Source organism: Dama dama, chromosome 26 (assembly GCF_033118175.1).
Source record: "Dama dama isolate Ldn47 chromosome 26, ASM3311817v1, whole genome shotgun sequence".
NCBI classification, from domain to species: Eukaryota; Metazoa; Chordata; class Mammalia; order Artiodactyla; family Cervidae; genus Dama; species Dama dama.
In genome coordinates, this window is record NC_083706.1 from 26,686,827 (window position 1) to 26,758,915 (window position 72,089).

The 72,089-nt window shown below is 40.4% G+C and overlaps 2 pseudogenes; both read right to left on the reverse strand.

Moving 5' to 3' along the window:
• Positions 1-18,554: 18,554 nt before the first annotated feature.
• On the reverse strand, positions 18,555-19,977 carry LOC133047064 (endogenous retrovirus group PABLB member 1 Env polyprotein-like; annotated as a pseudogene).
• A 14,809-nt stretch (positions 19,978-34,786) lies between these two features.
• Positions 34,787-36,179, reverse strand: LOC133047065 (endogenous retrovirus group PABLB member 1 Env polyprotein-like; annotated as a pseudogene).
• Positions 36,180-72,089: the final 35,910 nt, after the last annotated feature.

Below are 72,089 nucleotides of genomic sequence, written 5' to 3' on the forward strand. Positions count from 1 at the left end.
ATATATCACAGGAAGTAACTAGTAGGATCTCCTTCAAAAATTTTCCACAGATTGTTAGTTTCAACTCTTAATTTTAAAACAACCTAGTAAAACCAACTGGCAAATGGAACATAAGAGAGAAAGGCTTGCTATATAGCATTCGGTTCTAATTCTCTGTTAGCTGTGAGACATTGCTAGGTTTTTAACCTGTTTGAGCCTTAGCGTTCTCATTTTTAATAGGAGAATTTCAGGCATCATGCTTGTCTGCATAGATTAAATGGCACATGCAGGTTTGATTCCTAAGTTGGAAAGACCCCTGGGGAAGGAAATGGCAACTCCCTCCAGTATTCTTGCCTGGGAAATCCCATGAGTAGACTAAACAACAGGAACAATAGTCCAATACCAGCTGAAAGAATACTTGCTTGATAGATGGCAGCAATTATCATTAGTATGGTATAATACAAGTTGAACTTTTAATATCAAACTGTTCTGATCTTCATTTTAAACAATATAGTTTATGTGTTTATGAATTTTAGGTTTTTAACCTTTACTGGTTAAAAGGCCCTCAGATCTGGATTTGAAATTTACTATATAACTTGCTTGCCTGTTAATCTTTTCTATTTCTCAGTATTATCATCTGTGACTTGGGGTAAAAATTAGTAACTACCTAAGCATTGTCTAGCATATAATAAACACTCAAATATTTCAGCTGTGGTTCATTCATTCAAAAATTTCAGCGTTTGATATTTGTACCTTCATTACATACTAATAGTTATATCCTTGAAATAGTTAAACTTTTAAGTATTTTTCATCTTACTTTGATTTTTGCATGTACTTTTGTAACATTAAGTAGGGTTAAAATTCACATTTTTGCCATCAATTAGGTGCATTTAACATTATTTGTCTTTTTTCTCTTGGCGTATTCTTTTGTTCACTTCCTACTGTGTCTTATAAAATCTGAGATTTGGATTTAAATTATGGGCATGAAATTCTGTCTCGTTTCTTGGCCTGCTTGTTTTCAACTTTATTCAAAATAAATTTGAAACTAAATTAGTGGTCATTAAAGACAAAATTCTATGTATTTTGTAAGAGTATTCTTTCTTTAATAGTGTGTATATCTCAGCAGTCACCATTTAATGAAGTATTGATCTCTCAAATTGGACAGTGTGTTTAAATTTAGGTAAAACTGTCTGTTTGGCTTCTAATTCTGTGATGAAGATACTGAGATAAGTTTTTTAAATTTTATTTTTATTATTTTTTATTGTAGTTTGATACAGTGTGTTGTGTCCATCTCTGCTGTACAGTAGAGTGACTCAGTTATACACATATATATGTTCCTTTTTTGTATTCTTTTCCATTATGGTTTATCACAGGATATTGAATATAGTTCCCTGTGCTATACAGGAAGACCTTGTTGTTTATCCATTCTAAATGTAATAGTTTGCATCTGCCAGCCCCAAACTCCCAGTCCATCCTGCTCCCTATCCACCCCCACCCTTGCCAACAAGTCTGTTCTCCATGTGTATGAATTTGTTTTTCTTTGTAGATAGGTTCATTTGGTCCATATTTTAGTTCCACATATAAGTAACATCATATGGTATTGTCTTTCTCTTTTTTTGTACCCTAGGTGGGACACTTGCCTTTCTCTTTCTGACTTGACTTCACTTAGTATGATAATCTCTAGTTATATCCATGTTGCTACAAATGGCGTTTTTGTTGTGGTTTAGTCACTAAGTCACATCTGACTCTTTGCAACCTCATGGACTGCAGCACGCTAGGCTGCTGTCCCCTCTACAATCTCCCAGAGTTTGCTCAAACAACTGTTTCCCAGACTTTGCTATGACCGTCCATGTTGAGTGGCCCTAATTGGCATGGCTCATAGCTTCATTGAGTTATGCAAGCCCCTTCACTATGACAAGACTGTGATCCAAGAAAGGGCAAATGGCATTATTTCACTCTTTTTTTATGGCTGAGTAGTATTCTCTTGTATATATGTACATGTCTTCCTTATCCATTCATCTGTTGATGGACATTTAGGTTGTTTTCATGTTTTGGCTATGGTGAACAGTGCTGCTGTGAACATAAAGGTGCATGCATCTTTCGAATTAAATTTTTTTTCTGCGTATATTTCTCAGAGTGGGATTGCAGGACCACATGGTAGTTCTGTTTTTAATTTTCTTCATGATTGGAGCTCTTAGGGTCATGATTAATGGCTCTGCATAATCAGGATTTGCAAAATAAGTTTCTTAATAATTTATCTAACTTTTGTTGATCAACTCAAAACGAAGATAGAGTTTTGAAGTATTTTAATGAAGTCATAAGTTAACATTTTTGATCTTTGTTATTACCAAAGTTTTTTCAAGGACAGATTAAAAAATCACATCGTGTTGTTGTTCAGTCGCTGAGTTGTGTTTGACTCTTTTTGACTCCATAGACTGCAGCATGTCAGGATTCCCTGTCCTTTACTATCTCCCAGAGTTTGCTCAGATTCATGTCCATTGAGTCAGCAATGGTGTTTATTCAGATCATATTCTCTTTTATACTTTGTTTTAGTCAGTAACAATATGCTGCCATTTTTGTCTTTGAAATGTCTATCAAAAACATTTTCTCAACTCTCCTCATAGCTCCTGTCTTAATTTAGGTCTTCATCATCTCTCATTGATAGACTGAATGATTCACTTACTGAACTAGTATTTGGGGACTGTCTTAATCCATTTGGGCTGCTATAATGAGATACTTCATGTAGTTTATAAACAACAGATATTTGTTCCTCTTAGTTCTGGAGGCTGGAAAGTCCAAGATGGTGGCTCCAGCATGGTTTTATGTGATGACAGCCCACCTCCTGATTCAAAGCCAGTGACTCCTCGTTGTTTCTTCACATGGTAGAAGGGATAGGAAGCTCTGTGGAGTCTCTTTCTTAAGAGCGTTAATAGCATTTGGAAAGCCTTCATTTTAAGTATCTAAGCACCTCTCAAACAGCTCACTTCCTAATTTGGAAGGTTAGGGTTAGGATTTTGCAAATGAATTCTGAAGGAGCACAAGCATTCAGACCAAAGCAAGGAGCATCTGTTCAGAGCTAGGGATTAGTGACATACACCATCAATACAGTGTCTGCTTTTGTGGAATGTGTACTTTTTCTCTTGTTACATTAAATTCTTATCTGTCTTTCAGTCCTCAGCCTGGCCCCTTCTACACTGTCTTATGTACCATCTCTGTTTTTTTAAAATCCTTCAATGGTCTTCATTGTCCAAATATTAAATTCCAAATTCTTCATCATTTATAAGGCCTTAATAATATGATTTCTCTGACAAATCCCATGATGTTGAAGTACCTATGTTTTTCCAGATTTAGTCTTTGAAACCTATGTCCTTTAACACATTATTGACTGGAGACACATGGGCTTCCCTTGTGGCTCAACTGGTAAAGAATCCGCCTGCAATGCGAGAGACCTGGGTTCTATCCCTGGGTTGGGAAGATCCCCTGGAGAAGGGAAAGGCTACCCATTCCAGTATTCTGGCCTGGAGAATTCCATGGACTGTATAGTCCATGGGGTCGCAAAGAGTTGGACATGACTAAGCAACTTTCACGTTTACTTTTTTTCATATTATGGCCATAGGCATTAGTTTCTGCAAAATGGTCAATAACATGTTAAAACTTAGCTCAGAAATCATATCCTTTGTTGCCATCCTTATCTTCCTTTAGCTGGGGTAGATTGTCCTCTGAATGTGGATAACACTGTATAGACCCTCCTGTAGTAGTCATGGTATCCTAAATATTATTCTTCCCTCATTTGACCATGAACAAATTAATAAAGCCTATAAAAAGAATTACTTTGAAGAGTGCAAAACTCTAAAAATATCTAAAAGAATATATCTACTTCAGTCTTTCATCACATACTTATTAATCATTGAGTTTCCTTGGTGGCTCAGTGGTAAAGAAGCCACTTGTAGTATAGGAGATGAGAGATGGGACTGTGACCCCTGGGTCAGGAAGACCCCCTGAAGAAGGGCATGGCTACCCACTTTAGTATTCTTGCCTCTAAAAGAGGAGCCTGTAGGGTTGCAGTCCATAGGGTCACAAAACAGTCAGACATGACTTAATGACTAAAGAACAACCATAACAACTAGGACTGTGCATACTAGATAGTAAGTAATCAGTAGATGTGTTTTCTGGTATTACAATTAATACATTGAGAATAAATTAAAGTAATACTAACTTTCTGGTTAGTTATTTAAATAAAGATGTTTTGTAAAGCCATTGGTATTAAATATTTCTTTAAAAACTTTGTGTTTTTATGTATGGTGTTAGAAAGTGTTCTAGTTTCGTTCTTTTACAAGTGGTTGACCAGTTTTCCCAGCGCCACTTGTTAAAGAGGTTGTCTTTTTTCCATTGTATAGTCTTGCCTCCTTTGTTGAAGATAAGGTGTCCATAGGTACGTGGATTTATCTCTGGGCTTTCTATTTTGTTCCATTGATCTATATTTCTGTCTTTGTGCCAGTACCTTACTGTCTTGATGACTGTGGCTTTGTAGTAGAGCCTGAAGTCAGGCAGGTTGATTCCTCCAGTTCCATTCTTCTTTCTCAAGATTGCTTTGGCTATTCAAGGTTTTTTGTATTTCCATACAAATTGTGAAATTATTTGTTCTAGTTCTGTGAAGAATACCGTTGGTAGCTTGATGGGGATTACATTGAATCTATAGATTGCTTTGGCTAGTATACTCATTTTCACAATATTGATTCTTCCAATCCATGAACACGGTATATTTCTCCATCTATTTGTGTCCTCTTTGATTTCTTTCATCAGTGTTTTATAGTAACCACAGGAAGGTTATCTCATCTAACTCTTGCTTGAGAATGTCTTTCTAGTTTGCTTGTGTGATCTGGAGCTTCTTTAGTTAGTCCCAAAGTCAAGTTATCATTGTCTTTCAGAAACTAACATTCACTTCAGTGTGATTTCTACATATTCATTGGGCAGTTAATATAATTTCTGGTGATGAATCATAGGGAAGAACCAGTGGGAAAGAGGGTTTTAATAGCATATCCTTCCCTTTTAGTTCTTGTTTTTCTTGGAATTGTTCATGGACATAAGACTTTCATGGGTTTCATAGTGGATTTTACAGTTACCTTTTTTTTTTTTTAAGAAAGGTGTTCCTTTTTCTTTCTTTGTTTTTTTTTTAAACTAATTACTCAAAAATATTTCTTCACCGTTCCATCTCATGGTGTTGAGCTCTGTACTGAGAGCATAGAAGATGTTACATAATAGGGTAAGGATGATAATCTCTTTGCTGATCAGTTTTATTTTCATACTGTGTGGATGTATACTCCAGATGCAGAAGAGAGTACTTAATCAAGTTAACCAAGCAAATAATTGATTTCCCTGATTATAAAATATCTAGACCTAGAATTGAAAGCAGAGACACCAATATTTGAAAGTGTAGGCTTTTTTTTTTTTTTTTTAACACATTCTCTGAGAAGAGGAAGGAAATAAGACTTCATTTCACTGAGTCAAGACTTCACTAAGAAAAAAATTGCAACTTTGGAGAACTAATAAGATGTTATACTCCAGATACAACTGTGATGTAAAACGTGGAGTTCAAGAACTTATCTGTATAGAAATCATACGTTAGACTGGCTGGGATGTCATTATTCATAATATTTAACAAAAGGACACTGATGGAAGTTAGCTTTAGAGAACAATAGTGGAAACATCTTTAGGAATACTTAAAAGTATTTGTGAGCTAGAAAGAAAATGCTGTATCTTTAAAATTCAAAACTTACTCTTAAGAAATACCACTTGTATCACAACTCACACTCATGTTGTATGTTCACGGTATATATTCAGTAGACTTTTTTTCACTTCCAAGCTGCATATTACAAGTTAAAGTGCCTTGGATTCTATAGGCTGCATAAATAGATCATGGGAATGTAAACACCCAGACTATATGACTATATACTTGGTAATTAATGTATCTTGTTTACATTCCATATTAACTAAGAAATTTTTGAAATGGCCTTTACTTTGCATATAATGTACCCATTAAAACCATGATAGTCAAACATTGTATCTGTGCTTGAAGTTAAATTGTGAAAGGCAATGGATGTGTGCTTTATCTTATTTTAGAGGATATACCACAGACTTTTGACCAGAGTTGGATAGCATATCCTAAAAGTAAAAGTTTTTTTTTTTTTCTCATTCTTTACCTTGTGTGGGTTAAAAGCCACAAAGTTGAAATATAGCCTGCAAAGTATACTTCAAGTATATATGAGAAGTCTGTGAGCAATGCCGAAGCTTAATTGATATGCTGAGAAATATATAAAACATACAGCCACTGGATTGAGAAAATGAAAATTAATATATGAATGGTTTAGCTAACACTTATGCTTTGCCCCCAGAACCTGGTGTTTATTATTGTGCACTTTAGTAGGAGACAGAAGCAGTATCAATTGGAAAAACATTTCCTAGTGAATTGAGAGCAATATGGCTTTCCAATTCCTAAGTGGGAAACCTGGTTCTTTGGTTTCTTTGTTCCTGCTTAAGCAAGTCCCAAGCTATTTTAACTGAACATTTTACATACTAATGGAGTCTAGGGAAGTGCCTTTGGCAGCTGTTCATGGGATAATAATGAAATACACTATTTAATACTGCATGCTGCTGCTGTAAAATGTGGGGAGTATTTTATAGAGATCCTGGTGAGTAGAGCTGTATCCACTTTAAGTTTAGCAAGTGTGTGAAACTGAATGAGGAAGTTCTTTTTTCATATGAGACTAACTAGTAATCTTTTCTTACAGGTAAAGAAAACGTGCACAGAATCAGATGTTCCCGAACCCCAGAATTCCAGGTACAGTAAAACAGAGGCCAAGACTTCACTAAGAAAAATTGCAGCTTTGGAGAACTCATAAGATGTTATACTCCAGATACAACTGTGATGTAAAACATGGAGTTCAGGAACCTATCTATATGGAAATCATATATTAGACCGGCAGGGATTTCATTATTCATGATATTTAATAAAAGGGCACTGATGAAAATTAGCTTTAAAGAACAATAGTGGAAACATCTCTAGGAATACTTGAAAATATATTCCCATAATATTCATTAAGTTCGTCCTCATTTTTCTATTCTCTTTTTATTATGTATTCACATCTGAAATTTTGCCAGAAATGGGATACCTTTTAAATCTGTGTTTACTGAAAATCTACCTTTTTTTTTTTCAATCAAATGTTGCTAGATTTTGAGAATGTCATCAAATTGGAACAACCAAAATTAACTTGGCATTTTCTCTGTGCTTAGTCAGTTTATCCGTGTCCGACTCCTTGCGACCCTGTGGACTGTAGCCCACCAGGCTCCTTTGTCCATGGGATTCTCCAAGCAAGAATACTGGAGTGGGTTGCCATACCCTCCTCCAGGGGATCTTCCCAACCCAGGGATCGAACCCAGGTCTCCCACATTGCAGGCGAACTCTTTACCACCTGAGCCACCAGGGAAGCCCAAGAATATTGAAGTGGATAGTCTGTCCCTTCTCTAGGGGATCTTCCTGACCCAGGAATTGAACTGGGGTCTCCTGCATTGGAGGCAGATTCTTTACCAGCTGAGCTATCAGGGAAGCCCTGATATTCTTTTTATGCTTTATAAAGCCTGAAGAAATGATGAATTAAAGTGTCAGACCACTACCTACATGGCTTTGGCACCATTTAGTTGTTTGTGCCTGGACCACCTGCACAACAGACATTTTTAGGCCTATACATTTTCACTGTTTTTATTTAAAAATCCAGGCCTCAATTTTAAACGGTCAGTAAAAGTATTTTAAATACTATTGCAATAGTAATCAGGTGGCGCTAGTGGTAAAGAATTCACCTGCCGGTGTCGGAGACACAAGAGATTCAGGTTTGATCCCTGGGTCAGGAAGATCCCCTGAAAGAGGGCATGGCAACCCACTCCAGTATTCTTGCTTGGAAAATTCCATGGACAGAGGAGCCTGGCAGGCTATAGTCCATGGGGTCACAAATAGTTGAACATGACTGAACACGCACACACACACACCCTTCATATAGTAATATTGGGTTGGCCAAAAAGTCTGTTCAGGTCTTTCATACTATCACAGAAAAACCTGAGCGAAATTTTTGGCCAACCTAATATTAATGGTATAACTCAACTTATTGCATTAACAAATTTGTGTTTAATGATGAGGTGGGTCTAGTTTATTTTGTCCTACTCACTCCAGCCTATGATGTATATAGTGATTTTCTTGGTACAGTAAAACAATACAGATCTAGGTAAAATGTTAATGACCACCGTATTTTCCTTTTAGAAAGCAAGTATATATTATATACAGTCCATTTACAGTTTGAGTAAATCTTTGTTCTTATATAATATGATATTCCTGTAATTAATTCCTATATATATTAGGGATAGATAGTGAAATGATTGTATGTGTTTTTTCATTTAGAATCATCAAAAGTATTAATATATGATATGATATAGGATTTTTAACATTTGATCTTTGTCTTTTGTGATTAGGTATCAATATAAAACCAAATAGTTTTAGTTTGTTGGAACATTCGGAAATGGGTGAACTGTTAAATTTTTTCTGACACAGTAGAGTAATTCCAGGACGTATGGAGAGAGGAAACTCAAGCCCTATTGCTTCTGGATATTTCCTTCCTGACCGTTTTGCTGACGTCTATGAGAAACCCACGTATGACTTGTTATTTAGCGAATTAGATAGTCTTTTCAAGCTGCTGGTCTTGATGGGTAGTAGGGAAAACAGAACAACATAATTATTATTTTTATTAATACTGTATATCAATTTTTTTTTATTTTTGAGGCCACTCAAGAGTTTTGAACAAATAGTGCTATACTTTAATAGATTTTAAACAAGCAGAAAGTCACTAAGCTGATTCAGTGTTTACACTTTCTATCAATAAGTTCAAGAAGTGAGAGTTCAGATCTCAATGTATTTAAACCTGAAACTAGATCATTCTTTTATCTAGGAAATCCCAGCCCATATAGCCTTAAAAATGCAATTTTACATTTACAGTAAATATGTTTAATAGATTATTTTAAATGCATTTTATTATATATTATTATATAATATATATTAATTGAAAAATATCTTGACTTCTTATAAACTACTATTTAGTTGCCATGGATTAGCTGCTTATAAAAGTTTTCTAGTCTGCAATATATGGATCCTTCCCATGTATGCATGTTCAGTTGTGCCTGACTCTTTGTGACCCGCATGGGCTGTAGCCCACCAGACTCCTCTGTCCATAGGGTTTTTCCAGGCAAGATATTGGAGTGGGTTGCCATTTCCTCCTCTGGGGGGGTCTTCCTGACCCAGGGATCAAACCTGTGTCTCCTGCATTGGCACCTGGATTCTTCACCACTGCACCACCTAAGGCAAATCAATTTCTAAGGACACTAAAGCTTAGTGACATAAAAAATAAACAAATAAATCTTATTTATAAAAACCCAAGATGGAAAGGCCTTCAAGAAAACCTGGAATTGTTTATTGGTTCAGCGTTGCCCAAACATTCTAATAACGTCTGGTCCTTTCTCCTAACTTCTGGTGCAAAAGACAACCTCCACACCTTCACAATGTCAAGGAAGAAAAAGAGATGGCTATTCTTGGATTCTCTGTTTACTCACAGATGTTAGATCTGGGAGTGCCATAATGGCATTATTTAGTGCAGTGATGGAACACCAGATAGAGAATAAAGAAGAGCTAAAGAACATCGTGCACAGAAAGGATACAATAACTTCCAAACAAGTCAACAAGTCAACGGAGGCCAAAAATAGTATTCAGTATATGCATGTACTGAGATTCAGTTTTTATGAACAACCAAAAAAAAAACTATATGAAAATGCTTTTATTATAGACACTGGAGAGCATTACTTTAGCGTATACATGTACGGGTACATTCTTTTTGCTTATTAAGAACCACAGACATTCATATTTTCTCTCCCCCCAACTCCTTCTCTTCCCTGTCTGTGTGAGAGAGAGAAAGAGGGAGAGAGAGATTTAAGGCCTGGGGCTAAGTAATTCTATTCTAAACATAAAGGACTGAGCTCAAAATGAAATACTGTATCAGCACAAAATGCATGGGGGCTGGAGCCCCACGGCCTTATAAAATGCTCCCTGTCTTGGAACCTAAAGCTAATATCATTCATTTATTTAGCTAGCTTTATAGTGTGTTGGTTTTGGATTTGAAAAGATTAGAATACATGCAGATGGAAAGTGTTTTTACAGTAGGGAAGTAATTAAATTGGGCGTGGAGACTTTGTCAGGGAAATTCTTGGAGTGACATATGTGTATCAGCAAATTCTTTGTCTTGCTTGGCCTTAATTCCTTTTTTGGAAAGAGACTCTTGAGCTGCAGATGTGACTAGTAGATTAGTAAAAAGAGAGTTTACAAACCCATGCAGTATCAGGAAGGTAAAAATGTCCTCTTAGAAATAACATTATGTATATATACTGGAAGCCAGATGTCCATATTTGTTCAGTTTTATAATACTGTATTGAACCTGATGGTACATGGAAAGTGATAGAATGTGCTTCATAGAAAAACTGACATTCCTTAAATATACTTTTTTTTTTCACTTTCCTCTGTGTCATAACAATGTTGAGAATGTAGTGTTGTTGGCCTTTGTTCCTAAAACTCATGTTAACCTTAAAATGGGTACATGAGAAAACTAAAAGTTTTATTTCTCATGCTTTATCTTACCCTAAAATTAAGTCTTATTAGACAGACCATCTTAAAACAAAATCTGATTTGTCATTTTTATGTTGATTTTTTTTTTCTATGTTCATGGTGACTTTTTGCAGATTTGTGTCTTACATGAGCCATCCCTAAAAATACATGGTTTTGTTTAATTTTAATGTAATAGGTATCACCTAGATGAATGAAGTTAGACGGTTCTATGAGCTTTACCTGTTTTTTAACTCTTCTACCTTTCATTTGTCATATGAGGTGAAGTAATTTATTTCATTCTTGGCAAATATCTGAGAGTGCCTCTATGTTAAAATAGTTTCCATAATACCCAAATGATATGTCTGTTGAACTTCTGTTTCTCTTCACTGTTTCCTTTTTGGGTTCTAAGTAGTAGAGCATTTTCACCAAGAAGAGATCAAGAACTTAGAAAGGAAATAAAACAAATCAGGCAGTTTTGTTACATACTTGTTTTGTTAATTAAGGAATACATGGAAATAAAAATTTTGGTGAAATTGAGCTCTGAAGTGACTTCTAGGAATTATACCAATTCTTGCCCTATTTTTGCTCTCAATGTGGCTACAGTATTGCCAGTAGATTATAGTAAAGAGATCTAAAGGAGAATATTAAAGTATATACATAGGGAGTACGTATGGTATGGATAGCTAAGATGATAGTTTTTGTACATGGTGAATGACAGAGGACTCTGTGTATAATGGGGAGGGTTTCCTAGTCAATACTAACTACAATTATTAAAAGAAAGGCAGAACAACTCTCCAGCTTTCAACAAAGCTTTGGAATTAGTCTCAGTTTAATATCATAATATTTAAGTGAACCTCAGGAAGTTTAGCTATTCGATGTCTATGTTTTAATAGCTTAAAAATTGCAACTAATTCATCTTATGTAAATAGTTATGATTTGACAATGTTATGTTTAAGGTATTAAGTTATACATGATTATTTTCTAGTAAAATAATTATTGCACTAATTCCAGAAGTCTGAAATGTTTATCTGTATATAATTGCCTGTCAAAAAAATTAAATGCTATATTGTTTTCATAGCAGTGAAAGCTGAGGGCTCCTTGCTGAAATCTCACATTGTATTTCACTGTGTCAAATCAGAGGGGCATCTAGCCTAATATCCTGTCTCCAAGAAGCATCAAAAATTATTAATACCAGGTTGCATTTCCTCAAATTTTCATAATGTAGTTCCAGTAAACTTAGATTCTTGCAGTAACACAACTGGCTGTATAGTTCATGGAATTATTTAACCATTTCTTGGATTTAGTGACGTTACTGACTATCTTCAGATCTTGAGGTTCTATTCTTGATCATTTTTTGCTTTCCTTCCATTTCATTTTTTTTTTTTCACATACAGTCTCTGTTGAGAACTCCTGATGTAGCCCAGTGTCTGGAGTGCTCCGGCCACTTCTTGTTACTCTGATCTCAGTGTCAATCAGGCTGCCTCTGTCAGAAGACCCACATTTACAGACGCCAAGCTTCTCCTTCCAGAGGCTGGGTCACTTCTCCCCTTCTTTTGCTAGAACCCCCCTCCCCAAGCCTTGCTCACCTACTGAATCTCAACTCATCCTTCTGGTGTTCCCCTCTGCACTGCTGCTTTCTTAGGGAGGCCTTTGCTGGCCAGCCGGCTACCTCTGGTCCTGCTGTCATAGGGCCTCATGGCTGCATCTGCTTCTCCTTTGGGGTAGCCTCATTTGATTAATGCCTGCTTCATGCACTACACGATAAGCTCCACAGAGTGAGGCATCATCTCTGCTTTCTTTTGCTCCGCACTGTAAATTAGGGTACAGTGCAGGGCCTGACGTGTAGCAGATCTTCAGTACATACCTGTTAAGTGAATGTGCTCAGTGCTTAGTCGTGTCTGACTCTGCAGCCTCATGGACTGTAACCCACCAGGCTCCTCTGTCCATGGGATTTCCCGGGCAAGAATACTGGAGGGGGTTGCTATTTCCTACTCCGGGGGATCTTCCCGACCCAGGGATTGAATCCTCGTCTCTTGTGTCTCCTGTATTGGCAGGCGAATTTCTTTACCACTAGCACCCCCTGGATAACTTCCAAATATGCACAGTCAGCATGCAGTCTCTCCTGGGAGAGATACAAACTCCTGATGTGATTTTATTAGGGATTTCTCTCAGCTGTCTCAGACTCTCTTTGAAGAGTCGTAGTGTTTACTTTTCCTCCCCCAGCATCTTTTCTGTCCAGTGATGATGCTCTCAGTTTCCTGCCTCAGAACTTCAGAGTAAGCCTTCTTTCTTTCTTCCCTTTCCCAAATCCTGTTGGTCATCAAACTGTGTATAATTTTCCTCTGTTGTGTTTTGAATCACTTTTCCCCACCCCTGCCCCTGACCACTGCCACTATGAAAGTTCAAGCTTCTATCACCTCGCCTCTAAGCTAACACAACAAATCCTCTGTGGCTTCACTGGATATCAACCTTGCCTTTCTAGTCTGTGGGATTTTTGGACAAGCCTTTATTAAATAATGCACTTTCCATATGGCATTAGTCATTAATCTGACAGTATTTAGTAGATATTCAGAGTATACATAGAAGCATGAACAAATAACCTTCAAAGTGAATTTGTGGGCAAGATGTTAAAAATAAGGACATATACTATTCATGCCTATTTGCTGTCCATAAGATGTCAAGGATTACCTGGGCTACCTGTTACTCACTTTCCTGGTGCCCTTATTCTGGTGTGTTAGATATTCATTGATTCCACTTAATTTTCATCCTTTAGGTCCAGATTGACAGACGAGTACATGAAATTCCAGAAAAAAAAAATACATGCCGGTTGCTTAGGTACCTTTATTTTTTTGCTTAGGTACCTTGATTTTCAGTCCTTCTGTCACCGTTTCCTGCATGGACATTAGACTGAAGGTGCTCTTTGTGTGCTGGGCAGTTACCCGCCAGCATCTGTGTAGGACAGGACTTCGTGCTCATCCTACAGATGAGCTCATTTCACTGAGCAATGGTTGAGAATGGGGCACCAGAGTATAGCCTGAGTGCTGGACACTGTGGGCTAACGTGGTTAGGGAGAGTCGAATGGAAGATTTAGGGCAACAGCTGGGTATCAGAGGAAAGATTAGATTTGAAGAAATGGGGGAAAGAGAAACCACAGTAAGGTTAAGAGGGAGGGAAAGAACTAGAAACTGAAATGAAAGGGATCTTTTATGGACAGTGGGTGACTAGTCTTAATTTGATTTGTGTGGAGAAATAGTTGATGAGATTGGAAAATAGGTAAATTTGCACAGAGTGTGGTTGGCTTGGATTCCTAGTTATTTTAGTTAGGACCTTTATTAGTTGCAGCTATTAGTGTGAACCAGTTTAAGTAGACAAGGGGAGGTTTTTGTTTTTTTGCTCTGATTTTAAACAGGAGTATAGTATCTTAGATAAACTGAGAAGATAGGCTCACTGGACCTCATAAGGTCTGGGAACCAGGGACTGACTTTCTGTGTATCTCTTATCCACTGTGTCCTCACTGCTTGGCAGCTTCACTGTCTTTCTCTCTGTTTATGCCCATTGGCTGCTCAGTCTTATTTTTGCTCCTGGACTTATAGGAAGAAAATATTCATGTGACACTGCTTCTTTCTGATTTTTAAATTTTTACCTCTTTAGGTACCCATATAATAAAATCTCTCCTTTTCTTTATTTCTCTTCCGAATTTCTAGGAAAGAGAGTGATACCTGAGTGGCTTTCCAGAGCCACCTCTGGGAGCATATGACTCCGTGGTGAGAACAACTTCCAAGGAAAGGATGCTGAGCAGATAACTGATCAAGTGCCCTCAGCTTTCTACCTCTTCCTTGCCCACCTACTTTATCCAACACCCTTGCCCCAAGTCCTTCATTTTAATCCAGCATGTATCATTTCTCTGATTACATATAACTCACTGGTTATCTATTTCACTAGTATGGAGATTTGGAGCACGATTTTTTATCAGACATCTACAAACTATGATCTGCAAAGTAGAGATGTCTTAAGAGAGCATTAAGTGGAATGGCAACCAGACTTCAAAGTAAGACAAGTTCCATTCACCTCTTTTTATAAACCCTGCTACCCATTTTTAACCTTCTTGCCCCCATCCTCAAGTTGACCAGTTAAATGCAATCTCCTTTTCTGCTCTCAAATACCAATCCAAATATAAATCACTTTTTCCATTTCCTGTGGTTAATCTGTTGTTAGATAATAGATGAATGCACGTCATCCTGCAAGTTAAATTATTTATTTTTCAGAAGGCAGTTTTGCCAAAATGACAGTCTAGGTTTGGACTTCCTTTCTTTTGAAGCCAACTCTCAAGCATACCTAAAGAAATACAGTCAGCCATTAATCAGTTGGAGTCCAAACTTGAAATTTTGGCCACCTGCTTTTCAGGCATTAGGAGGTCACCAGTGGATTTCTGATCAGGTAATAATGTTATTAAAATTGTACTTGCGATGACAGATCAGTCATGGCACAGGTGCGTGGAGGCAAGGAAACCAACAGTGAAACTTACTTAAAAGACCTGAGAGACACTTAGCAAATTGTGGTTATTTTGGAGAAGACATTATACACAATTTTTTTCATGGTTTAAACACATTTTCTAAACTTTCTATATCATGTATTTTTGTGTGTGTTAAGAATATAAAATAATAGAATAGAAATAGACATGGTGGCAGTGGAAGGAATCTGGCTTCTTCTTTCTGACAAACTGCATTATTCTCCCAAATGAGAAAATGCGTGACTTTCCTGCATGTATTAGTGATGACTTCCAGAGAATGGCTATATTCCTGGCCAGTCACTTCTACAGTAAACTGAGTTCCTCTGAAGTCTTTATGGTTAATAATCTAAAGCAGTCTTTCTGGAGACTTTGAGCTGCTTTGAATTAATTTGGTCAGAGTAACACATCACACAAAGTAGCATTTGTTTAGTGACTTTTATCCAGAAGATCAGAGGAGCTAAGATAAGACATTGCTTTGTATCACAGTAATAATTAAAATTGTTATTCAATGTGAGTAGAAACATTGAGGGTCCCGTTTTATATTGGGTCAGCCTAAAATGAGAACAAACTAGAGGACCTTAATTTTCTTTTCAGCAGTTCAATTACAGGAACATTTATTCTTGCCCTTCAAGTTATCATTTATTGGGTACCAGCTGTGTGTCAGGCACTGGTTTGAGAGTTTGAGATACTTCAGTGACAAAATAGAAGCGTATGTAACAGTGGAGTATCTTAGAAAGTGATTAGTTCTAGTGATAAAAGGGGAGATGAGGAGTATCGGGGGAGTAGATTGTGATTTTCAATCGGCTGTTACGTAAGTAAAGATTTGAAGTTAAGTCAAGAAGAAAGCTGGGGAAAGTACACTCCCTTAGGGTTGAGCAATGCACAGGCCCTTCCATGCCCGCCTGGCACATTCAAGCAACAACTAGGAGAACAGTGTAGCCGAAACAGAGAGCCCAGGGTTTCAAATTTGAAATAGCAACATTCTAAAAAAAGCAACTATTTCTAGCCTTTCCCGTATTTTGAAAATATTTACCTGGAATTTAAATAAATCAGTTGCAAATATTTTTTCTTGACTCATCGGTAATAGTCTCTGGCAAGCACCTCATCCATCATTGCTACAAGGTGGGGCTGAGCCCCAGCCAGCAACGCCTCTCTTTGCCACACCACACACATTCTCTAAGATCAGGGCTCTCTTGGGATCAGAAGACTTTAAGCATCTTCAAAAGCCTGAAGCCTGTTTGGTTTCTCTTTCTTTCTTCTTCTTTTTTTTTTTTGTTTAAGAAATGTTCTTAAAGTTGCAGCCATAAATATAGATTAGAGCTTAGTAAAGATTCTAAAAATTTGAGTCGTAAAGGTACAGAGATACTTCTCATCATCTCACATTTAATCATCACATCTCAGTTGTCTTAGCAACCTACACAGTGTTCTCATTTGCTTTTCAGTAAGCCAAGGATGAATGGGTTCTTTGTTCACGTGTTTATGAGTTTCTATCACCTGATACTTGTCTTTCTGGCATGCTTACTGTGCCAAATAACTGTCTTTATATTCTTAATGTTCATGTAACCAAACTTAAACTCTGCTTTTCCTAAAAAAGTAAATTTCTAATGGAAAAATATCCAACCTCAGATAAACATAAATAAGCTTATATTATAAAATGTTTTCATTGTAATTATAATTAATTTCCAAAGCTCAGCAAACTTGCCACACTCAGTTATCAAACAGGTTTGACCTACACAGGCATACTTGTGAACTACAGAGAAAGAAAAAAGCCTGATGATAGAGCTAGATGTCCAAGAGTCGATTCCCTCAAACTCACATGCTTGCTTCTCTCTGATGCTGTCTTGGAGTGTATGTTCTCTTATACTACATTTATCTCTAGTTTTCAAGTGTGTGCTCTGCTCAGTCGTGTCTGACGCTTTGCAGCCCTGTGGACTGGAGCCCACCAGGCTCCTCTGTCCATGGGATTTTCCAGGCAAGAGTACCAGAATGGGTTGCCATTTCCTACTCCAGGGAATCTTCCTGATTTAGGGATCGAACCCACGTCTCTTGTGTCTCCTGCGTTGAAGGGGGATTTTATACCACTGTGCCACTTGGGAAGCCCAGGTTTTTTCAGACTCACACCATAGTAAGGTGGATGTGGCCCTGCTCACTTGACATACTAAGCAAATGGGGTAGACTGTCTGAGTTCAGATTCCAGCCGTTTGGCCTTGTTGCAAACTACTTTACTTCTCTGTGCCTCAAATATCCTTATCTGTAAAATGGGAATAATACCATTCTCCCATGGGGTTCTTTTAAGGACTAAATGAAGCAATGTAGGGAAGACACTTAAGTACCTGCTACATATTAGGTGAATTTAAACAACTGGTCCTATTACAAATAGTCATAGCGATAGTATCTGGAAGTGACAGCATGACATAAAAAGAATGGAAAAATAATGAAGCATAAATGTAAGAATGCAAAATGCTTAATCCTGTGGGATGTTGTGGCATGGTGCTAGAAGCCCTGTCTGCATTAGTAACGTCTGAGGGAAACCCTTAGTACAGTGTAATGACTCTCTTTAGTCGCTCACCTTGATTCTTTAGGTAAAAGTTAAATTGTGTTTATCATCATAACACATTTTAGAATTACTTCTATAAAAGTGACTTCCTTTTAAATGTGCTGTTGATTGAAATATTCTGTTCTATAGGCTTGACTTAAATAAGAGCTTGTCTGTTGCATTCTGTCATGTGATTAGTTTGTAGAAATTCCATACTTCTCAAAAATAATACCATCTTTTCAAGAACACAAGCAACCTTGTTACATGAAGTGATTTTGTTGTAGCCACGCGTTCCGGTAAACAAACTCACTCAGAAGGACAATGCAGATAGTGGAGTGCGGTTCATCACATCGGCGGGCCAAGGCAGAGTCTCCTCTTGGCCAAGGCCCCCGACTAGTTTTTGGGAAAACCTTATATACCCTAAGTGTACGTGCTCAAATCCACCTTCCCAAATTCTCTGAAACTAGTCTGAACAAAGGAAAAGAAAGATACAATCTAAGATAACCCATGATAAACCTGTGATTCGTATGCCTTAAGCCTAGGTAGTTAACAGTGGACAATTATCAATAGGCCTGTAGTCAAACCCCAATAAGCATAATAGAATTTATGATTCTATTCGGTTACACAGATATTTAGGGTATTCTTTTAGGCGACAGAGACTCTTGGTACGAGCCCTGGGGCTCTTTCATTCAGGGGGTCTGGTATTCCAGTTGGTATGTCGTTTCCATAGATCCAGGGCATAGAGCTCAAAGTCCACAGTCCAGCCCAAGATGGAGTTCTGTTTCAAGATGGAGCCTGTTTTGTCTCTTTTCCTCTTTCAGTACCCCCTCTTGATGCTCTTAACTTAGACTATGAGCATCACTCCTACATTGCACCCTGGCTCTCTGACCACCAGTTTGGGAGAATGACACCAGCCTTTGGGTTACAAAGTTCATACTACATTGTCAAATGCAGGGTCCACAAAGCAGAACTATGAGGCAACTGGTAACATGGTGCATACAGTTTTCTTCCAATCACCCTTCACCCAGGATAGGACCGAAGTCCAGAAAGGAATGTTTTCATTTGACATTGCTTTTACCTGGGTTTTCATGTCCTCTAAAGTGACTGATACATTGACGGATCAGTCAGGAATATATACACAGCATTCAACCTTAATTATAGCACAGGTCCCTCCTTGAGCAGCTGTGAGCATGTCCAAAGCCATTCTATTTTGAGTTACTGCTTTTCTCATTTGGATTTATTATTCATTTAAGGCTTGCATGGCTTTAGTACCATCTAGGAGGGCCTGTTTTGTGAAATTAGTCAAGGCCTCTACTTTAATCATAATATCTGTTGTCCCTATAGAAAGTATGAATAAGGCAGCAATATACTCATACCATTGAAATACAGACCTTGTCCAACTAGAATGTACATAAGGTAGATTTACCAGGGCTTGTTGTAGGTTAGGCTTTATGCTGGCATGGGAAAAAGTGAATCTGAGTGTGCAGCGGCCTGCCCAGCCAATTGGTAACCAAGGTCAAAGGTTAGGCCCACAAAGCCATTGGGTTCCGTTGGGCACCACGCAGCGGATTCCAGGTTTATAGTTCCAATCAGAGCCTGGCCAATAGATGGACTGCTTGGCGTGGTATGTGACCTCGAATGTTTGTTTATATTTTGGGGGGATAGGTACATCATATATTTTAGTTCTTTTGGGTCTAATGGAGGTCACCAAACCCTACCCTTTGTTCCCAGCATACAGTGGCGGGTGTAATTAATTGACCCTTTTCTGGGGTCATCGAGAAATATTCATCCCAGACTTCGTAGAGTTGTTCAGCATACTTAGAGGCCTGTTCTCCCTTGCTGGTCAGGGAACTTTTTTCCTTTTGTTCTTTAAATATGAGGTATAGCCTTTTGTTACTTCTATGACACTGGTGTTTACATCAACTGTAACCCCATGACCCGAGTCTATTGACTGTAAGTCTGGCTTATACCAAGAGAGCAAGGAGAGATTATGATCGACAAGAGAAAGGAAACTTTTTTTTATCATGCCAGAAAAGAACACAGTGGTTTAAAATCTCCTTGTTGGAGCGGTGACATCCACCAGGGAAGTCCACCCATCACAGACAGAGGCATAGCCCGACACGCCCAGCAGTTGGAGGTGTTGTGGAAGTCTGCATAGGTATGTGCCCATGAGATGAAAACAATATCTTGAGTTGAAACGGAAGTTAAATTCAAAATCACATTGATGAGGCCAAGCAGCAGGAGTTGAATGTACAGCTCCATCATGAAGGGGCTTGTCCGGGATCTTCTTCTTAAAGTGACCTTAGTCTCTCCAGGGTCAGTGCGGTCCCTTTGCGAAGCCCATTCAGCGTTTTCTGGGTCTGCGTGGTATGTCTCTTCATCCTCATGTGGTGGATCCAGGGAGTGACACCTTCAGCTTTAACTGCTCTAGGGGTGGTTAGACAACAGTATATGGACCCTTCCACTGTGGGGCCAAGGAGTCGTGTTTCCAGTCCTTGACCCACACCTGACCCCTGGGCACAAATTCGTGAATCTTTTCCCCAAGGGGGAACGGCACCCTTTCTTATACAAACTTAGTTCCCTGATTTATTACCTGACCCAGCTGTTCCATCTGCTGTGAAATCTCATCTCCCCTTACCTGAGGCAAAGTTGTTGACACCTGTTTTATTATGGGAGGGGGACCTCCCACACACAATTAAAGGAGAAGAGAGTCCTGTGTATATGTAGTGTGGCGAAAGCATACCTGGAGTCTGTGTAAGTGTTTGTCTTCTTACCTCTTGACAGCTGGAGGGCCTGGATTAGAGCATATAGTTCTGCCCACTGAGTGAACAGTGTGATGGCAGAGAGCTATCCCCAGCGCTGGTTTCTTCCACGACTCTGCACATACCGACAGTTGCCCTGTTTCACCAGGCTGGTGCCATTGATGCACACGACCAAATCTGGGTCCGGGGCTGGCTGGTCTCAAGTCAGGTCTGCTGGCACATTTCCTTGCAATCATGTGAGGGCCCACCTTCTCCCACAGGAAGGAGAGTGGCCGGATTCAGGGCCTGACAAGGCTCAGTAGTAACACGTGGGTTCTCACAAAACAGTCCCTGGTACTGAGTAATCCGGGATGTTGACAGCCATTTATGGGGGTCCCCTTGCAGGGGAGTGTTGTCCTCATGTGGGACTTTTACAATCAAATCTTGGCGCAAAGTCAGCTTGGTTGCCTCCTGGACCAGTAAGGCAACTGCAGCAACTGCCCTTAAGCATCCCAGCCACCCAGGGGCAACATTGTCCAGTGGTTTCACGAGTCTGTCCCATGTCCTCATAGTCTGGGACAAGACTCCCATAGCTACCTTGTCCTTTTCAGTCACGTAAAGAGTAAATGGCTTAGCAAGGTCTGGCAGGCCCAAGGCGGGTGCTGACATAATTGTACTGGGTTTGAGTTCTGTTACCAGTGGGGCTTGTTTTGCCAGCCTGGGGGGCCGGTTGTCTTCCGCCCAGACCTCAGGGAATTGTTGAGTGAACTCTCTCTCTGGATTGTTTAGCCCATCCGGTTTCCCTTCCGGGAGATTGTGCAACCTCCATTCATCTTGAAGGGTTACAGCGAGGAAGAGTAAATAGGTGGTTGAGCCCACTCAAAGAGTGGGTCTTTCATGGGTGGGACAGGTCACTTGTGCCCCCAATTTAGACAGCAAGTTTCTTCCCAACGAAGGTACTGGGCATTCAAGAATGTATAAAAATTCACGAGTCACTCAGTGTCCCCTCATCTGACATTTTCAGGGTAGGCTTGAGACACAAAGGCTGCATTTATCACCATCTGAGACCCAGCAGCCTCTGGATTTATTGGCGTATAAAGGCTACAGGCCTTCACAGTCTTTTGTAGAACTCAGAGGGTGATTCGCTTTCCCTCTGAATCACTTCGGAGGGTTTTGCCATATCATAGGTTTTTGGGCCCGCCTTGAGGCCTTGTAAAAAGGCCACCCGATATCTCTCCAGGGGTCCCTCCCTTCCCCTGGGTCACAGTCCCAATCGGGCCTCTCGTTGGTGGCGGCTGTTTCTCCCACCGCTGCGGGTTTGCAGTGCCCCAGGTGCCATTTCTCTGAACCATTTTCTGGCCTCAGTGAGGATCCTGTGTCTCCTCAGGGCTGAAAAGGGAGACTATAGTTGGAATATGTCACCCCATGTAGGCGGTGGTTTCGACAAATACTCTCCATTGGCCTAGTCATGGCTGTGGCTCCCCGAGTACCGTGGAGCATGTCTCTGCCAGTTTAATGCATCCGCAGAGGGAAATGACTGGAATAACAGGCCGCGGGGGGCCAATGGTTAGTGCCCACATGCATCCTGACCCGGAGGCTGCTGCAGCTCTCTGAGGGGCATCTGGAGTGGGGTTCTTTCCCCTGTTCCTTGGCAGAGCGCAGCCTCTAATTCCTGTCTTTTCTTCCCCCATCCCATCCATACTCACCGGGAGAGGTGATATAATCAGTGAGGTGGAATTCTGGGGGTGTTGACCAGAGGTCTCCATTGCTGGGATCAGAGCCTGCCGAGACGGCGGCTCTACGATCTCCAGGAGAGCTGGCGGAAGAGCAGCGGGACTTCACCTGCTGCAGTGCTGCACCTGGCCCTGGATCGGGCATTAAGGCGGCCTCCGGTTCTGGTGGAGCACGGGGAGGCGGGCGCGTCATTATATAGTATGGGGGAGGGGTCAGGTCATCGTCGTCCAAATCCTGTAGAATTTCCTTTTTTATCACCAGTCAATTTTTGTGCCATTAATATTTTTCCCTTTCCCTTCTGGATACAGAACCTTGTCCAAGTAGGAGGGTCCTGAACTAACCCTAGCCATGAGTCAATATATGGATATTGATCCCAGTGTCCTGGCTCTCCTGTGACCACTGTATTGACTGCTTCCACTATATTTAAGTTCATGGTGTCTTCTGGTGGCCATCCTACTCGCAAAGGGGGCCATTGGACCTCACAGAGTACGTGGAGGCGGTTAGGTGTCATCCTAACCCCATAGTCTCCTCCGAATCCCTTCTTTAAAGTTTTAATTATGGACTCCAATAAAGTTGCCTTAGATTCACTTCCCTCCATCTTGCTTACCTTCTCGGACCTTCTTCTACTTTTCCTTTTCGTTCTGTCTACGAAGTTCTTGGTATCCTATGTACTTCTGATATTTCCACTCAATGAAACACTTAAATTGTCATTCCGAATCCTTCCTAGCTGGGGTGAGAAGAGCCTTACCTGCCAGATCCCAGAGGGAGAAGGGGGATCAGCATGTCTTCACCTGCCGGTCAGCACAGCCGAACCAGAACACCACGTGGTCCAAGAATGTTTCTCCCTTAAATTTTAAAGTCTGGTCTGCCTTGGTGTGCTTGATCAGGTGCAGATGAAAACACAGATGGGTTAAATATAGCACACTCCAGGCTTTCTCTGGAAAAGCCAATCTTACTCATGTATCCCCCTCCTTGTAGCCTGACAATTCCGAGGGGGTCAGTAATTTCACAGCAGATGGGACACCTCCTTGGGGAGGGTGGAATACAAGCACTCAAAGACCACCTTTCTTCTCCTAACAATCTCCTGGAGATCGCTTGGTAATAATCTTCCCCAAGACGGCCTGGACACCACCTCCTAAATGACCTTCACAAATTTCCTGCCTCGGTCCTAACATGCTCGTCCACCTGTGTACCAGGCAATCGCCACCACCTGCCTGTTCCAGGCTCCTGTGGGTCCGTGCCCCTTCTAGTCCCACCCAGGGGGGTGATCAGGCCCCCTCTTCCACCCTGCCGGGTGGGTTCCTCCTCACCTGAGCGCTCAGTTCCCCTGCTGCTGTCTACTACCTGCTAACGTGAAAGGTCCGGGCATTGAGAAGCAGAATCCTTCCAGAAGGGCGAGGTGCCTTCCCCCCTCTAGAGGATACTAGCCGCAAGGCCTCAGAGTAGTCCCAGATGGGAGTTGTCTCCTCATAGTGAGGGTTTTCCCGTCCAATGCGCCAAAGTTGTAGCCACACGTTCTGGGAAACAAACTCACTCAGAAGGACAGTGCAGATAGTGGAGTGCAGTTCATTACACCGGCAGGCCCAAGGCAGAGTCCCCTCTTAGCCAAGGCCCCCAAACAATTTTTTTAATAACGTTATATACTCCAGTGTCCTTGCCTGGAAAATCTCATGGACAGAGGAGCCTGGTGGGCTGCAGTCCATGGGGTCGCAAAGAGTCGGGCACGACTGAGTGACTAACTTATATACCCTAAGTGTACGTGCTTAAACCCAGCTCCCCAAATTCTCTGAAACGAGTCTGAACAAAGGAAAAGAAAGATACAATCAACTTTATCCCGTGATTCATATGCCTTAAACCCATGATTTGTATGCCTTAAGCTAGGTAGTTAACAGTGGACAGTTACCAATAGGCCTTTGGTTAGACCCCAATAAGCATAATAGAATTTATGATTTTATTCGGTTACACAGATAATTAGGGTATTCTTTTAGGCGACTGAGAGTCTAGGTATGAGCCCTGGGGCTGTTCCTTGGTGGGGGCAGGGGGGCGGGGGTCTAGTTTTCCAGTTGGTATGTCATTTCCATAGATCCTGGGCTTATAGCTCAACATCCACAGTCCAGCCTACGATGGAGTCCTGCTTTCAAGTGAAGCCTGTTCTGTTACCTCTTTCAATATAATCCTGTATTATTTATCTCCTACAGGTTACCCATTTTTTCATTTTCTAGTATTCTTCTGATGGAAGATCCAGAGTCCCAACTAATGGGGATGTTAGCTATCAAGCTTGGGAAAAAGATGATTAATGTGGTTTGGCAGAGGGCCCGGGGAGCAGCCAAGCCTTCACGCAGCAGCTGCTGCGGGAGCATCAAGCCTGGCATCCAGTGGGAGACAGAACCAGCTGCTGGAGCTCAGACGCTGACTTTTGCTCTCTTTTAATCATAATGTCGCAAAGGTGCTCTTGGTGTGGTTATTATTCTCTGTTTCTCATTATGTATTGTTTACTAAAAAAAGAAAAGCAACGCTGGTTACAGCAATGTAGAGGAAAAATGAGGTGTGTGTACATGACTAGACCCATTGTGTGGATGACCCACCAGTGTTTCTCCAAGGGGAGATTTTAAGAGTCAACTCTTTGTTAGCAAGACTGCCCAGAATATTGCTGGACTGTCAGGACTGCCTTCTTCCAGGTCTCAGTAGTGATCCTGTCACTATGAGAAGAACCCCAAATTCCCTCGTGTGTTTTCCCAATAGGTGCCTCCTTGGGTACCCAATGGCTTGTAATCAGAGGCGGCTACTGTGTATCTTAAAGAATGCATATGTTGTCTCATGGATGTTTTTAAGAACATGAGAAGTACAAAGCTTAGAAAATGATGCTAATGAAGCCAGCCTTCCAGAATCCCAGAAGGAGTCACTCAGCTTTGCTGGGGAAAAGCGCTCTCTTCTATAGCCTCTGATAGTTAACCTCAGCTGGGACTCTCAGGGACACTTGACATTGGGACAAGGGCATCCATGTGAGAGTATAGACAGCAAAGCTCAAACTATCAATAACTTAGCGAAACAAAGCAAGGTTGGTATCCCAATAACATCATTTGACTGTAGGTGCTACTTAGACAGTCAATAAGCTTCAAAGTCAGAACTCAAGGCCTTTTCCTGACAATGGGAAAGAACAATGTAAGGTTTCACAGTTATTTTCAAAGTTTCTATGTGGCCAATGCTTCTTTTACTCTTTCCATTCCATTTCCAATCTATTCAATTTCATCTAACAGGTTCTTGATATTAATTGAATTTTACTTTGTGGAAATTTTTTTCTTCATGCAGGGGGAAGTAGTGATCTTTGAGGAATATTAGGAATAGTTGGCTTTGGTCAAATCTCTCTTTGATTTCTCATTTAGGAGTGCTCTAAACAAGGGCTGAAAAGTTTTGGAATTGATTTATTTTACTTGCATGGATGATATACTCCTAAATTCCTTACGTTATATCTTTTCGTGCATCCTTTCTCCCATGGTCATGCATTGAGGGTCCTTTTAATTAAAGTGGAGGGGCTGCTAAATCCAATTGGAAGAAGATAAGACATGCAAAATGTAGGTTTGTGTTCAAGTCAAGAATCAGATGATTAGCAAAGGAATGCTTGCTTGTTTTCTACCATGGGACTCCAGAGAGTAACCAAACTGGTTTTACAAACCATATGAATTGATTCTGTGTGTCTTGGGAAGGGTGAGAGGTTGTTTAAACTAGTTTATCTGAAAGACTTAGAGTTTTTTTTTTTTTTGTTTTTTGTTTTTAACTTTTTAAATAATCTCTCTTTTTCTCACAAGAAAAAATTTTATGCAATAGACTTTCATTAAGTTGAATTTTTATCTCTGAAGCGAAGTTGCATCAGTTGGTTGAACTCTCACTAACTGAACGACTGTCAGGACAGGTTTCCATTTCTTCTTATTTAGGGAGTCAGATTCATCCAGCTGCTATTTTTTTTTAAATCATAATTTTCATGTTACTTTTATCCAGTGGGCTTTTCTGTCGATATTGTCAGTAGTAAGAGTTAAATGTCTTAAGTCTGACATGTGTTTCTTATTTCAAAGTTCTCTCCTAGAATTGTTCCTCTTGCATGCATGTTATAGATTTGTTTGAAAACTTTGAAAACTTTGGTTTAAGATAGCAGAGTCCAAAATTTTGATGAAACTGTGGACTTTTTTTTTTTTTTGGCAAATTGTCCATACGGTAGACGGGGGATAAGCAGTTTCCTAAAGAAAGTCCGGGAATGACTTCTTTAAATAGAGGCCAATTTGCAAATTAAAATTGTATTTAGTAAAATCCTGCCCCTAACTGTTAACTAGTGAAATGTGTATATAAACAAGAGACCTGCACAGGGTTGCTAGAGCTGATGCCATCTCTGCTTCATGATGTGGAAGGGTTGGAATTGTTTAAAGATTAATCATAAAGCACGTGGATGAAAGTTAATTAAATAAGTATAAGGTACAGCATCACTACATGGCTATTCATCTTCTGGCTAGTGTGTGCCTTCCAAGGTCTGCAGTCTTTCACTCCGCTGTTCAGAGCAGTGCCAGCTCAGGTCATGCCAAATCCAGGTCAGTATCTGAAGGGAATCAGCTTGCTTTGCTCGTGGATTTTCTGGGCATAATTTATACATGCTCATTTTTTTTTTTTTTTTTAGTGTCAGACCAAGTGTATTTATGTCATAGTTTATTTTTTATGATTGTAAACCACTTAATTTGGAGCAAATATAAAATTATTGCTAATGAAGCATTAAGGAGAAAAGGAAACTACTTTTGTTAAACAAGTACTTTGATATATTTTCTCCCTCTTTCAACTAGAGGATTTCTATGTGAAACTGGTATTCAGTATTACTCATTATCTGGCTAGTTCACTAGATCAAGATTCCCGTGTGTGGTATGGAAAAGTGGGAAAAATTAAGGAGTTAAAAACAGGTTAATATAGGCTGTTGAGGACAAAAATCAAATGAGAGTACTTATGTTTTAAATCAAGACTATGTTTTCAGTGAAAATATTTTCTAATGATTCACAGAAAAATGTTGTCAACTTTGACAACATCTGCTGAAAATAAAAATATAGCTAGTTATATAGCACTGGATTCTAGCAGGAATTTATACTGTGACATGAAACAAAGTTCTCATTAAATGACAATATTTTTTATTTTTCTGACCTTAAAAGTAGTCTCCTGACTTTTGAAAATGTTCACAGCCTTTTTTGTTCCTCCAAACAGATGGATAAATTGACAACAAGCCCATTTTATTCCAGAGTAGATTTCTTAAATCTACTCTGGGAAGATAATTGTTTAATGACAGTGTATAAAATTTTGTCACAGTAAAAACAAAATTGGATAAGAGAAAATACAGAGAGTTTTGTATAATTACTGTAAAAACATAGATGGAAGGACCAGTTAAACAGTTAGATCTAAAAAAATGGCAACTCAGGTTTCCAAATTTCATAATATTCATAAAGATTTCCTGCATCCTCTGACATTACTTGATTTTTTATATTTCTGGATTTACACATAAGAATAGCAGTGTGTTTATCTACTTATCTCTAGGTTATTTGCATTTATTTATTCTCTAGTTAAAAGTTTCATATAAAAATGAAACATATGTGCAAAACAACATCATTACCAAAATTGATCCAGATAAAAGTGAGAAAATTACATGCAAGCCCCCTTGTATAAACAATCTGCACCAATATAAGGACTTTATTTAGCAAAATTTATGAAAATTGACTTTGAATTTGTGCCCTTGGACATCATGTTCAAAGCTTCCACACTTAAGTCAAGGATAGTAATATAGTATACAAAGTATTATTGGTTACATTCTCTTTTAACAGTGTTATTTTTCAAAATACCTTTAAGGTGTTCTAAATTATGATCTGGTTTCCAACTAACTTCAGTTAGTTAGCATCTGCTCCTTTTATGTTAAATTGTACACTTTTTCTTACTCACTTGGCATGCATTCTAATCAATTCTAACCTCTCTGTAAGAATGGAGAAAAAGAGTTTGAAATGACTCATATGGTCAGTTTTGCTTTTGGAATTAGAAACAGCTCAAGTTTTTTTTTTTTACTTTGTTCTATCATTCTCTTCTTAAAAAATATCAAATATTACTCAGCCTCAAAAGGGAACAAAATTGGGTCATTTGTAGAGATGTGGATGGACCCAGAGTCTGTCATGCACACTGAAGTGAGTCAGAAAGAGAAAAACAAATACCACATATCCATGCGTGCATGTGGAATCTAGAAAAGTGGTACAGATGAACCCAGCTCCAGGGCAGCAGTAGTGATGCAGATGTAGAGAACAGATGTGTGGACCCAGGGGGTGGGGGGAGGGTGGTATGAATTGGGAGATTGGGTTTGACATAAATACATTCCCATGTGTAAACTAGATAGCCCATGGGAACCTGCAGTATAACGCAGCGAGCTCAGCTCGGCGCTCTATGATGACGCGGTGGGTGGGACGGGGCGGGGACGGTGAGAGGGAGGATCTCCGAGGGAGGGGATACATGTATACATGTAACTGATTCACTTCATTATACAGCAGAAGCTTAAGCTTGTAAAGCAGTTATACTTCAATTAAAAAATAATGCCAAATAAGCATAGACTTAAAGACAAAAATATCTGAGCTCAAATATAATTGTTCTATTTACTAACGTTGAAATTTCCTTTCCTCTTTTACCCTAGAAATCTGGTACCTTCCTCTTGTTTTCATGAAGGCTAAATTAGATGATGTTATGTTTAATGTCTGACACGTAGTAAACACTCAATGAAAGGTAGTTATTATCTTCCCGAGGGTACACAGCTGAGCCTGGAACTTACCACTCGACCTGTTTCAAATGTGGTGGAATCCAGGGCTCAGCTTTCCTGGAAATAAGGAGCCTTGGATTGAAGGTCTTTTTCTACATAGTTCTCTCTAATACCAGAATCACAGTATTTTAGCAGACCCAGCGAAAAGATGACCAACAGTAGCAGTGTCACAGGAGATTATACGCTTTTTCTGTCCTTTGAGTAGTGACCGCAGTGAGCTAAGGGGGAAAAGGACAGAGAGCTGGGGAGTTGCCCACCACCTTATTGCGATCAGCTATCTTCACTGCCTCTGGGAGGACTTTCCTTGATCTTTCTGCTCAAGTATTGTCTAGATAATTTCAAGCAAAGCATATTTTTTTTCCCCAAATGTATTTATATGATTCTTGGGAGGAGGGATTTACATATGTATATGGAAACACACACAGATATATCTTGTTTATGTAATTGTAGTTTTGTGAACCCAGAAGGCACACCTACCACAGATGGCCTAATGACACAGAAGTATGTCTAGTGATAACTCTTAAAACTTCTTATTAGGGCGAAGTACCTTGGTGCATCTGTTCGGTTGTAGAGTGACAGGCTCTTAGGTTATCTTTATAATTAATTGTTATTGTTGTTGTTTAGTCGCTCAGTCATGTCCAACTCTTTTGCAACACCATGGACTGTAGCCTGCCAGGCCCTTCTGGCCTTGAGATTCCCCAGGCAAGAATACTGGAGTGGGTTGCCATTCCCTTCTCCAGGGGATCTTCCTGACCCAGAGATCGAACCCAGGTCTCCTGCATTGCAGGCAGATTCTTTACTACTGAGCTATCCAGGAAGCAATAGTTTAATTAGTTGCTCATTATTTAGTAAACAGAAAACAACAACACCCATCATTTTTAATTCCCTGTCAGATTTCTGAAAAAAAATCACATTCATAGGGTAAAACATAATATAAAAAAGCATTCCAAAGTGAGAATCTAGTTAAGTGTCTGGAAGCTTAAATTCAGACTATTTAGTTAGTAACACAGATGTTGAAATGTGAACTAGAACAGTTTGGTCGGATTTTCCCTGAGCAAATTCATTTTGATGAAGCACTGCGAGAATCTAAGACTGTAGTTGAGAACGGTACGCTTGGCCTCTTTGTTTAGCCTGGTGATTCAAAGAGCACTGCAGTATGAAGATGCTGTTGAGGCTTTGCTTGTAGTCGCTGTTGCTTCCTATTAACCCCTTGTGTAAAAATCCTGAGCCATCACTAAGTATGGCTTTTATGTATTAGCCTATTCAGTAATAATTAGGATTATGTTAGATACATATTAAGCCAGAAAGATTAGACTTTAAACCCTAAAGAATAACAGAGTGAATCCATTTGAAAACATCATAAAATCTCATGTTTGTAGAGAAATAAGAGAGAGGATAATAAGGAACAAGGATCAGTAAGAATGAGGGGGGAGCTTTAATGCCTCCTTTAATTGTGAAGACAATCATACTAATAAATAGGTTTTATGGAGTATTTGAGAAATTGTGTTGTGTAATAGTGAAGGGCATAAGCCCTGGAGACGGTCTAGGTGGAGCCCAGCACCTTGGCATTTGCAAGCCCACCTGGGGAGCCCTTCTCCTAACCTCTGTGCCTTTTAGTCATCACTTTTTATCATGGGAATAAGAACAACGTCTTCCTTCCTGAGGTCCTGTGAGGATGAAGTTAGGTAATGAATTTAGCACTTAGAACAGCATCAGGTGGCTTTTTTAAATTTTATTATTTCTGTTACAACCATTGTGTGCACAAGTCTATGTGAAAGGAAGCATTAGCATTGTGCAGGCCAGAGAGGGGGTGGGCGGAGGGCAGGAGTGTTTTGCCAAGTTAGAATTCATGTGGTTTTAGTATACCTGGAGGGAGGTGAGATTCTGGGATTCTAAAAGCAGAAAAGTTTAAAAAAAAAAAAAAAGTCCTTTCAGACCATCTTAATTTGTTTATACAGAAAAACAGAAATTGGTATGATAGAGAATGAAAACCAGGAAACAGCTAACTGCCTTGCTTTATTGATATTTTCATAGCCTGTAAGTCCTAAAGACCTAGCCTAAATGAATAGTGTTTCATAGAGCACATAGTCATATAAAATAAATAATCTTTTTTGATTTCCCCCAAAATGCCTTTTTTAGCTGAAGCGAAAAAATACTACTTTGTTCTGGTATGTTTAAGTCAAAAGTGGTATAGTGTATAATGTTAGTTCCATATTAAAATGACAGTTTGATGAAGGTATTTATTAAGATTATATTTAGCTTCAATGATTTTCCTTTATATCAAGAACTATTTATTTTTTATAATTGAGCTCATCTCCTTTAAACAGTCTGTTCAAATCTGAGTGATAATAACCTTGTATTTGCATGTTCATAATTTACACTGTCTTAGAAAAGAAGCTGTTCTACAACCAGTATTTCAGAACCGGGAGATATCTTTCCCCTTCATATATTAATAATAAAAATATCTTGGGAATTTAAAAGCTTGATTTCTTTGGGCTGCTTCCTTTGTTTGCTTTTTAAAATCCCAAATGTTGCCAAAAAGAGATAGATTAGATTTAAAAAAAAAAAAAAGCACGTGGCCTATTTTCTAATTTTGTTGTTATTTAATAATGACGGCAGAGCAGATAAGATTCCTAGTTACTGAAGCAGTGAATAACTATTCCATTAACTTATTCATATCCATTTAGCCAGTATTTATTGAGGACCTGTGTTCATCCCTGGGTTTCCCTAGTAGCTCAGCTGGTAAAGAATCTGCCTGCAATGCAGGAGATCCTAGTTCGATTCCTGGGTTGGGAAGGTCCCCTGGAGAAGGAATAAGCTACCCACTCTAGTATTCTTGGTGGTTCAGATGGTAAGGAAACTGCCTTCAGTGTGGGAGACCTGGGTTTGATCCCTGGGTTGGGAAAATCCCCTGGAGAAGGGAATGGCAACCCACTCCAGTATTCTTGCCTGGAGAATTCCGTGGACAGAGGAATCTGGTGGGCTAGAGTCCATGAAGCCATAAGGAGTCGGACATGACTGAGCGACTTTCACTTATGTGCATCCCAGTCACTGTGCTCTTTCTGAAAAGACAGTATAGACTCTTAATAGGTTTGGTAAGTAGTGGTTCCTAGCTCAATATTTTTCCTAAAACACTTAGAGCTGATTTTTTTTTTCATACTACAAATATTAATAGATTATAGATCCTTTAGATAGGAAATGCATTCAGTCATATTTAAATAAAAATGAGAATGAAAATCATCTATATTTCTAGCTCTCACAGTCTTCCAGTGATAAGAAAAGTTCCACTTGTTGATTTGACTATTAAAGGTTTTTTCCTAATATAAAATACTTGAGACTAATAATTTTCTATGTATTTGATTATCAGCTAAGATAAATCTATGAATAGTATTAGGTGCTCAGTAGAGTACAACTCTTTGTGACCCCAGGAAATATATGAAACTTATTTATTATTTTACTTCTCTTAAAATTTTCTGAGTAAATTAGGAAGAAATACAGCAAAACTTAAATTAAACTTACTTATAGAGTAAAGCTCACAAGAGAAACATCATATCTAGAACACTGGTTTTTCTAGGAGTTGGAATATAAGGTAACAAAATCACTTATTTATCTTCACTTATCGGACTTTTAATTTTTGTATGTATTATCTGTGTTCTCTTTGGTAGATTTTACATGTAAGAATTGGTGTAAAATCTCAAAACAATACATGATACGCTATGTCTTTGAATTTAGAAAGAAATCAAAAACTATCACTTTTTTATTAGGGAAAGTATTAATTAAAACTTTGTAATTAAACTCTTTAAGTTAATTGTTTAATTGCTTGTTCAGTTTGATCAATCATTATATCTTGTGGTTTTATCAAGTTACATCATTAAATGACCTAGTTCAGGCATTTTTTTTAATTGAAAGGTATTCATCATAAGAGGTTTATTTAGATCATTCCATTTCATCTTGTTGGGAATTTGTTAGTATTTCTTAAGTTGGAAGACGATTGTACAGCGGTTAAAGGAGAGTGATGAGGATGAAAGGAGACAGACCCACAGTACCAAATTCTCCCAGGTCACCAGAACTTTTGTTCTTGCTCACTCCTTTCTTTGCTCTAGAAGATTGCTTTCTCCCCTTGTCCCCCAGTGCTGTCACATTAAAGCCAGCTTAACAGAGGCAGTTCGTAGAGTGCTAGTTCCCCTGACTCTTGAATAATCCAAAAACCCCGTGTCCCACAGATAAATACAGTAATAAGTCTTGTCAGCTCCAGTGATTTTAGTCGCCTCAATTTGATCAAGTTGAGCCATGTAGGAATTTGTTCAAATAGCGAACTCTCTGTAGATTCAGATCCAACTTAGGTCTCCTATGCTTGCTACTGATTTTCTTCTTCAGGAAAAAAAGAAAAAAAGCACTGCTGCTGTTTTCTGTTTTTCAGCTTCCTTGTAAATGTATTTCATATTGAAACTAAATTCATGGTTGTTAAATTCCTAGACCACTATCTATCATGCAATTCAAGGCTATTTTCCAAATGGTAGAAAATCAAAAGCTGTTTGGTTGGTTGCCTGATTTTCTCTAGCATTCTTTGAAGGATTTAAAGCAAGGGGTAAAAAAAAAGCAAAAGAAAAGAAAAAACTGACCTATATTAAGAGCTAAACATGGAAAGGGGTTTAGGATGAGTTTTAACTTATTTAATGATGCAAACATTCCTAGAATTATAATGCATACCTTTTACTGGGGGTGCTACATTTGGTTTTTGCTAAAGAGCATTCAACTTATTGTCCAACTTTATGCTACCCCAAGGACTGTAGCCCGCCAGGCTCCTCTGTCCATGGGATCTCCCAGGCAAGTATACTGGAGTGGGTTGCCATTTCCTACTCCAGGGGAATCTTCCCAACTGAGGGATCGAACCCACATTTCCTGCACTGGCAGATGGGTGTTTTACCACTGTGCCACCTGGGAAGCCCGAAAGAACAGTTAATGGTAAGGATTTAACGGTTTTTACTGGTGCAGTGGTAAAGCACCCGCCTGCCAGTGGAGGAGATGTGGCTTCGATCCCTCGGTCTGTTGTAGCCACATGTTCTGGGAAACAAACTCACTCAGAAGGACAGTGCAGATAATGGAGTGCAGTTTATTACGCCAGTGGGCTCAAGGCAGTCTCCTCTAAGCCAAGGCCCCCGACCAGTTTTTGTGAAAACCTTATATATTGGAGAAGGAAATGGCAACCCTCTACAGTACTCTTGCCTGGAAAATTCCATGGACTGAGAAGCCTGGTAGGCTCCAGTCCATGGGGTCGCAAAGAGTCGGACACGACTGAATTACTTCACTTCACTTATTTACCCTAAGTGTACATGCTCAAACCCACCTCCCCAAATTCTCTGAAACTAGTCTGAACAAAGGAAAAGAAAGATACAGTCAAAGTTAACCCGTGATTCGTATGCCTTAAACCCATGATTCGTATGCCTTAAGCCTAGGTAATTAACAGTGGACAATTGTCAATAGGCCTATGGCCATAACCAATAAGCATAATACAATTTATGATTCTATTCAGCTACACAGATAATTAGGATATTCTTTTAGGCACTGGAGAGTCTATATATGAGCCCTGGGGCTCTTCCATGGAGGGGGTAGGTGGTGTCTGGTATTCCAGTTGGTATGTCGTTTCCATAGATCCTGGGCTTATAGCTCAAAGTCCACAGTCTGGCCCAAGATGGAGTCCTGCTTTCAAGATGGAGCCTGTTCTGACTGTCTCTTCCTTCAATACCCCCTGTTGATGCTTTAACTCATAGTATGAGCATCACTAAGGGATATATTGCACCCTGGCTCTCTGACCACCAATTTGGGAGAATGACACCAACCTTTGGGTTACAGAGTTCATAATACATTGGAAAATGCAGGGTACACAAAGCAGAACTATCAAGGCAACTGGTAACAATGGTAAATATAGTTTTCCGCCAATCACCCTTCACCCAGGATAGGACCGAAGTCCAGAAAGGAATGTTTTCATTTGACATTGCTTTTACCTGGTTTTTCATGTCACCTAAAGCAGCTGATACATTGCCAGATAAATCAGGAACATATACACAACATTCAACCTTAATTATAGCACTGCTCCTTGAGCAGCTGTGAGCATGTCCAAAGCCATTCTATTTTGAATTACCGCTTTTCTCATTTGGATTTGTTCTTCATTTAAGGCTTGCATGGCTTTAGCACCATCTAGGAGGGCCTGTTTTGTGAAATTAGTCAAGGTCTCTACTTTAATCATAATATCTGTTGTCCCTACAGAAGGTAGGAATAAGGCAGCAATATACTCATACCATTGAAACACAGACCTTGTCCACCTAGCATGTAAATAAGGTAGATTTATCAGGGCTTTGCTGTAGGTTAGGCTTAATGTTGGCATGGGCAAAAGTAAATCCGAGTGTGCACGGCCTACCCAGACGATTGGTAACCAAGGCCAAAGTTTAGGCCTACAAAGCCATTGAGTTCCATTGGGTGCCACCCAGCGGATTCCAGGGTTATAGTTTCAATCAGAGCCTGGCCAGTGGATGGACTGGTTGGGGTGGTATGTGACCTCAAATGTTCATTTATTGTTCAAGGGATAGATTACACATATATTTTAGTTCTTTGGGGTCTAATGGATGGTTACCAAATGCTACCTTTTTGTTCCCAGCATATAGAGGCAGGAGTAATTAATTGACCCTTTTCTAGGGTCATGGAGAAATATTCATTCCAGACTTGGTAGAGTTGTTCAACATACCTAGAGGCCTGTTCTCCCTTGCAGGTCAGGGAACTTTTTTCTTTTAAATATGAGGTACAGCTTTTTGTTACTCCTATGAAACTGGTGTTTACATCAACTGTAACCCCATGACCGGAGTCTATTGACTGTAAGTCTGGCTTATACCAAGAGAGCAGGGAGAAATTATGATTGACAAGAGAAAGGAAAGTCTTTTTTTTTCATCCCAGAAAAGAACACAGTGGTTTAAAATCTCCTTGGTGGAGTGGTGACATCCACCAGGGAAGTCCACCCATCACAGACAGAGGCATAGCCCTACATGCCTAGCAGTTGTAGGTGTTGTGAAAGTCAGTGTAGGAATGTGCCCATGGGATGAAAACTCCTGAGTTGAAACGTAAGTAAAATCGAAAATCACGTTGATGACGTCAAGCAGCAGGAGTTGATTGTGCGGCTTCATCCTGAAGGGGCTCGTCCGGGACCTTCTTTTCTTTCTTCTTAAGGATGACCTTAGTCTCTCCAGGGTCAGTGCGGTCCCTCTGTGCAGCCCACTCAGCATTTTCTGGGTCTGCGTGGTATGTCTCTTCATCCTCATGTGGCAGATCCAGGGAGTGACACTTTCAGGTTTAACTGCTCTAGGGGTGGTTAGAGAATAGTATATGGACCCTTCCACTGTGGGGCCAAGGAGTCGTGTTTCCAGTCCTTGACCCACACCTGATCCCTGGGCACAAATTCGTGAATCTGTTCCCCAAGGGGGAATGGAACCCTTTCTTATACAAACTTAGTTCCCTGATTTATTACCTGACCCAGCTGTTCCATCTGCTGTGAAATCTCATCTCCCCTTACCTGAGGCAAAGTTGTTGACACCTGTTTCATTATGGGAAGGGGCCTCCCACACACAATTTCGAGAGGAGAAGAGCCATGGGACCATGGGGTCGTCCTGAGTCTGAGCAGAGCCATCGGGATCAAATCCACCCAGGAGCAGTCAGTCTCTGTGATCCGCCTGGAGAGTCTCTTTAAGTGTCCGGTTGGTTCCTCCACAATCCCAGAACTCTGGGGCCTATATGCTGTCTGTAATTTCCACTTGATGTTTAACATTTTGCTTACATGTTATACTAAATCATCTACAAAAGCTGGGCCATTGTCTGATCCAGTGCTCGTAGGAAACCCAGATCTGGGAACTATCTCCCTAAGCAGGCACCAGGCTACTTCTGATGCTCTTTCAGTCCAGGTAGGAAAAGCTTCTACCCATCCCTAGAATGTACATATCATGACCAGCAGGTAACGATAGTCGGTGAGGTTTTATTTCAGTGAGGTCCACTTCCAGGTTTTCAGAGGGCAGCGTGCCTTTTAGCTGAATCCCTGGAGGTTTCTGTCTGTGCCGAGAGGCAGCATTGACCTGTGAGCAGGCAGTGTGGTTCTGAGATTCTGTCCTGCATAGGGAAGAGAGGCGGGGAACCAAGAAATACTTTCGAATTAGCTCTTCGAGTTTATCATGGCCTAGATGGGTCGCTTGATGTGTTTGGCTTACCAGAGTGGTTGCCAGTTCCTCCGGTACCAATAATTTGCCACCTGGTAATTCCCACCATCTCTTGTCAGTCTTGATGGCCCCTTCCGCTTTAGCTAGTTGGTTTTGGGCTTCAGTGTATTTTGTAGAGTCCAGCGTTAGCTCAGGCAGCTCTGCCAACACAAGAGCTTTAATAGGGGCTTCACTTGTTCCCCCAAGCCCTCGGCTGCTTGTTTAGTGGTCTTATCTGCCAGTCTAATTCCCTGGGCCCGGGGTTTATACTCTTTTTGATGTCCTCAGCAGTGTATGATTGCAACCTTTTCTGGTTCCCAGGCAGCATCTAATAAGGTCTTAATTTCTTTCTTATTTTTAGTATCTTTTTCACTAGCTGTCAAAAGGCCTCTCTCCTATACAGAGTCCTGTGTATATGTAGTGTGGCGAAAGCATACCTGGAGTCTGTGTAAGTGTTTGTCTTCTTACCTCTTGACAGCTGGAGGGCCTGGATTAGAGCATATAGTTCTGCCCACTGAGCGAACAGTGTGATGGCAGAGAGCTATCCCCAGCGCTGGTTTCTTCCATGACTCTGCACATCCCGACAGTCGCCCTGTTTCACCAGGCTGGTGCCATTGATGCACACGACCAAATCTGGGTCCGGGGCTGGCTGGTCTCAAGTCAGGTCTGCTGGCACATTTCCTTGCAATCATGTGAGGGCCCACCTTCTCCCACAGGAAGGAGAGTGGCCGGATTCAGGGCCTGACAAGGCTCAGTAGTAACACGTGGGTTCTCACATAACAGTCCCTGGTACTGAGTAATCCGGGATGTTGACAGCCATTTGTGGGGGGTCCCCTTGCAGGGGAGTGTTGACCTCATGCGGGACTTTTACGATCAAATCTTGGCCCAAAGTCAGCTTGGTTGCCTCCTGGACCAGCAAGGCAACTGCCCTTAAGCATCCCAGCCACCCAGGGGCAACATTGTCCAGTGGTTTCACGAGTCTGTCCCATGTCCTCATAGTCTGGGACAAGACTCCCATAGCCAGCTTGTCCTATTCAGTCACATAAAGAGTAAACGACTTAGCAAAGTCAGGCAGGCCCAAGGCGGGTGCTGACGTAATTGTACTGGGTTTGAGTTCTGTTACCAGTGGGGCTTGTTTTGCCAGCCTGGGGGGCCGGTTGTCTTCCACCGAGACCTCAGGGAATTGTTGAGTGAACTCTCTCTCTGGATTGTTTAGCCCATCCGGTTTCCCCTCCCGGAGACGTGCAACCTCCATTCATCTTGAGGGGTTACCGAGACGGAGAGTAAATAGGTGGTTGAGCCCACTCGATGAGTGGATCTTTCGTCAGGGGGACAGGTCACTTGTGCCCCCAATTTAGACAGCAAGTCTCTTCCCAACAAAGGTACTGGACATTCAAGGATGTATAAAATTTCATGAGTCACTTGGTGTCCCCCCATCTGACATTTTCGGGGTAGGCTTGAGACACAAAGGCTGCATTTATCACCACCTGAGACCCAGCAGCCTCTGGATCTACTGGCGTATAAAGTCTACAGGGCTCGTGCAGTCTTTGGTAGAACTCAGAGGGTGATTCGCTTTCCCTCTGAATCACTTCGGAGGGTTTTGCCATACTCATAGGTTTTTGGGCCCGCCTTGAGACCTTGTAAAATATCCGTCTAATATCTCTCCAGGGGTCCCTCCCTTCCCCTGGGTCACAGTCCCAATCGGGCCTCTCGTCGGGGGCGGCTGATTCTCCCACCGCTGTGGGTTTGCAGTGCCCCAGGTGCCATTTCTCTGAACCATTTTCTGGCCTCAGTGAGGATCCTGTGTCTCCTCAGGGCTGAAAAGGGAGACTATAGTTGGAATATGTCACCCCATGTAGGCGGTGGTTTCGACAAATAGTCTCCATTGGCCTAGTCATGGCTGTGGCTCCCCGAGTACCGTGGAGCGTGTCTCTGCCAGTTTAATGCATCCGCAGAGGGAAACGGCTGGAATAACAGGCCGCGGGGGGCCGATGGTAGTGCCCACATGTGTCCTGACCCAGAGGCTGCTGCAGCTCTCTGAGGGGCATCTGGAGTGGGGTTCTTTCCCCTCTTCCTTGGCGGAGTGCAGCCTCTAATTCCTGTGTTTTCTTCCCCCATCCCATCCATACTCACCGGGAGAGGTGATACAATCTAGGAGGTTCGGTGAGGTGGAATTCTGGGGGTGTTGACCAGAGGTCTCCATTGCTGGGATCAGAGCCTGCCAAGACGGCGGCTCTAGGATCTCCAGGAGAGCTGGCGGAAGAGCAGCGGGACTTCACCTGCTGCAGTGCTGCACCTGGCCCTGGATCGGGCATTAAGGCGGCCTCTGGTCCTGGTGGAGCACTAGGAGGCGGGCGTGTCATTATCCACTATGGGGGAGGGGTCAGGTCATCATTGTCCAAATCCTGTAGAATTTCCTTTTATAATCATCAGTCAATTTTTGTGCCATTAATATTTTCCCCTTTCCCTTCTGGATACAGAACCTTGTCCAAGTAGGAGGGTCCTGAACTAACCCTAGCCATGAGTCAATATATGGATATTGATCCCAGTGTCCCGGTTATGGATATGACCACTGTATTGACTGCTTCCACTATTTAAGTTCATGGTGTCTTCTGGTGGCCATCTTACTTGCAAAGGGGGCCATGGACCTCACAGAGTATGTGGAGGCGGTGTGGCGTCATTCTCATACCACAGTCTCCTCTAAATCCCTTCTTTAAAATTTTAATCATGCACTCCAATACAGTTGCCTTAAATTCACTTCCTTCCATCTTGCTTACCTTCTCGGACCTTCTATTTTCCTTTTCGTTCTACGAAGTTCTCAGTAACCTATGTAGTTCTGATATTTCCACTCAATGAAACACTTAAATTGCCATTTTTCCTCCTTCCTATTTGGGGTGAAAATTACCTGCCTTACCTGCCAGATCCCAGAGGGAGAGTCTAGGTACGAGCCCTGGGGCTCTTCCATCCGGGGGGATCTGGTTTTCCTGTTGATATGTTGTTTCCTTAGATCCTGGGCTGGAGAAGGCAATGGCATCCCACTTCAGTGTTCTTGCCTGGAGAATCCCAGGGACAGGGGAGCCTAGTGGGCTGCCATCTATGGGGTCGCACAAAGTCAGACGGGACTGAAGCGACGTAGCAGCAGCAGCAGTAGATCCTGGGCATATAGCTCAAAGTCCACAGTCTGGCCCACAGTGGAGTCCTGCTTTCAAGATGGAGCCTGTTCTGTCTTGTTTCCTCCTTCAGGTCAGGAATATCCCCTGCAGTAGGAAGTGGCAACCCACTACAGTATCGTTTCCTGAGAAATCCCATGGACATAGAAACCTGGTGGGCTACTGTCCATGGGGTCTCTGAAAGTTAGACACGACCGAGCGCGCACATGTGCATACACACAGACACACACAATGGTTCTTACTAAAGACATGATTCATTTTACATTTGGATCCTTCAAATGATTAAAAGATCATCCCTCCCTCCTTCATCTCTTCATGGTGACTGCCCAGCTAATGTTCTAGGTGATGATCTTTGGAGAGAGAACCATCTTCTGAGGGTAGCATCTGGCTCCTTGGCAGAGCCCGACATGCACTTTAGTTAATGGGCTCAACTTTGCCTGGAAATCTTTCATGTGGTTACCTTGCAGATGGACTGTCTGCATCATCTTGTCCTCCCAATTGATTTGTGTGGAAGTTTTATAAAAAAACAGTCTTTGATTTCTAGAATCTACACATGAGATTATATATATCTCAGCAGGAAAAAAAATTAAAAATTGTTCTTACAATAATCTAGTAAATTGGTAGAAAATATAGATTCTGGAGATCGACTTGATTTGAAACCTGGATTTACCACTTCTTAGCTGTTAGGCCTTGGGTAAGTTCCTTATCTGCCTCAGTTTCCCCATCCAAACATGAGGGATTGTACCAATGCCCACCTCAAATGTTTCTGTGAAGGGTAAACCAGATTACCCCTCAAAGCTTTTAGGACAGTGCCTGATATATTCTGAATACTCCGTGAATATTGGTAGTGATCTGAGGTCTGTCTATGGTATTCATCAGACTAGAGCATGTTCTAGTTTTATGTGATTTAGGATTAAATTTGGCTTTAACTGTGAAGTGGTTTCAGACTTTTTTTTTTTTTGATGGGACTCATGGCAATGTTTGGTCATATTTAAAGGAGAGCAACTTCAGTTCTTTTTTAAGTAGTGAAAAAAGAGTTCACCTTCCACTAACTAGACTTTGATCTTACAAAACCCCTGTTCCAATCTGGATTTTATTATAAGTGAACATGTAGTTGGTGAGTCAGTGGTTCTAAGGTCTTGGGTTTTTAGTTGCCATTTTACATGGAAAAGGCTTGGGTTCTGACTCTCAAAGATGACATTTGAGGCTGGATTGGCAAGATAATTTGGAAGTATCTACTCTCTCAACCAAAATTAAAGCTTTAAAATTTATATTCACTTTTTTCAGAGTCATTTGAATGGACTTTAAGACTAATAAAGGGCTGTTAAGCTTTTGAAACAATTCAAATACAACTGCAACCAAAGCCTGTCTGTTAAAAGTTTACATTTCAAATTTATTAATAGTTGCAAAGCCAAGTCATAACCTTGGTATCCTATGTGCTAACAACATCTGTTGATTAAATCTTTTTCATTGATTTAATGAGATGTGTTGGTTCAGCGGTGTATATTGACTCCAACTTGCCTAAATAAATGGAAAACTTAGCTTCGTAGAAAGCTTCTTATGGAAATGTGACATGAGTAAAATGTTCATGTGAATATATATTTCAAAAATAGGAGTGTTATTAGTGTTTCTTAAATATAAATCACATGCTGCTTTTCCTCCAAATTTGATCTAAACTTTAAGACTGAACAGCTGTGTCTGAAAACTTATAAGAAAGAGAAAACACATTTTGAAAAAGTATTAAGTTGGTGTGAATCCAGCTTAATTAACTGGGCAATTAGTATTCAGGACATAAATTTTCAAAAGTTATCATCTAATATAAAAATGAGCAACTTCTTCCAAAAGTAAAGATTACAACTTGACTATGAAGGAGGTCCTTCGAGAATAATATTCTCCATATTTTTTTTTCTTGCTGACCAAAGATCTTAATTTCTTCTATCAATCATGAATCTTCCCTTTCTCCTTGAAGGCTCCCTACTCTGCTGTTGACCGGGCTTTCTCCCCTCCATAGGCTCCCTGCAGTCCACTTCAAACAAGTCTCTGGTTCCCCATTGGGCCGGTTAAATGATTACCCCCAGGTGTTAATTCACCCTTGGCATTGCTTCCGGCCACCAGTCCTGGGGAAAGGGGAGGGGATTTAGAAGATCAAAGTCCTGGTGCTCTAATGGGTGCATTTGAGGTGGTGTTGAGCGCTCAGTCCTGGGTTCTGCTCCTCTGTACCTGACCCACACCACCTCTGGACTTTCTGTCTTCCTGAGCCTAATCAGAAAACAGAGTGGGGCGTGTGGCTAAACCATGAATCTGGAAGTTGGAAGTGTTTTATTTTTACTTTGAATGTAGGCAGCAAAGGTTTAATGCTGTATGATGATTATATAATTGTAGAGTATAACTATATAAATAGAAGGTAGCAGATGCAATCTTAATATATGTTTGAGTCAGGTTTTTTTGATCATATAAAATGTTTTCCAAAGTACTATGGAGGAAGCTTCCCTTGTGGCTCATCTGGTAAAGAATCTGCCTGCAATGTGGGAGACGTGGGTTCAATTCCTGGGTTGGGAAATCTCCTGGAGAAGGGAAAGGCTACCCACTCCACTATTCTTGCCTGAGAATTCCATGGATTGCATAGTCCATGGGGTCACAGAGAGTCAGACACGACTGAACAACTTTCAGTTTCATTTTCATGAAGGAAACTTAAGATGAATAAAATATATCCTGCCTTCAGGCAGCTCAGAGTTAAATAGATAATACAGTTATTCTGGAACAGAATCCATTTGTTTCTTGTGTTGTTTTAAAAATGTGAAACTCCATGGGAAAAACAAATAAAAAATGCAGTATCAACATGATTATTTTTAAATCTGTCATCTACAAAATATTGTAAATTTTTCTTAGAATATCTAGGAAATAAAAAATTTATAAAAAGAAAATAAAAATCACTCTACCCAGACATGACAGCACTTTGGTATATATTTTTATGTGTATTTGGAATTGTAATATTGTATATTCACTTTTTTCTATCTTGCATTTTTAAACTCTGCATTATGATCATTTCACCATGTAATTGAAAATTATTTACATAATTATCACATCACAGGATATAAAAGTTTATATAATCATTTTCCCATTTGAGGACATTTGTATTCCTTTCAAAGTTTCCCCTCTTATAAATAATTCATTGAATATATTTATGTGTAAGTCTCCTCATATTTCTAATTTTCTTAAAATGAACTTCTAGAAATGGAATTCTAGGTCAAGGGCCATGCATATTTTAAAGTTCTTGAAACATTTTGCCAGATAGCTTTCCACAAACTTGTGCCATTTGAAAGTCAAACCAGCAGGGCATAGTTTTTGTCTCATGCCTGCCAGCCATGAGAATTACTGTATTTTTTAACTATAACTTTTGCTATTTTGATAAACTTAAAAGGCATGTAATTTTTTCAGTTTGGTAGCTTTAAAATGTAGTTTTGACATATAATATACATACAGAAATGCACACATATATTAAATGTGCAATTTTGTGAATTTTTGTAGAACCGACACATCAGTGTATTTATTCAGCACCAGAAAAGACAAGGAGTTTGACCAGCTCCCTAAAGCCTCCTTCATCTCCCTTTTCAGCCATAATCCTCTCTTCTTACCTTTCACATTATAGTTTGATGCTGTTTTTTGCTTTGTATCAGTGGAATGATATATGTACTATTTACACTTTCTTGTGTCTGGCTTCTTTGCTTAACTTCGTACTTTTAAAAATTCATCCATGTTGCTGTGTATGGTTCTATATTTGCTTTAGTCTTCATTGATTTCTATTATGTGACCCTAATATGTGAGACCTCACTAAGACACCCAGTCTCTTGACTCAGTCTGTCACCTCTGAATGAGACAGCTGCTGAGATCTTGTGGTTCACCTTTTCAACCACTTATCTGCATGGACTCGTAGTTTTCTCTCCCTTTTTCTTTTTATCATGCCCTTTAGCAAAATCAAAACTGTCTGCCCTCTCTGCTCATATACTCACGGCTTTTGAGTGTTTGAAGACTTACCTTATATCATATTTAGACTAACAGAGAAATCTAGGAGCACCCACAATTAAAGAAGATGGCTGTTTCTTCTCACATAACAGTCCAAAGGTTGGTAGATGATCAAGAGCTAGAGGTTGGTTTCCTCTTCACTTGATTTTCCTTGGTGGATCCAAAGTGGTGGTTGTAGTTATTACCAATTTCACAGCAGCTGAAAAGAATAAGAAGAGGGAGGGCCAGCCCAAATGGAAATGTCACTTGATCCAATTAGTTAGAATGCAACTAAGTGTGCAAGCCCATATGTAAGAGAGGTTGTAACATGCAAAAGCCTGATTGGGTGAACATGAGCACAACTAAAATCATATGTATTACAAAAAAAGAAAGTAATCACAAGATATTGAGGAAAAACTATGAGTATGCCAAAAATCTCTACCAGTTCATCCTTCATTCTCCAACTGGGACTTCAGTCCTGCCTGACAGTTATTCTGTTTCACATCAACTCCCTTTCTCATTTATGGTAGTATTTATTCAAAACTTTCTCTACTCTCCTTAGCCTTATTCCATTTTATCTTCCCATTCCCATGTTTGAATGTATTGTTTCCTATTTCCCAGATAAACCAAAAACTGCAAGCCAGGAATTTCTTTTGCTTTCTTTGTTTGTCTCTTACGCTGTCAAAGGCCAAATATCCCATATATGTTCTGGGTCCCCTATAAATCCCAGAGGTTACTAATAACTTCTGGTATTAATCCAATGAATATTTTTAACTGTCCTGAGACCATTCCCTCCTGTCGTTCCTTCCATTTCTTCATTCTTTGTTTTTTTCTGATGTCTGTTTTGTGTTCCTCTGTTGTGACACATCCCTTAAGCAATGGTGCTTCCCAGGATACTACCAATGTTACCTTCTAATTTACCACTGTTTCATTGGGTCATTTTTTCCCTTAAGCCGAGCTGAGGAATATTTAGGCTGATGAATCTCAAATCTGTTTCCAGCACAGATCTCTCCTCCAAGTTTCCTGTTGACTGCTGAATGTCTCTACTTGCACCGCCCTTGGGCACTTTCATCTCAACATGTCCAAGATTGAACTCAAATGTCTTCAAAATTTCTCCTGTTTCTTTGCTTCCTATCTCAATGACTCATGCCTTCTCTGTCACAGACATCTGAAAATCCTTACTTGATTCTTTTCTCATGCTCTCTTCTCATAGTTGATCAGTAATTCTGTCTCCTTAGAATTTCTAGAATCTATTTACTTTGACTGATCTCTACTATTACTGCTTTAGTTCATACCCATAATCCATCACCTAAATAGCAGTCTCCTAATAATTTCCCTGCATCTAGTTTTCTCTTGCAGTCTACTTTACACATTAAGCAGAATGATTAATACAAAGCATGTATTTAATTTCTCTTCTTAAACCATAGATTCTCTCCAATGCCTTCAGTATGTATTAATTCACTTTTCTTAGCCAGACATGGAAGGCTCTTTATGATCTAGTGCCTACTGATCTTTCCAGTATTTTCTCTTTCTTCACCCCTTGTAATTTCCTTGCCTCAATGCTCTTTCCATGTCTGAGCTTTTAAGTAGATTCCCCACTCTGCCTCTATTGCCCTACCTTCCCTTAGCTCAGCTCCTGTTTGGGTTTTAGAACATAGCATTTGATTTCCTCTGCTAGGAACCTTTCCCTGATATGCCCCCTCCAAGGACTGTTGAAGAATGCCTCTTGCTGCTGCTGCTGCTGCTAAGTCACTTCAGTCGTGTCCGACTCTGTGTGACCCCATAGACAGCAGCCCACCAGGCTCCCCCGTCCCTGGGATTCTCCAGGCAAGAACACTGGAGTGGGTTGCCATTTCCTTCTCCAATGCATGAAAGTGAAAAGTGAAAGTGAAGTGGCTCAGTTGTGTCCAACTCCTAGTGACCCCATGGACTGCAGCCTACCAGGCCCCTCTGTCCATGGGATTTTCCTGGCAAGAGTACTGGAGTGGGGTGCCATGAATGCCTCTTATATATTCCCAAATGAGTGTGTTTTCCCCTGTTGTATGTGTCTGCTTCCCCACTAGCCTTTGAGCTTCTTTTTTTCTAGCCCCTTTGTTTTTAAAAAAAATTTATTAAAATATAGTTGATTTACAATGTGTTAGTTTCAGGTGTACAACCAAGTGATTCAGTTATATATATATATATACACATATATATATATATGTGTTCTTTTTTACATATGCTGTGTGCTTAGTCGCTCAGTCATGTCCGACTCTTTGCGACCCCATGGACTGTATAGCCCACCAGTCTTCTCTGTCCGTGGGGATTCTCCAGGCAAGAATATTGGAGTGAGTTGCATGCCCTCCTCCAGGGGATCTTCTAATCCAAGGGATTGAACCCTGGTCTTCCACATTGCAGGTGGATTATTTACCATCTGAGCCACAAGGAAGCCCAAGAATACTGGAGTGGGTAGCCTATCCCTTCTCCAGGGGATCTTCCCTACCCAGGAATTGAACCAGGGTCTCCTGCATTGCAGGCAGATTCTTTACCAGCTGAAAGTCCACTTTTTACATACATATTTTTTTTTTACGTTCTTTTTCATTATAGGTTATTACAAGATATTGAGTATAGTTCCCTATGCTATATAATAGGTCCTTGTTGGTTATCTGCTTTATATGTAGTAGTGTATATATTTAAATCCCAAACCAATAATTTATCCCTCCTCTTTCCTTTCCTCTTTGGTAACCATAAATTGTGTTCCAAGTCCCTCTACTTAAAGACCAGGGCTCACACATGAACGGCAGAGTCGGACGAAGCACCACCTCTCTCACAGCATCCAACCTAGTTTCGCAAAGATGAGTAGAGATGGTGGGGCCAGCTGACTATGGTTACAGCATTGTGGGTCCCAGGGTGGTTGTGGGACTATGTTACCTGCTGCCTATGCTTGTTACATCCACCCTCCAACCCCCTTTTCCTCCGGTAAACACCAATCTGGTCTCTCTGAGTCTGGCTGTGTTTTGTTTGCTTCTTTATTTGTTTTGCTTTTTAGACCCCACATCAAAGTGAAATCTTATAGCATTTTTTTGTTTGATTTATTTAACTTAGATTAATACCCTCAAGGGCCATTCATGTAACCGCAAATGGCAAGATTTCATTCTTTTTCTTGACTGAGTAGTATTCCACTTGTGTGTGTGTCTGTATGTCTGTGTCTCTGTGTGTGTGCGTGTCTGTGTGTGTGTCTCTGTGTGTGTGTCTTTGTGTCTGTGTGTGTGTGTCTGTGTGTGTTTGTCTTTGTGTATGTGTGTGTCTGTGTGTCTCTCTGTGTGTGTGTCTGTGTGTGTGTGTGTGTCTGTGTGTCTTTGTGTGTGTGTGTGTGTCTCTGTGTGTGTTTGTGTGTGTGTGTGTGTCTGTGTGTCTGTGTGTGTGTGTGTGTCTGTGTGTCTCTGTGTGTCTGTGTGTCTCTGTGTGTGTGTCTCTGTGTGTGTGTGTGTGTGTGTGTCTCTGTGTGTGTGTGTGTCTGTGTGTGTGTCGCTGTGTGTGTGTGTCTCTGTGTGTGTGTGTCTGTGTGTGTCTGTGTGTCTGTGTGTCTGTGTCTGTGTGTCTCTGTGTGTGTGTGCCTGTGTGTGTGTGTGTCTCTGTGTGTGTCTGTGTCTGTGTGTGTGTGTGCCTGTGTGTGTGTGTGTCTGTGTCTGTGTGTGTCTGTGTCTGTGTGTTTGTGTGTGTATACCACATATTCTTTATCCATTCATTCCTTAGTAGATACTTAGGTTGCTTCCGTATCTTGGCTATTGTATATGATGCTGCAGTGAGCATATATCTTTTCAAATTAGTGTTTTCATTTTCTTTGGATAAATACCCAGCAGTGAAGTTGCAAAGTCGTATGGCAGTTCTGTTTTTTAATTTTTTGAGGACCCTCCATACTGTCTCCCATAATGGCTATACCAGTTAACATTTCTGCCAACAGTGCAGGAGAGTTAGTTCCCTTTTCTCCACATCCTCGCCAGTACTTATTTTTTGTCTTTATTACTAGCCATTCTGACAGGTGTACAATGAGACAGTTGTCTTGACTATAGGTTTTTACAATGAGGCTTTTGATGTGTCACTTGGCTGTTAAAGTTAGGATAACTAGTCTAATAGTCTGTAGCATAGTCTAATATTCATTGGGGTTGGAAGGGACTCAGAAAATCAGTTAACTCAAACTTAGTCAGTTTATAGAGGGGTAAACTGAAGGTCAGAGAGGTCAAGTTATTTGCTCAGTATTTGGGAGGAAGAACCACGACTAGACATTAGCCTTCAGTTCTCTTCCCACTTCACTCTGTAAGCTGTGTGGCGCCTAAACAGAAGAAGGAATGCCATCTTTTAGGAAGGTGGATCTTTTGATTGGTCAGTAATTGTGGTTGAAGCAGTAAGGTCTGGACAGTATTGTGATGCACACGTGAACCAGAAAGGGTCCGGATTAGGGTGAGGTAAATAGGAACAAGAAATAAGAGGCACATGTGGGCCTCTTTTCAAGCTCATAGGACTTGTACTGAGTTTGTTAATGCACAGTTATTTGCACATGGTATTCAGAATATATATGTTGTGCAGTGTTGAGTGAATAAGAATTTATGTGTGTATGCATGTGTGCTTACATATCACAAATACACTCTAAAATGTATATTAATTCATACTGCTGCTGCTGCTGCTAAGTCGCTTAAGTCATGTCTGACTGTGCGACCCCATAGATGGCAGCCCACCAGGCTCCTCTGTCCACGGGATTCTCTAGGCAAGAATACTGGAGTGGGTTGCCATTTCCTTCTCCATATTATTTCATACTAGTAAAAAGAAAACAACCACCAAAAAATAATTTGCTCCTTTAATCTTTTCAATAATACTAATAGATATTGTTCCCACTATATAGATAGAAGTAAGGCTGCAAGATGCTTGGTGGCATCCCTCGTGACTCAGGTGGTAAAGAATCTGCCTGAAATGCTGGAGACATGGGTTCAATCCCTGGGTTGGGAAGATCCCCTGGGGATGGGAATGACAACTCACTCCAGTATTCTTGCCTGAGAATTTCACGGACAGAGGAGCCCGGTGGGCTACAGTTCATGCGGTCGCAAAGAGTTGGACACAGCTAAGCGACCAACACTTTTACTTTGACTTCAAGGCTCTGAGAGGTTAAATGTTTGCCCCAAATCACAAAGTACTGTGAAGAGCTGAGTTGAGACTTCATGACATATTTCTTGAATTAGAATCTGGATCTTTCTACGGGAACCTTTTTAATTGCCCAAAATATATAGGCAGTATTCTGTTATTATTTTATTTTTTCTGCCGTGGCTGGTCTTTAAACCAAATATGTCATTTTGCTCTTTTGTTATATGTACTGCATAGTATTCCTGCTTGAATGTATACTCTGCGTCCTCTTTTCTGATGTTCTATATTTGTTTGGCCTTTCCTGCTTTTTCCTGTGTTTGACGGCTCACCTGATGTGCTGCACCGTGGCATTAGTTTTGCTTGTGATCATCAGTTTTCCCACTTTAGGTTTTCATCCGTCAGCAGTTGGGGGGAAAAAAATACATATTGTGAACCTATGTGCTACCTAGTAACAAGTGTAGAGTCAGTGTCCTGGTTGACTGTAGGCAAGTAGTGTTCACAAAAGCCTGCCTCTCTGGGCGGTGGCTAACAGCTCACATTTTTCACAGAGGGGTTGTAACAGCTGTGGCTGGGCTTTGGGCTTTATTATGCATATGCTAGACTGTGAGACGTCTTGTAAATCTCTTCTTCCCACACATCCCAGCATAGCACCTTGCATACAATAATTGCTCAAGAATCTTTGTTCAATGCATAATTAATTAAAGTTATTGCTGTCATTATACTGTGGACTTTTTTCTAGACTGTGTCATTTAACATTGAAATGTATACTGATATACATATACACACATGCATTATACATACATACATATATATATATATTTACACATGCACATAAATATATACAATCCATGTTTATTCTCAAACTATTTCAAATGTAGTAATTGCTAAGAAAGTACACAGATAAATTGTATGAAGTCCCATACATGAGCTTAAGGTTTTATTCAGCCTGAGTACTTTATATTTTAGACAGGTTAGCTGGGGAAATGTTAGTTGAGTAACTCAGCATAACTCTATAAACAGATTAATCAAATAGATAGTCAGGGATCTAAAGAAAAACTATGGTTTTATAAAGTTTACAATTTTGGCATTTCCAGGTTAGAATACTGTATACCTCTTTCTTTGATAGATACTTGTAAATAGAGGAATCGCTAAGCCAGCAGCAAGCATTTCTAAATTGATGAAGACTTACTGCTGTGGCATTCTGTTCCTGTGATTGATAAACATAAATAGAGTGATGTAATTTCCTGTTTTCTCTCTCTGTTTCTTTTTAAAATATTATTTTATTTAAGTATAGTTGATTTACAGTGTTGTGTTAATTACTATTGTACAGCAAAGTGATTCAGCTGAATGTATTCTTTTTCATATTCTTTCTCATTATGATTTCACAAGATGTTGAATATAGTTCCCTGTGCTATAGAGTAGGACCTTGTTGTTTATCCATTCTATGTATAATAGTTTGTATCCGCTGATCCCAAACCCCAGTTCACCCCTCCCCCACTCTCTCCCTCTTGGCGACCACAGGTCTATTCTCTCTGTGAGTGTGTCTCTCTTGTTTCTGGGCCACTATTAGGGCTGGGCTGTCTAATCATATCCACGCATAGACCATGGGATGGCCTTTTCTTATAGAGGATGGGATTATGCAATAGTATCTCAATATTCATTCCAGAAATTCCTTGAGTTCTTTAGTATCTGATGTGATTTCAATAAGTACAGACTTTGCACAGCTTTATAAATGAAGGAGACAGGATAGTTTTGGAAAAAAATATCCAGTAGCATGATTTCCATTTATACAAATTCATGAACGAGTGTATCTGTCAGCTTTACACTTTTGGACGGGCAATGTTTGCCCAAATGTTATTCGTCTAAATCAAAATGGAAGTGTTTTGTTTGCATGCAGATAATTTCTGGTCTAGAAGATCATCAAAAATCATTCATAACTTAGCATGTAGGAATTTCTTCATACTTGCTTTCCTATTCACTAGGAAGTCTGCTAACATTCCCTTGTGGTGCAGACGATAAAGAATCTGCCTACAATGCAGGAGACCTGGATTCGATGCCCTGAGTTGAGAAGATCCCCTGGAGAAGGAAGTGGCTACCCACTCCAGTATTCTTACCTGGAGAATTCCACGGACAGAGGAGCCTGGCGGGCTACAGTCCATGGGGTCAGAGAGTTGGACATGACTGAGTGACTCACTTTCAACATTTATTCAGCATCCCTTGTAGGCAGAGCTGATAGCCTGCTGATAAACATCCAGTGCTTATTATGTAACACTAAGACTATAGAAAGAAGGAAAACTTTGTAAATATAAGGCCTCTCTCTCTATTGATGAGTATTTTTGCCATTATTAAAAAAAAAAATCTTGTATTTGCATATGATTTCCAGTTTTAAGAGCATCTTCCCAAACATATTCTATGGTCTTTACACCATCTACCTTATTGGTCAGGACAGGTGTTATTTTCCTGGTTCTCTCCATGAGGAAGCAGAGCTGCAGTGGCATCTAAGTAATGTCACTCCCCCTGGAAAAGAGTGGAGACTGGAGTCCAGGCCTTCCAGACATGCCATTCTTCCTGCCAGGCCAATTGAACTTTTAAAATAGAACTCTGAAACCAACTTCATGAGTTTACCTCTTGCTGAATGCAGCGTTCGAAGGAGGGGCGACCCTGATGATGCTGCGGGCTTTAATACTTGTGTGAGCACAAGTCAGATCCACTCCTCTGGCTCCAGAGCCTATGTGCATGTACCCATCGGTGACTGGAAGTAGCAGGGCCCACCCTGCAGTGTGGCAGACTACTAGAGCTGACGTTGGTGATGGCATGTGCCAGAGGAATCCAACAAGCAGCTCGCTCAACTCTGACCCTCAATTTAGTAAAAACTGAGCAGGCCCCAGAGTCATTCAAGAAGTCGCTGCACCCTTCATACTTAAGAAGTTACTATTGCACAGCCTTTTATCCTTTTCTTCTCACTGCTGTTATTGCAGCCTGCCCTCTAAGTCAAATTTCTCTGCAGAAATGAAATGGAAACATGCGCTAGGTGCAGCCATACAAGAGGCAGGTCAGAGGGAGCCATCTGCTTCCTCCCCCAGCCCCCACGCCCCAGAGATGTGCTCAGCAGCTCCTCCTCCACATGCTGACCGTAATTGTCCTGGAGTCAGGTTCCAATATACATGTCATTCAGATTGCCTTGGCTCTTCTACCTAAGAATTCTTGTAAGAATCCAGGAAGAGCTGCTCAAACTACGAGCCATGAATCCAGACATGCCAAGGAGTCTAAATTAATCAAGTAACATCTCATTTGGGATAAGGCTTAATACGCTGAGCTTGTGGCAAGCCACAATGTTTGGAATGTGTTCCACATGCCTGAAATTTGGTTATAATAGGTTTTGTTTAGCAGGGGTTCTTAGGAGTAGCCCAGATAGTCTTCATCTTCATGTTTTTGTGTTTAGGAGATATTTCCATGGGTATCCCTGAAGTTCTACCTCACTTTGAGGTGACCCTGAGAATCACTGAATTGGAACATCCAGAATTTTCTGAAATTGGGCATCTTGAAATGAGGATTGAAACCATGTTTATCTATTATTTTGCTTAAAGCTAAATTTGCCCAAGAGTAGCTCAGCTTTGGAAGATGTTTTCCTAGAACATCCCCATCCTCAAAAGCCAAGCTGTTTACAGGATCAGCTTAACCAGGACATTTTCCTCGTGTTCATAAATTCATAGATGGGTGTGAATTCAGCAGTGAAACCTAATCAGCCTTCATCACCTCTGTTATGACCTAATAGTTCACTATTTTCTATTATAAAGGGATTTTAAAGGCATCATTTGTCTACAAGATTGTGTTTTTGTTTTTACACTATAATAGAAAATATGAAATAGTTTGAAATGGTTTGAAACCAATCTTTCAGGTCTTTCAGGTTTGAAATCAGTCTTTCAGGTTTGAAAGAGAATAAGACTATTTTTTTATTTTCACTCACTTATAAACATTTGTACCCACACTCTGCGTGAGACCTTAACATCAATTTGTGTTCACTTTGGAACAAAAAAATAAACACTACAGACATTGCTTAAGATCGTCATGTACTGAGCTACCTACCCATGCCCTCTCTCCTTGAGAAAACACTATCTGAATTAGGAAATTATCATTACCATGAGGGTAATGCGGGGTATTATTACCTCAGCCAGATGCCCTTGGCGTGGTCATTCCTGACACGCCGTAAGGGTTTCAGGACCTGCCTGCCTGGTCCCCTTGATACCAAGGCCTCCCTCCACCCGCCTTGCCCACTCGTCAACTGTCCCCATACCAGTGGAGAGATGTGTCTTCCTCAGGTGGCACTTCTGATCCCTGAAAGTGAAAGTCACTCAGTTGTGTCCAAATCTTTGCGACCCCATGGACTATACACAGTCCATGGAATTCTGTAGGCAAGAATACTGGAGTGGGTAGCCCTTCCCTTTTCCAGGGGATCTTCCCAACCCAGGGATGAAACCCAGGTCTCCCGCCCTGCAGGTGGATTCTTTACCAGCTGAGCCCTGCTCAGCCTTTTTTGAGTGGTAAGGGAGGGCTTGTAGTGGGAAGGTTGGGATGGGGAAGAGAAAAGGAACAGTTATGTGACGAGGGGTCTCCAGGAGTGGTCATGTACTGGAGCGTTTACACTGAGGGTGTCAGAGAGGAAGAGGAGGAGGGACGTGGGCAGGAGAAGGGGATTTGAGAGAAATCTAGGAAGATGAACTAAGCTGTGGAATATTTACACAAAATACACCAAAAAAGTATTCCAGTATTTTTAAATGCACCAGTAGTTAAAATAATGGAAAACTGAAAATTGGTTCTGCAACCATCAATGCCATAAACACGTTTTCAAGCTTATTAGATCCTGCCATATTTCTCTCCAAATGTGCTGTACCAACTTACGTATCCACCAGAAGTACCAGACTTAACCTCCTTTACCACACTCTAGCCAACATTAGACCTTATCAGATTTTGTTGTATTTTCCAGACTGATGAACCTAATACAGTATTCCCTTGTTGTTTAAAGTTGCAGTTCCCTGATTAGTAGAAGAGTAAGTCAGTGCCTGACCAATGTGCTTTTTATAATTTTTACAATTTTTGAAATGAATTTTATTTATTACAGATTAATATAGTTTTACAGCATCATATTTAAAATTTAAGAAAGCAACATAAGAAAATTAAAATTAACTTCTTTTGTGAGAGTGACTGTCCACTTTTGAGGTATACAGAAAACCTTCCTCAGAGGTATTTATTTATTTTTATTTAAATATAGTTGACTTATAAGTTGTCCTAGTTTTAAGTGTACAGCAGAGTGATTCAGCTATATATAATATGTATGTGTGTGTGTGTGTGTATGTATATATTGTTCCTTTTGCTATACAGTAGTTCCCTGTTTGTTATCTATTTTATATATAGTAGTGGGTGTATTTTAATCTCAAGGCACCAATTTATCCCTTCCCTATCTTTTTCCTTTGGTAACCATAAGTGTGTTTTCTATGTTTGTGAGTCTGTCTCTATTTTGTAAATAAGTTGTTTGTATCAGTTTTTAGATTCTGCATATAAGCAATATCAGATGATATTTGTCACTCTCTGTCTGACTTTACTTTGTCTGATCATCTCTAGGTGCATCCATGTTGCTGCAAGTGGCATTATTTTATTCTTTTTTATGACTGAGTGATGTTCTCTTTTGTGTGTGTGCGTGTGTGTGTGTGTGTGTGTGTACCTCTGCTTTATCCATTCATCTGTCAATGAACATTTAGGTTGCTTCCATGCCTTAGCTATTGTAAATATTGCAAATAGTGGTGCTGTGAACACTGAGGTACATGCATCTTTTCAAATGATGGTTCTCTCTGGATATATGCCCAGAAGTGGGATTGTCGGGTCATATGGTAACTCTATTTTTAGGTTTCTTAAGGAACCTCCATACACCTCAGAATTATTTAAACTAAATGTATAAAATAAAACTATGTTCTTAGCATAAAATTGAATATATATATATTTAGTAAAGAAAGTTTTAAATGAGATATACAAATGAAAAGACTCCTCCATAGAGCTACTGAATATGTTAATATAAGCTGCCTGGCTACAGACATACTGTTAAAAAGTTAATAAAAGGAGAAAGTAAATGAAACATAATAAGAGAATTGGGAAAAAATTCACCTATAATCCACATATAGATACTTACTATTTTTATTGAAAAGCAACTTTATTGAGGTATATTTAACATGTATATTTTACTTGTTCAATTTGATGATTTGACATGTATATGCCAGTGAAGCCATCATCACAATTATCCATCAACTTATCCATCACCCAAAACTTTGGAACTGTCTCTTAATAATCTTTCTTATCTCCCTTCCACTTCCCCCACCCGCATTTTCATCTCCTTTCTATTTATTTTCACTTTCTTCCATGCTGTAAGCATCTATCAGGGCATCATTCCTTTGTATTGCTGTGTTCTGTTGGTCAGCAATACCACCACTTGGCCATTCACTTCTTGATGGACATTTGTGTTTCCAGTTATTGAATTGATTGACCTTTTTTAGAGAATATATATATATATAAATTTTCTCATAAGCAAAACATTAAACATGAAATCATACCTGTTATTAATCAGAGCCTGGGGCAGTACCTGGCATGTACAGGTGTTCAGTAATTATGTGATGAAAGAGTTAGATACTGGTTGGCAAATCTGAAAGCTCATGAGGAAAACAAAGCAGGCAAATCTAAGTGAAAGAGTATGGGGTGGTTGAACTGAACTAACCTCAGGTATTTTTCCTTTACCCCAAGGTTAGGAGGTTGTGCACTGCTTACTTGAGAATCTTCCCTTCAGAGCAACATATCAACTCAGTTTCACTGAAAACAGTCTCTGCACTTTGTTCCTCTTTTGTTCCATCCTTCTCTCAACCAGTGAGTTCAAAGCCTGGATGAGCTCTGAAGTCTCCCTCTCTTCACGTCTCCTTAGTCTCCAGGTTCTGATAACCCAGCGTCTGGCGTGGCCGTCATTGCGTTACCCCTGTCAGTCTCTTCCTCTTTCTCTGCCTCAGCAGGTCAGCAGGGTCTCATCCTGCCCCGCCTCACCCCACTACTGCAGTTTTCCCCTAATTCAGACTCCATGTGCTCATCACATAGATTTTTTTAATATTTTCTACAATGTAATTTTAGAATTACTGCACTGCTCCTCCCTGCTAGCAGGATACAACTCAGTCCTCCTCATAAACGTGAAGGACTCTGTGCTCTATGCGACCTACTTACTGCCTGGTCTCTCGGACGCAAAGCTGTTTTACTCCTTGCAGGAATCACACCAAATCATTTCCTCTGCCCATGCCTTTGAATAAACCTGTCTCCCCAGCTTCTGAATTCCCTCAGCAACTCTGACCAGGGGCAATCGCTCAGAACTCCCTCTTGAAGCCTTCCTTTATCTCTGCACACACATGCACATTCATTTACACAAAACCCAGCCAAGTTAACATTTCTCTCCTCTGCCGCCCAGATCCACATCACTGCCCTTAGGCTGTGCCGTTGTTCCATCTTTCTTCCGGGACTTGAGCCACATTCACAGTGTGAAGTCCGTTAATTTTTTCTTTTGAGTCTAGCAACAGGTAGAAAGTCAGAGACCTCACATGTGCTCAATAAATTCATTGGTTGCTCAAGAAATATAAACAACTCAGATTGTGGTACTCAGTACATAATGAATACATGGTCTGACTTAAATGTCTGATCATCAAGCTGTAATTTTCCAGCCAAAAATGTTTAATGCCTTTCACTTGTTTTCAATCCTGTCATCACCACCTTAAGTCAAAAACCATTTAACTTCCTGAACTATTGAGTCAGCATCCGAAAACCATTTAACTTTCTGAACTGTTGCATCAGCGTCCAAATAAGCCTGTGTCAATAACTTCTCCCTCCTTTCTAAACCATACTAAGGCAGATTAGCTAGACTAAACTCATACAATGACTGCTTTGTTTACAGTACCCCTCCCCCACCAGATTCCACTGCCTGGCTTTCAAAAGCTCTAGCTTTACCTGGTAATCCAACTTTTTTCTCTTCTCCAACACACATTCTCCATTTTAGCTGTCCATTCTTCCCACTTCTCCACACCACGCTGTGTTCATTCTAGAGGTTTTCCAGGGTTCCAGTCTGTCCTCTCACCAGAATACCCTGTCCTCTCACCTTCATGTGTCTTAACTCTACTAATCGTTTGTCTTGTTAGAGTTTTAGCTGTGTGGCTGAGCCACATCTCCTATGGACACCTTTGGTGTTTCTGATCAATAGCACCCAGAATCTTAATTGTATCATAGTCAGTCTGATAATAGATGAAGTAACCCATTGCAACCCTTGAAAGTGAATGATGGTTACAGTATAAGGAACGGTATGTATATTCTTCTTCCCTACCCCACTCTAAAATTTAAGCTCCACAAAAGCAGAGAATTTGGTTTGTTCATAAAGGAAAATCAAGGGCACCTGGGCATCCAAATACCTGTCATATAGCAAAGGTATGAAATTGTCTACTACCTGGTGGGGATTCAAATAATCATTTGTTTAGAAGAAGAACTTGAAAGGAAATATGAACAAGTTTGAGTGATCTCTGAATTTTAGAGAATGTGATACACTGGAGGTAATTTCTTAAGTGGAATCACAAGAGCAGCAAATCACCATATTAATTTATCAAAATTGTAGCATGTAAATCGTGAATTGTAGAGCAGCTTCTGAAGAGTAATGATTTCTCTACCTGACAGTGTTAGTCAGTCAAGCATATGTTTGCTGGAATTCTTGTACATTAATATAAGATGAAAGATCAAGATGAATGATCAAGATCATTCTAGTGCAGGTCTAGATAGATAGAACATAAAAAATGATGTGAGAATATTCCACCTCAGAGAAATTAGATGCAGGTTCTTGCATTCAGAATAGAATGATGATACTTTTATTTCACCATGGCTAAGGTCATCTGCCAGCTCTTCCCTAATTTTATGAAATTGTTAAAAGGAAGAAAATCATGTCTTTCAAAGCTCTTAACCCGGAATCTGATGTGTAGTACATATTTGTTAAATATTTGAACTTAAACCACTGGAGAACCTTTTTTGTTTTGTTTTTGTTTTCTTCCTGAGGGGGGAGGAGGGTAAGGAATTTAAGAAGGGAAGTGACATGGTTATAGTTGTATTTGAGAAAAATAATTGATTATTGTATGGAGGGGGGATTTAAAGGAAAGATAGATAGAAGTATCAGGAAGCTGTCTGTTCATTCATCAAGGTATGGTCAGAGCTCCTGCTACTTGGAATGCACTTAAGAGTAAATGAACTGCTAAGTACTGACAAGGATGAAAAGGAGTGAATATTCTGGAATCTATTTAGGCAGAAGCACTGAAAATATTTGGTGAACTTGGTAGAGACTGAGAGCTTGAGGATATTGCCTGGGGTTGTGATTTGAGTGACCAGTAGTACAGCAAGAGATAAGAACATAAATAAGTGTGAAAGGGAAGATGATGAGTTTAGCTGTGAACACAGAACATTAGAAGAGTCTGAGAGAGATCCTGGTGGAGATGACCAGTATCTTATTGTAGATAAGATTTGGTATTTAGAAAACATTAGAAGGCTGCGGAGGGAGTGATTTTGAATTAATTAATGAAAAACAGTGGTTAAAGACATAAATCTGTCTTCAGATTTATGGAAATTCCCTGGAAGAGTGTTTCCCTGAGTGACATGAAATGAAGGCTGAGCCTGCAAGATCACAGACATCAGAAGGTTAAGAGAACAAGAATGACCCACAAAGCAGTCTGAACATTAATGGCCGGATGTGACGTGAAGAAACCAGGAGAGAGTAGTTGTATCAGTTAAGATGGTTTCAAGTGCAAGTAACAAAGAATCTGACTCACCAAGCTTTAAACAATAAGGTAATTTATTGCTTCACATAACTGGAATTCCAGAGGTTGACTGGCATTAGACTGTTTGATCCAGGTGCTCAATAACTTCATGAAGAAATCACTTTACTTTGCCTCCTTTTGCTCTGCCTTCCACAGTTTCGAATTTGTCCTAAGACTTTTTCTCCCCTGGGGATAGAATGACGGAAGGCCAGGGTTGGAGTAGAAATCAGCACTCTCCTCTCCCTCATTCACAGCCAGCTGAAGACACAGTTTGCATCTGGAAGCTCTCACAAATCTCCAGCAAAGGATTCCTTAGGTCCCAATGGCACAGATATGATGACCTTACAATTCCTGATACAGTCATTAACTGGGAAGATTAGACTGCTGTCTCCTGGGACCGAGAATAGTCTTCGCTTTCCCTGATATGCTGACCTTTGTTGGTAGAAAATGAGTACCTGAACAAAAATTAAGATTCTTTTGGGTAAAAGGAAATGAATAGAAAGTGGTGAACCCATAACCAGGCAACAGAACGACTACAGAAGTATTAGATAAGCTTAAGAGGAAGAATTGTTGACGAGACGTCATTACCAATGTGAAATGCCAAAGAGAGGCCAAACTAAGAGTTCCAGAAGAAAGAAAAAAGCCCATTAGGTTAAGAATTAGGAGGAAGTGAGTCTGAATAGACTCTGGAAACTGACCGGAGAGAAGGTGACTGTGAGGTGAGAAAGAAAATATGAAACATTGACTCTAGTTTGAAGATTCTGGGTTTTGAAAGGAAGAATAATGATTATATAGCAGCTAGATGGGAAAATAGTAAGAGGAGTGGTGTTTTGCAGTCATCAATTAATGTTTCAGAGTCAAGTCCACAGATTCTGATTAGATTCTGTTGAAGGCTAGTCCAGTGACCAGTTGTATGGACTTAGTCAACTTGTCAAGCTCTCTTGAGTTCTCATCATTTTAAAGGGAGAAAAAGGCACCTGTGGTTCTTTGGTTTTGTTTTTAACCTCACAGAGTTGTTAAATTTCAAAACTATTAAGAAAAAATATGTAATTTTTATTTTAGGTGACTGTGTGTATGTGTCTTCAGGAGAGGTTTTAAATGCTGTAGTTCTTTGAGGCTTCAAAAAATACTTGTTTGGGGACAGAAAATAGAACAGTTTTTCTTTCAACCTCATTATTTAGTGCTGTGGCCTGAATATTTGTGTCTCCTCAAAATTCATATGTTAAAATCGTAGCCCTCAGAGAGATGGGCCTTTTAGAGGAGCTTAGATCATAAGGGTGGCACCCTCATGGATGGAATTAGCTCCCTTGTAAGAGACTCCAGAGAGTTCTTTTGCCCCTTTCACCATGTGAGGACACAGTGGGAAAGCACAGAACATGAGTCAGGAAGTGGCCTAACCAGAGAAATCAACCCCACTGGCTCCTTGATCGTGGACTTCCTAGCATCCAGCCTAAGAGCAATACATTTCTGTAGTTTATAGACTAGCCATTTTATGGTATTTTGTTATTGCAGCCTGAACATACTAAGATACTTGATCTTAAGCTAAAATTTGGATTTTGTAAAGAATATAAGAAAATGTTTGATTTCAGGTAAAACCGTTACTTAAAATATAGAAAGCGCAGTACTTGACTCATGCTAAGTGTGGAAAGTGTTAGTCTCTCAGTCACGTCCAACTCTTTGCAAGCCCATGGACTGTAGCCTGCCAGGCTCCTCTGTCCATAGGATTTTCCAGGCAAGAGTACTGGAACAGGTTGTCATTTCCTACTCCAGGGGATCTTCCTGACCCAGGGATCAAACCCGGTTCTCCTCCATTGAAGGAGGATTCTTTACTTGAGCTATCAGGGAAGCCCTCATTAAATAATTATTCATTTACTCTAGTCTTCAGATTTAAAGATGAAAAACACTAGCGATTCTGTCAATCAGATTGTAAAATTCTTTGTATTTGAACTGTAATTTTTAATTATCAGAGAATTGATTTTAAAAAACAATAGAACTGTGCCACAGAAAATCAGTGATATTGAGGCGTGTGTCCAAGCCTAGGTAACTAAGAGTAATGAGGTCTGTCTGTTGAAATTACTAGAAAATCTATTTGTACATTCAACAACTATTAATTGAACACTTACATGCCAGGCACAGTTCTAGGTCCTAGAGCTACAGCCCTCTTCTCTCATGAGCTTACATTCTAAAGGGAGTGACAATTAAATAATACATTAATACATACTGTGTCAGGGGAGATAGTTGCCTTGAAGTAGAGTGAAGCTGTATTGTACGTGGCATAATTATAGTGTACATTGGATAAATTATATCTATAGTGTAAATTGATAATCACTGGGTGGGGTTGTTGCTGTTCTATGAGGAGGACAGAGAATGGGTCTCTGAAATAAGAAATATCTGAACAAAGGAACAAGACAAGGAGGATGGCTGGGGGAACTGAGGTCCAGGGAAAGGGAACATCAGAGACAGAGACCCTGTTGAGAGCTTGTTGTGTATGTTTGAAGATGGGCAGGTCAGGGCTCAGAAGAAGCGGGTGCGAGGAGCTCCATGAGTGAGGGAATCACTTGGGAACCAAGGTCAGAGAAATGGGGCATCAGTGTAGCAGGTAAGGACGTGACTTGAAAGGCCAGGTGAGGAATTAGAGAATTTCTCCAGGAGGCATGGGAACGCATTAGAGGGTTCTGAGCAGAAGTTGAACTTGGTTTGAGTTGGTTATTGCAAACCTCTACCCTAATTACCATGGGGAGAAGAGGATGTCCTAGGCCAAGTGTGGAACTGAGAGATAAAAACGTTTTTTCCTTTTAAATTCAGAATAAAAATGAAGCTACCTATCTAGGAAGTTTATCTAAGTAATGGAAAGGACACACACAAAAAATCTACTCTAAAAAATAGATAGTATTTGCTTTGTGGTTATTAGGATAGTAACTATTCATACAGAACTATTCCAACAGACACTAGTAAACCATTCTATGTGCAGTCTTACATATTTGGGAAACTTTGCTTTGTAGCTGGTAGAATAATACTCTCCCCCTTTAATACCAACAAACTATAACAGACTATTGAATTTAGTGTCCTAAAAGGTGATGACATTGTGCCATTTTATTGTAAAGAAAATAACATAGAAGGCATTTTTGGCAAGCTTTTAGGAACTGTTCAATGTTATAAATTCAGAACATTGTGTGTTCCCCTTAAATGTTCATGGTTGGAACACATTTAACTTTATGCAATATTGAAAAACCTTTTTGGCAATGAGGTTCATGGGACACAGTGATCTCAAAGCTCCTGTCACCTATATTTTAGAGGCTACACAACAACTGACTTCAGAATTTAGGGACAGTCATCTTTATATTCCACGCAGAAGTTATGGAGTGATTTTGGTTTGGAAAACAAGAAAAAGGAAAGGTTGCATGTAAGCCTAACAAAATCCCATTCAACGTGCTGGATGTTTTTTTGCTGACTGTAGAGCATGATTCCACACCCCCAGCTTTTGCAGACCACCCATCCTTTCCCCAGGGACCGTCACAGACGAAGCATTGAATTCTCTGCAGTCAGTGTTAGCTCCCACCTGGGAAATAGACAGCCCTGTAATTGAATCCCAGCATATGCATTGTCATTGCTGCTGCCTGCCCCTCGGGTGCTACAGCAAATTAAAAGATCTCAAAGGCTCAGCCTGCCTTCCAGCTGCCAGCCCCCGGTAGACATGAGGGAGCCAGAAGGGACCAGGTGGAGCAGTTTTGAGTTGCACCAGACACCCAGCACAAGGGGGTTGGCTGTAACTTCCCAATGAATATTTATACCAACCCCATTTCTCATCTTGCTCTTTGGCATGGATCAGAGAGCCGAGCTCCGGCTGATTTCAAGGGCCCCGCATTGTATTTGGACCTGCTCCCCGAAGTATTACGTCAGATGAGCAGTGGGTCCCAGGTTCCTATCACTAAGATGGCTGGTTGACTTTTTTTTTTAATGGAGACTATCATGTTATAGGGTCAGAGGACTGGGGCAGTGGGGGAGTTCCCTGGCATCTTCTGGCATTGGTGGCTGTTCATATGCTGTGAATCACGCATAGCCTCAACCACTGCTTTCTGTGGAGAAGAAGTTGAGTTGATTGTATGAAGAGCCAGACAACCCTCTGATGGTATATGGGTATATTCCTGCATTTTCTTTATCGCTTTCTTAGAGGCTTTATTTTTGTTTTCTAAGGTCAAGCACTTATCACAGGGCTCCCTCCTCACATTTCACATTCTGATCCCCCGTGGCAGGTGCTAACTTCCTTGCATTCAAAGTGAATGGGTTGAGTAACCTCATAAAGATACAGAATGTCTTGGCATAGAAAGGGAGAGAGTACAGAATGCCTGTCTGTGGAAGACTTGCAGTGTTATTTCAAGAGGCCTGTAAACCTGAGAAGAGATTTGGAAAACCATCTACACACACAACCATTAACTTTTTCTAGGTAGTAGGTCACAGACTTCGATTCCTGTTCCTGATTCCCTTGCTGTTACCCAATAAAGCACATGCCTTATGTGCATTTTAGCATCAGCTTTCTTAAGAGAAGTCACTTTTCTTTGTTTCCTTGTATGACAATAAACTTTAAACCAGTGATAAAAATGAACTTATTTACAAAACAGAAACACAGAAAACATACTTATGGTTACCAAAGGGGAAAGGTAGGGGAAGAGACAAATAGGATAAATAAGGAATTTGATATTAGCATATACACACTACTATATATAAAATGGAAGTGATGAGGACCTACTGTGTGGCACAGGGAACTATACTCAATATTTTGTAATAACCTGAAAAAGAATATACTTATGTCTGTATATATACACCTTTGCTTTACACCTGAACCTAACACAGCATTGTAAATCAACTATACTTCAATAAAAATTAAAAAGTAAAATAATGTTCTAAATCCATCTCAAAAATAAAGTTACATTTTTAGATAATTAAATGTAAATAATTAGAAAGCAGGCTGTGATCATGAGAATCCAGCTTAAGTTCTCCAGGCAAAAGCTGTACCAGAATAGCCTGACAGCAATACCAGAAAAGCGGAACAGAAGCCTGTTTTATACTTAATACATATGGGATTCAACAATATGTGTCTTAAAGGCTCTAAATATGTGCTAAGTCACTTCAGTTGTGTCCAGTTCTGTTCAACCCTATGAACTGCAGGTCATCAAGCTCCTCTGTCCATGGGATTCTCCGGGCAAGAATACTGGAGTGGGTTGCCATGTCTTCCTGCAAGGAATCTTCCTGACCCAGGAATCAAACCCATGTCTATTATGTCTCCTGCATTAGCAGGCAGGTTCTTTACCAGTAGTGCCACCTGGGAAGCTTGAAAAACAGTACTGCTACTAGCGCAATAGCTATTTCCCAGTGATGTATCTCTAGAAATATAACTCTAGTGCCCTCTTTAAGAACTGTCCTTGACACTGGCCTGTTCAACATGTTTATTGTGATTTGGCAATGGATGCATGCTAAGAAAGTTTATAGGCGTCATGGCACAGGAAAGCGTGCTTTGAACAGAAAAATTGGAATCTAACAGGACAAGATGAAATAATGGATTCAGTCCAACAAGCTAGTATTTAAGAACACATGAAAAGCTATTCGCTTAGGTTCCAAATGCCAACCTGCATGTGTTGTGGCTGAGAGAAAAGAGGGCTGTAAAGCATCATGGGGATGAATCCTAGGGGCTTTGTTGGCTGGGTCTCAGTGTCTGTTCATACCATAAGGTGTCTGAGAGCAAAGCTCGTGTGCTCTTCAGGTTACACCGATAGGTCCAGAGTGCTTCTTGTAATATTCCTGCTGTATTTTGTACACATAAAGATTCTGAGTTGGGACAGTCCTCTCTGATACTTGAAGGGCAGTAATGGGAAAGAAAGTTTAGACTCATCCCATGTTAATGGGTTAAATTTCTTCCAGGACCAAAGTTGCCTGAAAACCATGTATGGAAAACTTTCTGATAATAAGAGTGAGCTGCAAATGAAATGGGTTGCCTCTTAAGAAAATGATTTTCTTGATACTACAGGTTTTCAAATCCAGCATTTATTGATGGTGTTGTAGAAGTAACGGTAGTGATAGCTAACCTGCATGACTTCATAGCCTTCATTGTCAAGGCTATGGTTTTTCCAGTGGTCATGTATGGATGTGAGAGTGGGACTATAAAGAAAGCTGAGCACCGAAGAATTGATGCTTTTGAACTGTGTTGTTGGAGAAGACTCTTGAGAGTCCCTTGAACTGCAAGGAGATCCAACCAGTCCATCCTAAAGGAAATCAGTCCTGAATATTCATTGGAAGGATTGATGCTGAAGCTGAAACTCCAATCCTTTGGCCACCTGATTCAAAGAACTGACTCATTTGAAAAGACCCTGATGCTGAGAAAGATTGAGAGCAGGAGAAGGGGACGACAGAGGATGAGATGTTGGATGGCATCACCACGTCAATGGAAATGAGTTTGATTAAACTGCAGGAGTTGGTGATGGACAGGGAGGCGTGGCGTACTGCAGTCCATGGGGTCGCAGATAGTCAGACACGACTGAGCGACTGAACTGAACAGAACTGAACTGAACCTTATGAAGATACACTGTGTGCCAAATTCTATGTACTTTGCATGTATGATCTTATTTAAGTCACTCAATCACCCTCCTGGGTATCATTACCTCCATTTTTGAGCATAAAAGTCCACTGACTGGTAAATGATAGAGATGGAGTTTAAAACTCAGGTTTCAGCCTATGGGGGCTTCCCCGATGGCTCAGCGGGTAAAGAATCCGCCTGCAATGCAGGAGACACAGAAGACGTGGGTTGGGGAGATCCCCTGGATGACAACCCACTCCAATATTCTTGCCTGGGAAATCCTGTGGACAGAGGAGACTGGCAGGGATGCAAAGAATCAGACACAACTGAGCACGTGGACATTCAGTTGGTAGTGCAGGCCCCTTAATGCCACACTCACAGGCTTGTGCATAAAATGCTGGTATGTTTGCATTCACGGACATTGGCTGTCCCTGGAGACTGCAAAATTCTGTCATTTTTACAGAGAGCTATCTTTATTTTGTACATTATTCTAATCAGTTACTCTTTTAAATTCAATATTCTAGTATTGGAAAGCCCTCATTTATTCATCTAGTAAAATGTTTGATTCTTATTGGTAGAGTTTTTTTTTTTCCCTTAGAGAAAGAGTCTGTGTATTTCTTGGTGTAATTAATGATATTAGATGTTTTGATTGTGGCCTTATGGCTTTATTCTTTTGCTTGCTAGAGGGAAATAATTTCCTGCTTCATTAACCATGGTTTGTAACCGATCTAGCAGAAACTTGAGTCCTATACTATTCCAACGGTTGGAGAATTCATTGGGCTTGTTTTTCCTTTGTTTTCAGAGTAAAGAAGGAGGGTTCTGAGAACCTAATTTAGAGAAATACTTTAGGGGTACACTTTAGAAACATTTGCTTGCATTTCATGGATGGGGGGAGACCATATTTTATCTGAATAATCTGTTAAAGTCATAGTGAAGAAGGGGCCAGAGTTGCAGGACTCAAACGAGGAAGAGCTGTAAGGAAGCCCTGGAAAGGAAGGACTGTAAAAGTGTCCAGAGAACAGTGTGTCCATGGCTTTCTTTGCTGTTACTCCCCGGCCTGAGATCACTCTGACAGACAGGTCACTTGCACTGCAAGCCTTCAGGCCTCGGAGACAGGCATGAGATCACTTGCAAATTGCAAGAACAGCTCCCATTATTCATGGCCCACATCCCTGATCCTTGCTGATAGGGGTCTTCTTCCTCCCATATATCCTTTTGTCTGCAGCAGAGCCCATTTTTAATGATGTCTGCTGAAGTGGGCTAGTGAAGGCCTCCTTCTGGTACAGTCTGGCTATCCCATCAGTGACATAGACAGTGTGTAGCAGAGAGTGTTCACATTTCCATCCTAACTGCCAGGAAAGAAACTGGCTCTGGGCTGCAGCTGGGACAAGGGTCTCTTGGCTTATCTGAAATGTGTTGGTTTAAGATGGCTGGAAGTGCTTTTTTCCAGAGAGTGGGAATTGGTACCCAGTAGTCACATGCCTATGACTTCATCTGATCTAAGTTGACCAAATGGCCTTATCATATTGTTTTCTTGCACAATGGTTTTCTGTATCCATGCAGAGCACCTTCCTTCCCACCCTCTTGCACATGCATGCACACATGTATATACACACACACACACACCCTTCACTCATTTGAGAGCTCTGATATTGCACATGCATATATGAAAACTTCCATACACATTGACATCACCTTGCTAATTCCCATCTCCCTTCACCTATCTGCTTTCTCTCCCACTGCCTCCAAGCTCTCAAAAGATACTTTTGGATTCCTAGATATGTCCCTAGAACTTGCTGGATGCTCAAGCAGTGTTTGCTAAACTAGAGTACACTTGACTCCAAGTAATTCAAATCATTTCATCTTATTTCATTATTCATCCTTAGCATTCACTACATATCCAGCACAATTCTAAGTGTAGAAGGAAAAGCAATGAATAGAAAATAATACCCCCTGTGCTAACCTATAATCTCATTAAAATAGAAGCTGATTTTGTTATTCCTATTTTTTCAATACCAAAATCAAATCGACTACATTCTTTGTAGCCAAAGATGCAGAAGCTGTATACAGTCAGCATAAACAAGATCTGGAGCTGACTGTGGCTCAGTCATCAGCTTCTCATGGCAAAATTCAGGCTCAAACTAAAGAAAACTGGGAAAAACACTAGCCAGCCAGGTATGACTTAAATCAAATCCTGTATGACTTCGCAGTAGAGGTAACAAATAGATTCAAGGGCCTAGATCTAGTTAACAGTGTGCCTGAAGAACCATGGACAGAGGTGCGTAATATTGTACAGGAGATGGTGAACAAAACCATCCCAAAGAAAATGAAAAGCAAGAAGGCAAAATGGTTGTCTGAGGAGGCTTTACAAATAGCGGAAGAACAAAGAGAAGCGAAAAGCAAGGTGGGGAGGGAAAGATAGAGCCAATGAAATGGAGAGTTCCAAAGAATAGCTAGGAGAGACAAGAAGGCCTTCTTTAATGAGCAGTACTTAATAACAGAAGAAAACAACAAAAGGGGAAAGGGATCTCTTCAGGAAAATTGGAAACATCAAGGGAGCATTCTGCCCAAAGATGGGCACAGTAAAGGATAAGACTGTAGAGACCTAGTAGATACTGAAGAGATCAAGATGAGATAGGCAGAATACATGGAAGAGCTGTAAAAAAGATCTTAATAAACCAGATTACTACGATTGTCTGGTTAGTCACCCAGAGCCAGATATTCTGGAGTATGAAGTCAAGTGGGCCTTAAGAAGCACTGCTCTTAATAAAGCTAGAGGATGCAATGAAATTCCAGCAAAACTATTCAGATCCCTAAAGGATGATGCCATCAAGGTTTTGCATTCGTTACGTCAACAAATCTGGAAGACCCAGCAGTGGCCACAGGACTGGAAAAGGTCAATCCTCATCCCATTTCCCAAGGATAGTGCCAAAGAATGTGCTAGCCATTGGACAATTACACTCATCTCCCATGCTAGTAAGGTCATCCTTAAAATCTTGCACGCTAGGCTTCAGCATTGTGTGAACCAAGAGCTTCCAGATGTCCAAGCTAGATTTAGAAAAGGAAGAGGAACTAGAAATCAAATGGCCAACATTTGCTGGATTATAGAGAAAGCAAGGGAATTTCAGAAAAACATCTGTCTCTCTGTCATTGACTATGCTAGAGCCTTTGTATGTGTGGATCATGACAAACTGTGGAAAGCTCTTAGAGAGATGTGAATACCAGACCATCCTGTCTGTCTCTGGAGAAACCTGTATGCAGGTCAAGAAGCAACAGTAAGAATCCTTTATGGAACAACTGATTGGTTCAAGATTGAGAAAGGACTACAACAGGGCTGTCTCTGTCACCCTATTTGTTTAACCTGTACGCTGAGCACCTCATGAGAAATGCCAGGCTGGATGAGTTATAAGCTAGAATCAATATAGGTGGAAGAAACATCGGCAACCTCAGATATGCAGATGAGACAATTATAATGGCAGAAAGTGAAGAGGAACTAAAGAGCCTGTTGATGAGGGTGAAGGAGGAGAGTGAAAGAGCCAGCTTAAGACTAAATATTAAAAAAAACTAAGAACATGGCAGCCAGCCCCATTACTTCATGGCAATAAAAGGGGAAGAGGTGGACATTGTGACAGAATTCCTCTTCTTGGGCTCCAAAATCACCGTGATGGTGACTGCAGCCACGAGATGAGAAGACGATTGCTTCTTGGCAGGGAAGCGATGACAAACCTAGACAGTGTGTTGAAAAGTATAGACATCACTCTGCCAACAAAGGTCTGCATAGTCAAGGCTATGGTCTTCCCATTGGTCACGTATGGTTGTGAGAGCTGGATGGTAAAGAAGGCTGAACACCAAAAGAATTGATGCCTTTGAACTCTGGTGCTGAAGAAGACTCCTGAAAGTTCATTGGACAGCAAGGAGATCAAACCAGTCAATGCTAAGGAAGGGTCAACCCTGAATATTCATTGGAAGAACTGATGCTGAAGCTGAAGCTCCAATATTTTGGTTGTCTGATGCGAACAGATGACTCATTGGCAAAGTCCCTGATTCTGGGAAAGATTGAGGGCAGAAGGAGAAGAGGACATCAGAGAATGAGATGGCTGGATGGCATCATCAATGCAATGAACATGAACTTGGGCAAACTCTGGGAGATGGTGAGGGCTTTCCTGCTGGCTCAGCTGGTAAAGAATCTGCCTGCAATCGGGAGACCTGGATTCAACCCCTGGGTTGGGAAGATTCCCTGGAAAAGGGCATGGCAACCCACTCCAGTATTCTTGCCTGAAGAATCCCCGTGGACAGAGGAGCCTGATGGGCTACAGTCCATGGGGTCGCAAAGAATCAGACACGACTGGGTAACTGAACAACAACAATTTTTTCAGCTAGTAAAGTGTGTCATTCAGTCATGTCCATGGAATTTTCCTGGCCGGAATACTGGAGTGGGTAACTGTTTCCTTCTCCAGGGGATCTTCCCGACCCAGGGATTGAACCCAGGTCTCCCGCATTGCAGGCAGATTCTTTACCATCTGAGCTATCAGGGAAGCCCTTTTTCAGCTAAGAAGAATGAAAAGGTTTGTTTAACATTTAAAAAGAAATTTTATGAGAAAAGCAAATACCTGAACACTTGTCCATAAATGCATTCTGATGGACAAAATGAAAACTGGCTAGTTAAGTAGACCCTGAGAGCGTAGGACACAGAGCCCTGAGTACATACTATCCACTTTGTGCAAGAGAAAAGCTATCACAAGAGGGAATGCCTTTGAAAGTCTAGGATGCTTTTGCATTTCTTGGGTCATGAAGAAATGATGGAACCTCAGCCTGTAAACAAACAGGCTATATGACTCATTGCCAGGGTCTGTGCAGAAGGAATCATGGTTTTTGAGTTACAGTAAAGTCTAAATGCACAGATATAAAGCACACTCTCCTTGGGTTTTGAAGAGAATGTTTAAGTCTGCTAGAAACAAATTCCACCTACGCTACAGATAATGCAGTCAAGAACCAAGAAGACAGCTTCATGTGATAGGCAAGTCTTTTTTCTTTTTTTTTAGTTTTCACTTTATTGTTGTTGTTGTTGTTTTTCTATTGTCCAGAAAGATGCTAGTATTCACATGGTGTTATGACATGGGTAGAAAATGGTATCTTAGAAAGAAAAAGGGGGCACCTTTATACATACATACATACTTTTAAAAATTCTTTTCCATTGTGGTTTACAACAGGATATTGAATATAGTTCTCTGTACATTTAGAAAAAGGGATTACCTTTAAATATGGTAATGTAGATTTGGCAGAGTGGATGCTTATATTGAGTTTAATAACTCTTGAAAACCATTCAAAATGTTTCATTGCAGAAATATGCATTCCTGATAGTGGCTTCACAATGTAAAAGGATTAAAGTCCCTTTTAAAAAATATGGGAAACATACAGTGTGACAGGAAGAACCTGGGCTCTGGCATCAAATAGACTTGAGTTCCAATTTTACTGCCACTACTTTCTGTCTACAAGGTCTTGGACATGCTGTGTACCCTTCTTGAGCCTTAATGTCTTTATCTATAAAATATGGAGTATAATACACACATCAGTGTGTTAATGTAAAGATTAACAGAGAGGGTATTTTTTTTTTTTTTTTTTGGTTTTCAACTTATTTTATTTATGTATTTATTTTTTTAAATTTTTTTCCATTTATTTTTATTAGTTGGAAGCTAATTACTTTACAATCTTATAGTGGTTTTTGCCATACATTGACATGAATCAGCCATGGAGTTACATGTGTTCCCCATCCCGATCCCCCCTCTCACTTCCCTCCCCACCCCATCCCTCTGGGTCTTCCCAGTGCACCAGCCCTGAGCACTTGTCTCATGCATCCAACCTGGGCTGGTGATGTGTTTCACCCTTGATAGTATACTTGTTTCAATGCTGTTCTCTCTGAACATCCCACCCTCGCCTTCTCCCATAGAATCCCAAAGTCTGTTCTGTACATCTGTGTCTCTTTTTCTATTTTGCATATAGGGTCATCATTACCATATTTCTAAGTTCCATATATATGCTTTAGTATACTGTATTGGTGTTTATCTTTCTGGCTTACTTCACTCTGTATAATGGGCTCCAGTTTCATCCATCTCATTAGAACTGATTCAAATGAATT